Here is a 72,089-nt window from a genome sequence, read left to right as displayed (position 1 = left end):
TAACAAGAAGAGCTGTGGGGACAGAGAAGGAGAGTTACAAAAAACAAAAAGCAAAAACCAGAGTTCTTTGTATACTACTATTCTATGGTTGTACAAGTACCTGTACACGTGTCTGACCCACAGGAGGCTCTGAATAAATAATGAATAAATAGATGTGACATAATCTGGTGACCAGATTGCAGTTCTCAAGTATTCTTAGAATAACAAATTTCTCCTCACCCGGCTTTGTTTCTCTCTCCAGTCCCTTAGACTGTTTGCATGTGCACACCCTTTGGACACCCACTTCCCATCTAAATGTCATGGAAATACTCTGTGAAACTTGATTGCAGGGTCAAACTAATGTCAAAGGGAGGTTTCAGGAGAGACATGTGATAAAAATAGCCCCGTCAAGGTTCCCACCTGTTTTCCATGCTCAAACACTGCACTCGAGGCAGGTTCTCAAAGTGTGTTTCCCTAGCGCTCTACACCAGCACCATCTAGTTTGTTCGCAAAAAATTCCAATTCCCAGGCCACTCCCCAAAGATTCTGATTCAGTGTTTCTGCGTTAGGGCGCCCCAAGTGGTTGCTCTGCACATAGAGTTTGAGAATCTTGTTTGTAGAGGAAGGAGAGCTGGCAATCCTTTTTCCTTAATCCAGAACTCCAAAGAAGACTGAAGAGTTTGAAAACTGTAGGTTTTTCATAAGTCATTTTGGAGACAATAATCTGACTCATGAAGTGCGAGGAGGCTATATATAATCCTTATTTATTGCACCTAATTGTGAACATTCACATGCTTCACTGAAGAAACGGTAATGTGTTTGATGAGAAGGTGTCATCCCAACTCAGCTGAGGGTGTTATGGGATAGGTATATGGTATGTGCACTGCATTGCCTTTCTGAAATCCAAGAACTTTCTGAATTCAGAAACGTATGGTCTCAAAGGTTTCAGATAAAGGGCATCTGTCCTATGTTCTCATGCTCCATCCAGAGGTGGTGTTTGAAGCAGTAACGTATGGGCTGTACAAGGATAAGAAAGCATAATAGAAAGATGACGGGATAGGGAGCTGGGAGATTTCTCCATTCTTGGCCTCGATTCTCTCTCCTGGAAATGACGGAGGACATGACATTTAAGGCCTTCTGACTCTGAAATTTTGATTATCACACCTTCTTCCTTTCTTAAGAATGTTGAGGCATTACTGCCACAAAGATTGGATTGTGGTGTCTTGTTATTCTCATTAAGACAATTAAAAAAGGCAAAAACGCCTTTTCTGTTTCTTTTTGGGGTTTACGGACAAATTCTTGACTGACATTTCTGTCAATGGTGTGAAAGGGCATTTACACAAATTCTATAAATATTTTGATAGATTATGGTACCCAGCAAAAAACTACTAGGAAACAACTAGAATACAGATGTAGTCATGAACACCAGAGAGTACAATGGAATGTGGTGGAAGGAAATATTATTTATGTTAGTTACAGAGGGGAAGCAAAGTGACATAGAACAGAAGATCGGAGAAAGCATCTATTACCAGCAGCTGAACTTAATTGATCCAAAAGGCAGCAAACCCACATGACTGGAGTCTCTGTCTAGCCCTCTGTGCAGTAATTAATATTTAAATAATCACCCTAAGACACTGTGAAATCCCAAAACAAGATTTTGAAAAATTAAAAACTCATATAACACAAAGTGAAACAAAACAAGCTCCAACTTTGTTTCATTGGAAGTCATGTGTTATGGGTTGAATTGTGTGCCCTAAAATGTATGTGATCAAGTCCTAACCCCCTAGTACCTCAGAATATGACCTTATTTGAAGGTAAGGTCCTTGTAGGGGCAATCAAATTAAAGTGAAGTTGTTAGGGTGGGCCCTAATTGAGTATGCCTGTTGTACAACAGGGAGATCTATACCCACATTTACATGGAAAGCACCAAGTAGACTAGAAAATAGCTATCTACAATTTGAGGAGAGAGGCTTAGAATAGACCCTCCCTTATAGGCTTCAGAAGGAACCAACTGCCAACACCTGGATCTCAGACTTCTTGCCCCCAGAACTGTGAGACAATAAATTTCTGTTGTTTAAGCCACCTAATTTGTGGTCTTCTGGGAGGTGTCTATGAACTCTGGGATGTATATATGAGCAATCATTTCACTTATGGCTTTATTTACACTCCATTCTTTGTTTTTCATTTGTTTCATTTTTAAATTTCTTCTCTTCATTTTTTTATCTTATTGTACTAGATTGTATCTTTATAAGCTGCCTGAAATTCCTTTCATGTTTAGAAATGATGTAAATGGTTAAACAACTATTATCTTGCCTGAGTACACTAAGGTCATACACGTTTGTCATGAAAATTAAGTGGCAAAATCCAGCTCTCCTGTAACCATTGGGGAAAGAAATGTAAGTAATGGCAGGGTTTAGTTCCTGCACTCTGGGAGAGAATTCTTCAGACAACCTGATACTTTAAAATAGCGACTGAGTCACCAAAAACTCAGGGCTAAGTTTTCATGGCACAGAGCAGAGAGAGAGATAGCAATCATTTCTGAATGAAGGGCTATGGCAGGAATTTTATGGTATGTGCAAAGATGTGAAGCAAAAAGACCGACTGTTTACTGAGTACCTGGTGTGTAACAGGCACAGTGCTAGACATTTGTTTTGCAATAGATAATTTACTCCTATAATGAACTTAAAAGGAGATACCCCAACTCCTTACTTAAAACCCAAAATACATAGCTCAGAAAGGTAAAGTAACTTGTCTGAGAGAAAGGCAAAGCTGACTCTTAACTCCACAATATTTGCCTCCCCCCAAATTGCTTCCCTAAAGTTTGCATATTGTTCGGCGCTCTTAAGTCAGGATTATCAATACCTACAGAAATGTAATTAATGAAGAGTCTTACCTTAAACTGAACATGCAGAAATTTTTGACCAAGAGACTACAAATGTCTGTATTTGGTATAAAAGTATATAAAGAATATACATATAAAAAAATGATTATACCTTTTTAGAGCAATATGGCTTGTAAACACATATGGGCTACAGAAGAGAATTAGGAAAAATATTTGGAGTCATAATGATGAAAATAGAGTAACTCTAGACTGTTTTTCACCAATTCCTTAATGAGAAGGAATTGGAAGTTCACCTCAGAACCACCTTCTTTACGGATTAACCCTTGGAAAGTAGATTGTGGCAGAAATTAAGAGCTGCCCTCCAATGTTCATTCTCTCCTTTCAAAATGGTTCATGGACTCTCATCTGAAGTTTCTGTTTTGCAGCCTTCCTTGCAGATGGGTGAATCCAGAGATCGGTTCTGACGGGTGGACAGTGAGCGGAGTGTGTGTCCCACTGTCCAGTGTGTTCCCAGCGGATGCCTTCCGTTCCCAGGACACCTTTCTTGGGCTGGGAGCCCGGCATGATGATGGGAGCTGAATCAGCCCTTGTGGATCTTCACCTAGAAACCAGTTTTTGAGAATGAAAGAGCAACAAGAAGAAGAGCCTCAAGGTTGGGGAGCCAAGTCACTAAAAGGGATTGCCAACCTGCACTTTTATTTTGGAGAGACAAAAAGTCTACATCTTTAAAGCCGTGGTTATTTTGAATCCCAATGTTACTGCAGCCAAAGCAATATTCTAACTAATAAGCTATAGTCTAATAATTAAACAGAATACTTCATTCTCCAAATCTGCTGAATATTAATGTACATGAAAATTCTCCCGATAAAATTATCTACTATATTTCAGTATCCTTCTTGTGGCTCCGTTGCTTCCAACAAAGACAGATTTTTAAACACAGATGCTCCTTGACTTATGATGGGGTTGTGTCTTTTTAAACCCATCATTAGTTGAAAATATTGTTAAGTCAAAAAAGCATTTAATGCACCTACCAACATAGTTTAGCTTAGCCTGCCTTAAACATGCTCAGAACACTTACATCGGCCACAGTTGGGGAGAATCACCTAACAACGAATACACCGAATACACCGCAGAGTGCTGGTTGTTCACCCTCATGATCATGTGGCTGACTGGAAGCTGCAACGGCCCAGCATCGGAGAAAGAACTGTGCCTCATATCGCTAGCCCAGGAAAAGACCAAAATTCAAGGCTTGAAGTACACCTTGTACTGAGTACCATCACTGTCAGTCACACCATCCTAAAGCTGAAAAGTCCCAAGCCGAACCATCATTAATTCAGGGACCCTCTGTATTGGGGGCACTTCATTTCCTTGGTTCCTATAGTGTCTTTAGGAAAAGCGTCTTAAGAGGATCCTGGCCTCTCAGGTTCTCTTAGGAGCAGCTGAATTGGGTCTGGAAGCCCAGGCTCATTTCTTTTCAGCGCAGGACAGGAGCAGTTGTGAGGATAATCTGATATTTATTAGTGATTTTGTTTAAGCCCAAACAGTCCAAAAAGTGGCTGGAGATGTCTACAATGATCTGACCTGGAAGAACTATTTGAAACCTTGGCAGGGTGTTGGACCAGGGGTTTCTCAAACTTGCCTGAGGTTTTTAGAGATAGTACATTGGCAGCTTCCGGAAGAGATTGGGGAGGGGGTGTTATAACCAGAATTCCCCTATAATCCCCTTTTCTAAAATAGGGTTTAAGGAAGGTGTGGGAGGAGGCCCCCTAAACCACTAAGAAGTCTCAGTTGTAAAAGTGATGATTTATTGATGAGTACATGGGGTCAACCGTTTCAAGTTCTATGATCCATTTCAAAGAAAAGGAAAAGTGAAAGGGCATTTACACTATTTCTATAGATATTCTAACAGGCGATTGCACTTCACACAACCACTAGGAGATCTATTATTAGAGTTTAAAGCAGAAGTAGTTTCAGGTAGGATCAGGAATTGCATATACGCCTATAGAATTTTTTGTCTTCACTTTGTATAATCCATAGTGGAACACAAGGGTACAGATTCATGTAAGGGATGCTAGAGATGGCGTGGATGGGGTAGGAAAAGCTGGGAGACCACCTATGTGTATCAGCTAGTTGCAAAAAGATGGGCTTGATCTTGGTAAAAATCTCCCCCTGGAAATGAAGATACTAGATTTATGAATTTTTATTTTTATTTATTTTTTGCATAAGGGAAGGAAAAAGTGAGAAGCGGAAATGCATGAGGCTCATTAACTAAGAAAAGGTCAGTAAAAAATATTGGGAGGGAATTATATTGTAAGGAGAGATAGAAGCATAAATTCCATTATTCTTTTGCCTGAGACAAGAAGTCTATTAATCAATTTGATAAAGCACAAAACACTATGGTTGAACATTCAAATAATGTCATCACTTAGTATATCCAAGTCTTGGGCAGATCTCAGGTGAAGAAAATTAAACAGATATGGTCCCTGCCGTAGCCTGTAAAATCTTAGGCAGGTAACAGTGACCTAGATTGAGGAAAGTTATAAACAACAAAGTTAGTTTTTAGACTACAATATTATTTTCAATCTTCTTGTTATGCTATCACCCCAAAGAAGTTACTACTGACTAGAACCAGCATTGAATTCAGCTACAATTCAGAAATATATGGATTAAGAAATTTTCTCTAAAAGAAAAACAAGTTATGTAAGAAGGTGGCTATTTTAATGGAAACTGATGCTAAGCATCCTAAGAAAACCTCTCTAAATCTCTTATTTTTATTTTTTGGTAGGGTGTTATTGGTAGAAAAATGAATATGCTGGAACAAATCCACATGAGCAAGTCTCGGTCTTGGTTTTAAGACAAAGCCCTCTGCTTGCCTGTGGCACAAGAAAAAATATTATAATTCTCTCAACTTTTTCCTTGGACTGTCTGAAATCCTTTTCTTATTAGCACGAGTTGATATGAGTTGGTCTCCAGACAGAGGTGGATACACAGCCTGGCTGGCCAGCTCTCTTATTTGGCACACGAAGGTCTTCTCATGTCTCAGGCAAAATACTAAGGAAGTGCTCAAGGCCAGAAATATTTGAAATAAGGGGAAAGCTGATGCCTCTGCTGAGTTTGTACCTCCGGTTAATGAAACAAACACTGAAACGCAGCAATCAGACACTGAGAAGCAAAAATAAGAAAGTTTGAATGGTGTGGTAACCCAGCCAGGACTTGACAGAAATGGCGTTTGGAAACAGATGGCATAAAAGATTAAAAATATCTCACACGAACTGGATTAATTATGAATGGCAGGAGCCAGCTGAATGAGGAACATGTGGGAGGACATGGATTTAAGCTTGGTTTGTAAAGCTAACGGGTCCCCAAATGTTTCAGACTACATAAATGAGCCCTCTCTTAGAAATATGTACTGCAGCCTACACGTAGATATCGGGGGTGTTAGCACCTCACCGGAAATATTTGTAAAGGTAAATTTATGTGTAGCTTCATTACGGTCGTTACTATGACCTCTCTAAGAGAAAAATAGAAGTATACATACTAGGATTGCCATACATATTTGAATATGATTCAAGAGCTTTCAAATACATTTATAAGCTTCATTTTGTAAACTCATATACTTTTAAAATAAAAATGTGCTGTTCCCAAAAAGTTTTGATATTCTTTTATATCTTTTAAAAAATTTCTTCAACCTACCAATCCAAGAAGAATGTGTTGTAGAGAAATAAGACCCTCAAAATTTAAGAGATCATATAATAAGAGAGTAATATTTGCTGGAAGCCTTTTTCTCTAGACATTGTTGACTTGTACGTATTCTGTGAATGGTCAATACTGATCCAGGGCAACAACAGGCACCAAGTAAATGTCTGTGTTTTTTATAAGACAGGAGGAGATGCACAAGAATTTAAATGTGTTTATTAAAACAAAAAGAGAAATCTATTTTTAGGCCCAACCTATTCAACCTAAGATTCTAATATCATTTTCTTTTAACATTTTTATTTACTAAAACTCTGAATAATTCAGTTGAATAGGAAATCCTTCATAGTAGCCATGGGGTCTGACTCTGTCATACACTCAACGTGAGATCCTGGTTGCCAGAGTTACCTTTTATGAACTTCTGATTTACTCTTCTGTAAGACGGTTTTGTTTTTGAGGATCAAATCAGATAATATTTATGAAAGCACATTGAAAGAGTAAGTCATTATACGAATGAAATGTATTGTTTTATAAAATTGTTATTCTTTGTTTGCAGACTCATAGCTTGGTTTATCCTGGAACTAATTGGGTTTTCTGTTTAACTAAAAAAGAAAGGGAAAAAACCAACAACAAATTTGTCTCTTCTCACTGACAACTATAAAGTGGTATCCTGTCGGTTAAATGATTTAAAAACCTAGCCTAACAATTATCTTTCTTCTTCCCTTTTCCTGAAAGGCAAGACTTTGTGCAAAATCATCTGTTGACAATTTCTTGTCCTTGCTACTAACTACAACTGCAATTTAATTAAGAGCCTTGATCCCTGAAAATAATCCTTTCCTGCAAAAAGGTATCATCAAGTTTGGCTAGAATAAAAACATCTTTTGTTTTATCTGCATAATAAAATGGAACATTCATATTCTTACATTTTTTTGAACAGAAAGTATCTAAATGCTTCAAGTCAAATGTTTAAAAGACAAAGATAATGGAATAAAATATTTAGACTATATTTGATAGCTAAAAGATTAAGTTTATTTGTTAAAAAGGTGCTTAAGTTAAAAAAAACAATCCAAAGTGGCCAAATGACACAAACAGGCAACTTCTAGAAGTAAAAATGCAAATGATTAATAAATATGTAAAATTTTAAAAGACCAGTCAAGTATATTTGCTTCTGACAAATAGCTTATAATGAAAAAGACTGTAAACATGAAATATTAGTAAAAATATGGGGAAATAAGCATACTCATATATTACGAGTTGGGAGTACAATTTACTGAAAACTTTTTGGAGAAAATCTATGGACCACAGTAATAATTCTGAATACTAGTGTCAGAAAGGATGATTGCCTATCTTAATTCACTTATTCATGAAACAAATATTTATTGTGTGCCTACTTATTCCAGGGGTGCAGACATGAATAAGATAGAAATAAATTTCAGCTCTTATGGAATTCACAGTTTATTGGGAGAGAGACAGACAGTAGACATAATAAATAAGTCAATTGCATAGTATATAAGTGATATGTAAAATTGAAAAAAACTAGCAGAGTAAAGAAAATCAACAATATTGAGATGGCAGTGTAAGCTGCAGTTTTAAATAAGGGGTCTGTATAGGTTTAAACAAGAAAGTGAAATTTGAACAAAGACTTGAAGGAAGTAAATAAGTGACTATTCTCAAGCTTCTGGGGGAACAAAGTTCCAGGCATAGGAAAGAGCCAGTATAAATGTAAATACATATAAATAAACAAAAATAAAATAGTTGAAGGTAAATATAAAAAAAGCCGAACTCATAAAGACAGATGGTGTTACCTGGGATTGAGGGATAGGGAAATAAGAAAGATGTTTAAGGGTACAAACTTGCCCTTAGTAGATGAATAAGTCCTGAAGGTCTAATGCATAGCATAGTGGCTATAGGTAATATAAACATAAAATTTGCTAGGAGACTAGATTTAATTAATCCCACCACATAGCAATAACAACAACAAAATGATAATTATATGAACTGATAGAGGTGTGAGCTAAAACTGCAATGGCAATCACACTGCAGTTTTTAAATGTATCAGATAAGATGTTCATGTTACAGAAACAAGGGAGTCCAAAAACAAACCCGAGTTTGTGGCTGGGAGATAAGGGAGCAGGAAGCAGCTTTCAGGATGCCCTTGCATGCCTGGAGCTAGTGGCTGGAAACATTGTTGCAAAGATCCGCTTTACTTCCAAGACTCAGGAAGATGGGAGGGATCTTGGACTGTGGGCTGGTACGGAAGAAGCAGACAGAGCCTAGTAGGGTTCTGTGAATGGTCAGGACAGTTTGCAACACCCACTGTGTGAGAGGATGCAGTAGGGGAGAGAGAGGAGGCAGGGAGGAAGAGAGGAGCTGCGGATATTTTGGGCTGGCTCTGACTCTAGGAGGCTCTCTCTCTCAGGCTCTCTCTGACCCTCACACACTCACTCTCCGGCTCTTGTGGGCTCCCTCCATGTGGCTTGGAGAAGGGGTCTCCAGGCTGCTTAAAGAAGAAGCTCTCTCCAGGCGGTTTTGAGAAGGAGAGGAGATCCACGCGGTTTACAGGAAGAAGGCAGTTTGCAAGGAGGCTGAGAATCAAGACGGTTCTGCATTGAGAGCTGGAGGGCACCACAGCACAGAAAGGACCTCCCCAATCAGAACTGAGTGATTGGCAGCTACTGGTAAAGCTGAACTGTGCCTAGGAAGTAGGGAAACAGTGTTTCTGACTTTCCTAAGACTGGCCAGGTCTGGGAGGGGGAGGCAGAACTATGTGCAAATAAACAATTCTTTTTCTTTTCACCAAACTCTGGTATTAAGAGTTATAATTCTGGCGGCGGGCAATCGGGCCCCTAACTAAGCAGTCCGTGGGTTCTGTTTCAATCGGAACAGCCCAAGGGTTCTGTTACATTCACACCTTAAACTTACACATTATATGTCAAATACATTTCAATAATAAAAAAGAGGTTGACAAAAGAAGAATAGATGCAGATTGCACCTTTTTCTCCCAAGTTTCATAGATTCCTTTCTGCTGAATGTCTTCATTCATATATTCGATTCATGGGACCCTATTTCCATAACACCTGGGAGTTGTGTGAACTTGTCAATGATCAGAAAGATAGTTATGCTTCGGGGCTATCAGGCAGGCTCACAGAGTTCAGATATTTGGGCAAAGGATTTCTTTATTTTTTCCATAAACTCACCCATGAGTCTCATATAGCTCTGCCTGGAAGACAGCAGTTTGTGAGGCATGAAAAGAGGCCCTCGTCTGGTCTTCCCCTCTTGTTTTCTTGCTGCTTTTTCTCCTCCTCTGCCTGCCCTCAGTACCTTCCCTAGGCAGCTGCTGAGCCCAAATATTTTGCCCTCATTTTGTTCAGTGAGGAACATGTATAAGGCCAACAAACCCATCTCTTGCTAATGTGACCTTTCATTGCATTTATGTTGTTCCATGAATTTTGCTAACAAAACGTAGTCACCTTATTCTAATCAGAGAGCCCTCTCATGATATAGTGGGCACCTTCACATCGGACCATATCAGAGTGAATTTTTTTCTCTACTCCTTTTACCAACTCTTTGGACAATTTCTGATGCTTTACAAGTTTTCTTTAAATTTTTTTCTTAAAAAAATTTTTTTTGAGATTTAATATACTTTCAAGTGTAGAGTTTGATGGCTTTAAAAATATGGGTATACCCATTTAACTACCACCCTGAATAAGATATAGAAGATTCCCAGCACCCCAGAAGTCTCTCTATACCTCCTTCCAGTCTATTCTGACTTCTATCACCATAGATTTCTTTTGGACTGTTGTTGGACTTTATACAAATGGAATCATTTTGTAGATATACTCTTGTGTCTGCTTTCTTTCACTCAACATTAAGTATGTGAGATACATTCACATTGTATTATAAGTAGCAATAAATTTTTTAAAAATTATTTTATAGTATTCTACTGCATAAATATACCAACATTTATTTGTTCTACTATTGGTAGACATTTGAGTGGGTTTCAGTTTTTGGAAATTGTGTATAAAACTGCTATAAATGCTCAGGTACATGTCCTTTTGTGAATGTGTGTATTTTTCCTTTTCGGTAGGAGTGGCACATTTTTTCTGTAAAGGGCCAGAGAGCAAAAAGTTTAGGTCATGTGGTCTTTGGCACAATTGCTCAATTATGCTGTTGTAGTGCAAAAGCAGCTGTATACAATGCATAAACAAATGAATGTGGCTGTGTTGCAGTAAAACTTTATTTGCAAAGCCCAGATTTGGCCTGCACACCACGATCTGTTGAACCTTGCTCTGCTCTTAGGTACATTCCTAGGACAGGAAATGATGGGTGTTGAGATGGTGCTATGTTAATTTAGTGTTTTCCAGAGTGGCAGTACCAATTTACACCTTCACCAACATTTCCCAAATATTTTTAAGTTCTTGAAAACATTGTATTTTCTCTCACTAGTATCATTATAGCCGTAATCATTCCAACTATACACTTTTATCCAGCTTTTTCTTCTCCAAGAAGTCACTATAGTAACTACCTATCATTAACGCTTCTAATCTCTCTGCAAAGGAGTATCAGTGGTACCTCAGTCTGTGCTTTTCTGCCTTTTAATTTGTTTTGGAGAACAGCACTACACTGGCAGCTGGGAGACCTAAGCTGAGCTGCTCTGTGACTTTAATATAGTCACCTCTGTGTCTCATTGTCCTAGTCTGTAAAATGAGGCCAATAAATGCCTTGGCTATTTTTCTGTTTTTGTTTGTTTGTTTGTTTTTATAATGACAAAGAAAACAACACATAGATAAAATTAATGGTAGGAAAATGATTATAATATACTAAGTGAAAAAAAATATGTCGTAAAACAGTATGTCTAACATGATCCTAACTAGAGAAGTGGGCGGTGGCAACGTGTGTTTATAGGCACAGAAAAAAACGGCAGAAGAATGTTTCCCAAAATGCTTACAGAAGGGCAATTTTGGGGAAATGATCTATATTGGTAATTTTATTTTCTTCATTTCAATACTTTCCAAAATTTCCAAAATAAACATAAACCACCTACACAGTAAAAAACAAAAACAAAACCTTAATTTTTGAAAGTACGCTGTATGGACTGAGGGGCTGCATCTGTTCTCCCTTGTGGGGTCACCTGACTTCTATGTTTCTCCATCCTTGGCTGAACAAGTCAGAAACTCAATGTAACAACAATAGAAATACACAGCACATTACAAAGTAAGGGATTATAGGATGAACATAAATAAGCAGGGGAGGCCTCTGTCTTCAGTAATGTAAAATGTGATCTTAATTTTTTTTTTTCTCTTAACACTTCGGGGATTTTGGGATATTATAACGTGTCAGGGCTTAACGGTAAAAATAAATGAAGGAAAGCCGTTATAACACTGCCTGGAAGGTATTAGGGAAATAGCTATAATTCTTCCCAAATTTGTTGTAACCCTAAAACTGCTCTAAAAAGTAAAGTCTTAAAAAAAAAAAATACGTGGAAGGATGTACTGAAAGCATTTGCTTTGATGGGGCCCTGTGCTCAGGGGCCCGCATAAGGAGCTTTGCCGTGGGTGGCCGGGTCCTGTCTGCAGATACTGCCTTGGACAGCAAGCATGCAGAAAAGTCTCCGGCAGGCTAATCGACACCCTAAACAGAGCCCAAGTCAAATTGAACGTGAAAATGAACTTTGAGGGAGAGCGTAAGGATGTGGACAAGCTTGGTTTTCTTTCTAAAGTGACTGATACCTCTCACCTATAGTTAACATTTATAGAAAGAAACTGTTATATTTCTCCTTCGGGCCTTGCTAAAGGTTAGAGACACGTATGAAGTCTATTTTCCAAAATATAAGCCTTAAAAAAAAAAGCAAATACAAGCTGTCTTGTGGAGGAGTGTTGGCCAAAGTCCAGAAATGAGTACAGAACTGAAATGAAGATTGGAAAAAAATCTTTCAAAGGGAATGTCCTTTTTAAGTGGAAATGGGGGGGGGGGGAGGCACGATTGGGCACCCACGGGGAGGCAGCCTGTGGGCACCAGGTGTCACATTTCACTGACAGCACTTGTTACTGACCCAGTGGGTGACAGGAAGGAAGAGGAGTAACCGTGGCATTCACCGAAGGACGAGCTGGTGCTATCACTGGCACAAAAGTTGAATTCTTAGACGGCTCGACCACTGAGTGTGGTGAAAGAGGGGATTTCCACTTTCAAAAATAGTATGACTTCAGTTAGGTTTAAGATTGCCTTTTTGGGAAGTCTGTTATATTTAGAAGTTTCCCCTCCCCCCGCAGCTTTTAAAGTCCATCTGCGACATGGCCCACAGGTCCTCAAAATTTAGATGGCTGAATTTACCACTCCGATCCCGGGGTTCTATTTGAAATCAAGATTAAAAAAAAAAAAAATGGATGAAGCAATCATTGCACTGACAAAAATGTATTTTCATCAAAATGCTGAAAGTGGCGAAATGATAAGGGACTTTTTTTTTCTTTAGGCTTCTCTGTACTTTTCAAATTTTCTAGACTGTGGTTTTCACGCAGGAGATGTCCCAGATCTGAGCAGCAGTTTCTCGGGGGGTCTCTCACTTGTGAGGCTGCGCTCTGGTTACAGCGTTTGGGGAGATGGGAAGTCGCGTTCCGGAGTCAGCCAGCCGCAGGAATCTCTGTGTAACCTAGAATATCAGTTACACATAATGCAAAAATAGCGCCAGGAAAAAATAAATTCTATCACGAACATTTTTTCTAAAAAGTAAAAATAAACTTTAAAAAGCAAAAAAACAAAACAAAACAACCAAAAAACTCTTTAACATGCAAAGTCTCATGCGGAAAGATTGCTTTTTAAAGATGGGCTTTGCGTGGAGGCTGGATGATCGCTCACATAGTTCAGCAGGAGTTACTTGGTGTTCTAGTTACCCCGCACGGTGAGGGGCAAAGAGATCATTGTTTGTAGATTTAGTTTTGGATATGATCAGCCTAATTCAATTTCCATTTTATCTCTTATCTTCTCTGCAAACAACTTTTTATAGAGCTGTAATATTCTGTAATTTCTCAGCAGCCCAAGAATGGAGCTGACAGGACAAGATCTGAACTGAGGATTGATTCATAGAAGCTTATTCTTGGCCTCTATTTAAAAAGTGGGAGGAAGATAAGGAAGTCCCATTCACCTTCTGTCTCTTCCCTTGGAACAGTGACACCAAATTCGCAGTTTGGTGGTTAAGAGTTCTCCATTAAATATTTTAAAGTTTCACCTTGACTTTAGCACCATCCACTTGAAATGGCCAATTTCTTCTATTTTGGTGTAATGTCCTCCCCTCCAAACCCAGGTTTCTATAGAATTTTTATAACGAGTCTTCTGGTTCTTTTCTCCTAACTTACTAATTATTTGCAGAATAAGCAGGAACACTCTCAGCAGGCAGCCTTTTTGGGTAAACCTCAGGCTCCCTTCTCCTGTGGATGGGATTTGGGAACCATCACTAGCAATGCAGCGAGAGCCTGACACCCTCTAATGAGAGTCCGGCCATTTCGAGCTGCTCTTAGATTCTGGATTCCTCTCACCTCACGGAAGTTTCCTTTCATCTGTTCTATTATTTTTCAAGGCACTTTTTTGGAGGTTGGCCAGTTAGTGTTAATGAACTTTTGGGAGTGAGAGAGGGAATTTAGGAGTTTTTAAATGAAGCCTTGTAAGTTCTCTGCTTTTTGTTGACTCTAATGCTGTCCCAGCAGCTCACACTGTGGAAGGCAACTGGCAAGTCAGGATAAGGAGAGGCTTTGGATGTTGGGGGCTTCTCCATTCAGAGGTGGTCCTAGTCTAGAGACAGTGATCAGCACCCAGAACTGTACATGAAAGCACATGAGAACTATGAAGTACTGAGGTGATCTTCTCTTTGAAGCTGGAACCTCCCCCACCCCCCACCTTGTTTTCTCTCAGCCCAACAATTTTATTCTGAACCAGGACCTACTTTATTGGTACCCATGGAGATTGTGAGGATCACCTGACATAATGAATGTGAAGATCTTAGCTCAGTGCCTGGCACATGGCTGAGAAATGTGGGCTGCTATTACAAAGCACATGAGGATAGAATCACAGATGAAGGAAGGAGAAAAGCACATGGGAAACTTTCAAGGACGTTGTGGGTTAGGAAAATCCCCACGGGAAGTAGGTGGCCAGACAATGAAGCAGTCAGTATAGCAAATAAGTATCAGAAATAGATCCCTAATGCCAGTGATATGTTTTCAGTAATACTGATCTTAGCTTAATCTAAATTTTTTGCATTTTGCTCATCACGAATCTTTTGCATTTATTTTTTTTAAATATTGCATTAAAATAATAATTTTAACTGAGTTTTGCGTCACTCCCTTAAATTTTACAGCTGGATGAGTGCTTCACTTACTTCAGTCCAGTCCCAGCCCTGCCAAAAGCAAGGTCTAAAACTTGTTTAGCCCTAAAAGTCAATCCTGTAACACATAGTATAGTAATTTGGAATAGAAGGTTGAAGTGGAACAAGATATACCATACCCAAATAAGCCACTTTGCCACAAGAATTCTTTTGAGCTAAAGACATTTGAACTCTTGAAATCCCTCATCCGCCTGAAAGCAGAGCTTCCCCAAAGAACTCAATTGTCATGAATCTCCTTCCAGGGTACCTCTACTCTTCTCTTTTAGGAGACAGAATTGGCACCACACCTAGACAGACATCTGACAAAGGTTTGTATCTCTTGTCTATCTTCCTAAGAGCTCATTTACCCTCCCCCCCAAAAATCTGTTTTGCTCCCCTACTGACTTAGATACATAGATCCGGCGTTGTAACCATCCCTTTGAGTCACTCATTACTAAGTGCTCCCACATGTAAGTGTGATGCATATGTTAATAAATGTCTTTATTGTTCTCTTGTTCACCTGTCTTTTGTATAAGTCCACCCTCCACGGCCCTAGCTGGAGACTCTACAATGGATCAAAGGAAAATATTTTTCTTTTCCTAAACAAGGCTCAGACCCATCTAAATAATAACAATGACAAGAAGAGAAAGAAACATGCCTTTTTCCTACTGACTACGGAAAAAGTCAGAAAATAAGAAAACGCCATGTGCTCCCAATCCTGGAACTCACTTGCCATAAAGAGAAAAAAAAAATAACAAGAGCATGATGAATATAAGCCTTTATGTAGAGTGCCAGGCATGAAAGATACCAGAGAAGCCTTCTAAATTGGAGAAGGAGCCAGTCAAGGATAGTTCTCTGAAGAAGGAATTGTTCTTGTGGATTAGCAGCTATTGGGCAATTTAAATTTTATCAAGAGAGATGAAGAGAAACAGGGGCTATAATTATGTACAAAAGTAGATGTGGAGGAATAGCTGTGAAGGACAAGGACAGCCAAAGGCCATTATGGATGAGGGCTAGCCCTTCAGGGTCCCTCATAGTTGTGTCCTGCACATTCCACAGATAGCAGGTCTAGCAGGTCAGGGCAGGTAATTCAACACTTTCAAAGAGGCTCTGATTATTACTTTATAGCTGGGGGGCTCAGATAAGGGAGAGAATGGATAGCTTAAAGTATCTTGGGAGGTTCAGATTTCCTTGGGCTCTTATCTGTTGTCTCAAGAGACACCAGCACCATTCACAGCTAAAACAACATGCAGCATGGGCAATGACCCATTACCAATGCCACCCACAAGGGCCTTGCCCATCCATGGAACTTATGCTGCAAACTCCTGGGCACTTCAGTGGCTACTAAGTATGAGCAGAGTTTTGCTATCCATATCACTTTGTATAGCACCTGAATAGTTTCACTGTAAAGCAGTTTTACAGGTATTGTCTAGTTTTTGTTTTCACTACAACACTGTAGGAAAGGCAACAACTCTTAGCCATTCCTATTATGGAAGAAAAGATTAACCCATAGATGATTAAGTAGCTTACCCAATATCACTCAGCCGGTTAATCAGGAGACTGAGTTTCCAAAGTCTCATTCTCCAGTTATTTCTAGGAGACCACACAGTGGAAGAATTTACAGCTAGGGACACTTCTGGCCCTGTAAGAACTCTTTCTTTTAAACTTCATTACGGTGGTTTGGCTGCCAAAGTTGTTGGCCGACCTCCCCAAAGCAGGCTGGGAAAAGGTCAGTATTTTGAGTCCACTGGCTTGTCCCCAGGAGCCAATGCCCACAAGTTCCTTTCTTTCTTTCTTTTTTTTTACTCCTTCCTTTGTATCTTTATCTCAAGAAAGTATAAACATCTAAGTTATCCCACAACTGGCCACTAAGTACATTTCTGTGGTCTAATCCTGGTTCTTTCCCTATCTGAAAGAAAGTTCAGTGGAGGAAAATCCCCAATGTGTTCCAGATAGTATACCGATGTATTCATTAAATGATAAAATATTGCTTCCATGCCAGGGACATCATTATCAGTGGGTGTCAGAATTACAAGAAAAAATATAGACTCTGTTTTCAGGGAATTTCATGTAAAGGGAGGAGACAGAGGGAGACACAATTACAAACAATCTTTACACTCTGTGATTGCTAAGGTACAAACAGGTTCAATGTGGAAGATGTCTCAATCTCCCTGGGGGTATGATGAAAAGAAATTCCCTGAATATAGACCCCTCAGGAGATTGAAGCCACATAGGCATGTGTGTGTTGGGAGCATCCTGAAGGAGATTCTTTATTTGTAAACAAATTCAACTTAATATTTTAGAATTATGCTCAGGGTTACAGGGTCACCCACAGTTCGATGGCCAGGACTGACCAGAGAATTAAGTAACTGAATAAGAAATTTGGCAACAGTTTTGACTTCATTTACGTCCCTGGGGCAGTCTTCTGATCTGCTTTATAATCAGGATCCTTCCCAAACACACTTTATTGAGTACCTACTACGTGTCAGATATCCTGGGCACTAGGGTAATTTCAGTGAACAAAAGGGAAAAGTAGGGCTTATATTCTAGCATTGTATATTGAACAGGCTTCTCAAATGACATGTTTCCCAAACTCTGTGCGTTAGAATCACTGGGGGACCTTTTAAAAATTTCCAAAGCTTGGCTCAACCTAGACCAAATTCAGGTGATGCTCATGTGTGAGGAGAGTTGAAAACCACTGCCTTTGAAATTCTGATGTACTTCCCTAGGGAGGCAGGTCGTGCCTTCCCCCTCTCACCCACCTTCTGAAGGTCACTTATATAATTCACAGATGAGGAAACCCAGAGTTTCCTCAAAGGCTCAGAGTGATATGTCCAAGGGAAAAGGCATATTTAGAAAGTCACAGGACCAAGACATGAACCTGTGTCTTCTGATTTTAAGTCTAGTGTGGTTTCTGCAATGTTAAAAGAGTTGAGAAAACAGTGACTATTGTTACTGCTTATGGCAAAGATCCCAGGGCGTGAGAAGATTGTCTGCGGGTCTCCTGGTCAATCTCCCTCACTTACTGAAGACTTTAGACTCTGGACCAGTCTTTATCCTTAGAAACTTAAATATCCAGAGGCCCATTCAATATAGAGGCCATTTGACAGGCTCTTTTCTATGACCTCCTCATCGTTAATACATTTTTCCGACATTTCCCCTCAACTCCCATTGCCAGCTCCTGGATGCCCCCTCAATGACTAGTTTCAACAAAAACTTCTGCAAGGAGAAAAGCATATCCTTTGAGCATGCAGACTAGATTTCCCTCACTCCAGCAGCTGCCAGTCTCATCAGCTGTGGGCCATGGCACAGATCACCAATGCGCTCGCTCTTTTCTCTTTCAGCACTTCCCTCCCACATTTCCTTCATTCATGCTTAGAACCCTTGGGCCATCATTTTCATCACTGTGAGGCAAATATTTATAACTCCCATGCCCATGTCTCCAACTCCTCCTTGAACACCATCTTTCACACCTGCTGTTAACCATATCTGATACCCTCTTTCCATACCATTTTGTCTGAATCTAAATTATCCTTTAAATCTCAGCTTAATTATTTAGATAGGTCTTCCCCGACTCCTCATTCCAACAGAGGGACCCCCTTCACACACTATTCTTTCCCAATCCTTATTCTAAGTCGCATTTCTACACATATCTGTGTGATGCTTTGTTTCACGTGTATTTCCCCACCAGGAGCTATTGACACACCTTCTTGGTATATAATAGGTACTTTATAAGTACATGAATAAATGAATGAATTGATTAATATCTCTAATATCACATAGGGCTATTTAGTGACAGAATCACAGCTCATCCACCTGATTATGTTTTGACCTTTGAGATAACTTTCCATGGCAATGATATTTCAGTGGTTGAACTCTCAAGGTGCTCATTCATGTGGCTGTGTTGCACAGGACTCCTCCAAAGGTGGAGTTTGTTTAGTAGAGAATCCTAAAGCCCCATCATTGAAAATCATATCTTTTACAGGAGAGTATCAAAAAGTTGTCCATGCATCATGGGGTTCTGAACCCCAGAGGTCACAGTGCATCATGGGGCAGGCTAAGAGCAGGACATTTATAAGCAGATACACTGGCTGGTTCTACTGTCACTTCGAGAGATGGCACCTCCAGTTCCTTACTAGTTCAGGCCAAAAGGATCTTCATATATAATTTTTTGATTCAATTTTAAATGAATCTTCTGAAACAAAATTTTAAAACTTTCTTCACATAAAATACCTGTTTAAATAGAAGGACTTTTAAAATTCTGAGTGTGCTCAACTTCTCCTCAACTTCTCCCTTCAAAGGTCACCTTCCGGCAGGGTTTTTCTAGGTTTCATACATATAAGCTATTATGAGAATTATTTTTTTCCCCACCACAGATTACTTTAGATCCCTCAGGAATCTCAAACTTTTGTTGCCTCTTTTAATATTTATTAGGTTCTGATGGAGAAGACTAAACTAGGGACTTAGAGAATGGCACGATTGATTTTCTACTGCTTTAATTGGTTCATATAATAAGCACAAAGAGGAGGTCAACAACGATAATAGTTTTAGAGCGAGTAAGATATATGACCTGAACAGTTTGAGGCAATTGTCCATCCAAGGTGAACTAAGGAAGAAAGGCACCCTTTGTTCTCCGCTTGGTGTCCTCACCAGGGACAGGGCATGACATGAGCTTCTGTTACTCACTAGGAGTCCAGATGGAACACATGGTTGGGTGACCTTCTGAAACTACTGTTTTTTACATGGCCTATGTAACCTTGGCTTCCAACCCCAAACTACTGTTGGTGCATGAACTTTACCTTGAGAGATCTGGTTAAGAAGAGCTGGAACAGACTTTGGGTCTCCAGAGTATTAAAAAATTCCACAGGTGTTCTAATGCTCAGCCAGAATTGACAGCTTCTTGCTACCTTCATAAACAACTCTGAGGAGGAGATTTTTCTCTAGTGTGAGAATCGTCCAGCCCGAAAGCACACAAAAAATAAGTTTACTGACGAACACATGGGAGCCTCTATGGCTTAAGGTCTGTCACCTAGAATACAACCCAAACCTGCAACAGTCTTTACGACTGACGTCATTCAAGTCCCACAGAAGCTCGGCAGTATTGGAGGTGGGGGCCTGTTGGCACCCCAGGGACTGTCTTCCCTGGGGGTGGAGCCAACCGGACCCCCGTCTCACACATGTTCTTATTTATTTTCTGCCCACCCTCCCTTCCTTCCCCAAACTAGCGGGAATATCTTTTGACTATACTAGGAAGTTTTGGTGAAAAGGAATGATTCATTTGAAGTTCATTCTTAGAAGGCCTGTTTTCCTTTAATAACGAATCCAGAGAAACCAGGTGGGGGAAGTACTAGCTCTGTCTGGTCTGTTAGTCTTCACTCAACCGTGAATTCCCCTGGACTGGAGCCTGTTGCCGAAATCCCTCATTCTTTACGTAAATAAACAAATAAATAAAATCTTCTGGCTGGAATCTAATGAAAACTCATACAGGCAAACCAAGTTTAGCACATCTGGAAACTCCCAGCTTTCAAACTTCAATAAGATAGTCATAGGGTATCCAACCCAATTAAGATGCACACATAAAATCCCCTTTTAGCCGAACAAATAACAAACAACAGGGTCTTTTGCTTTTCTCCAGACCCTTTGATTGAGGTTTAGTAGCTAAGACTGAGATTAGTAAAGTATTACTAATCTGAATACTTTTTTCTTGGGAAGAAAATGCCATAATGTATCAAAATGTCCTTAGCAGTTATTTAAACAAAACAAAACAAAACAAAACAAAACAAAACAAAGACTAGGCCAAAAGTGATCTTTTGGCAAAGGGATTTACCACTCTTGGCTCCTGTGCTTATTTTAAAAGGAATGAGGGGAAGAAAGGTGAGCGTCATATCCCTGTTTGGGCCATATGGTTTTAGTTTTATTTGGATCAGTTTGCACAGAACTTCCAAAAGCACAGACTGATTAACTTCCCAGCTTTCAAATAATGCCAAACCAGGATCTTCCCCCAGCATATTTTGGTCCCAAGGCCAAAATCATAAAATGAAAAATCCCCGGCAGATATAATTTATTTCTAGTGGCATACATTTTACATTTGGAGTTGGAAAACTCATGTCTAATGTGACAGAGGTAGAGATTAAGATCTCTAGAGCCCTTTTGCTTTTCTTCAGAAGCACTTAAATGCCATGATTCTCAAATGGGAACATTTTGTTCCCATCAGAGGACATTTGACAACATCTGGAGACATCTTTGTCACAGAATGTGGATGGGTGTGGGGAGCAGGTTCTCTGTAGTTGGGGCGAGGGAACAGATGCTGCTAAATTCTACAATGTTCAGGACAGCTATCCACAATAAAAAATCACCCAGTCCAAAATGCCGAGAGTACTGAAGTCGAGAAACTCTAGCATAATGGGTACCCTTAGCTAGCTATGGAAATTATTGTGTCATGGACATACAAGGGAGACAGTGAATAATAGCTGTTGTTTATTGAGTGTTCCTTGTGTTCTAGACACTTCATGCACATTACCTTTTAAAAAAGTTAACAGATTATTTTTTAAGAGCAGTTTTAGGTATATAGAAAAATTGAGCAGAAACTACGGAGTTCTCCTATGCTCCCTCACTTACCCCTAGTTTCCACTTTTACTAACATTTTGCAGTAGTGTGGTATATTTGTTATAATTGGTGTGCCACTGTTGACCATCACTGTTAACTAAGTTCATAGCTTACATTTGGGTTCACTCTTTGCGTTGTAAATTCTGTGGGTTTTGACAAATGTGTAATATCGTGTACCCACCATCATGCTATCATATAGAAAGAATAGTTTCATGATCCTAAACATTCTCTGTTCTCCACCTATTCATCTTTTCTTCCTCCCCTCAAACCTCTGGTAACTACTGATCTTTTTTACTGTCTCAATAGTTTTCCAGAATGTCATTATTGGACCCTTATGCTTTATGTAGTCTTCTCAGATTGACTCCTTTCACTTAGCAATATGCATTTAAGTTTCTTCCATGTCTTTCCATGGCTTGATAAAATATATTTTTAGTATTGAATAATATTCCATTGCATGGCTGTACCACAGTTTATCCATTCACATACTGAAGGACGTCTTGGCTGTTCCCTAGTTCTGGCAATTATAAATAAAGCTGCTATAAACATCTATGTGCAGATTTTTCTAGACATAAGTTTTCAACTCATTTGGGTAAATACCAAGGAGCATGATTGCTGGGTAATATGGTGAGAGTATGTTTAGCATTTTTGTTTAAAAAAATAATAATTTATTTATTTGTTTGTTGTTTTGTTTATTTATTTATTTTTTAGAGAGGGGGGAAAGGAGAAAGAGAGGGAGAGAAACATCACTGTGTGGTTGCCTCTCACTTGCACCCCCAACTGGGGACCTGATGTGCAACTGAGTCATGTGCCCTGACTGGGAATCAAACCAGCAACACTTGGCTCGCAGGCCAACGCTCTATCCACTGAGCCACAGCAGCCAGGGCTGAGTATGTTTGGTTTTTTAAGAAACTTCCAAACCATCTTCCAGAATGACATTCTCACCAGCAATGAATTAGAGTGCTTTCACAGAGCCAAAGTCTTAAATTTTAAAGAAATCCACCTTAGCAATATTTTCTTCCATGAATCATGCTGTTGATATTATATCTAAAATGTCAAACCCATGGTCACCTACATTTTCTCCTGTGTTTATCTTTTAGAAGTTTTAGAGTTTTGTGTTTTACATTTACGTCTTATGATTCATTTTGAGTTGATTTTTGTAAAAAGTGTAAGATCTATGTTTAGATTCATTTTATGAGTACTGTTGTATACAAGACACTTCATAGACATTATAATTATTTGTTAAATGTATTGGGAGGACATTGGTTAATAAGATCATGAAGATTTCAAAGTGTACATTTTTATGATACTTGATCTTATGTTGCATTGTGTGCCCACCACTCACAGTCAGATCATCTTCTGTCACCATATAATTGGCTACCTTCACCTTTTACTGTCCCCTGATTCCCTCTGGTAACCACCATACTACCGTCCGTGTTTATAGATTTCAGTTTCATATCCCACGTTTGAGTGAAATCGTATGGTTTTACCTCTTTCTGGCTGACTTTTTTCACTTGGCACAATATTCTCAAATTCCATCCATGTAGTTGCAAATGGCAGTATTTCATCTTTTCTCATGGCTATCTAGTGTTACATAGCATATATGTGCCACATGTGTGGACATTAAAATATACATTATTTTTAATCCTCATAATTACTTACCTGCTCTGAACTTGAGGACATGAAGATTCACAAGGGTTAAATATTTTGCCCAATTTTACTATGTACCAAGTGACAGAGAAGAGATTTGAATTTAGGTGTGTCTTGGGTCTGACTGTCAGAACCATTATCTTTTCATAGCACCACGTTTCTTTTCAAATTGAAAAAAATATGCTTTGGGGAAAGGTTTTGCAAATTCTATCTTCCACTCCAAAATCCATTTTGGGGTAGAATTTATTTTTAAATTAAATAGCTATCTAAGGGAGAATAAAATACTGAGATCCACAGTGGTATAACAGAAATACAAGGCTTGACTCTTCTTGCACGTAGGCTACTAAATCTGCTGTTAACAAGTGAAGAGGATTCCATCAAAACCACTACTGACCCCATAAAAAGTTGTGAATGAGACACTGTTTTAATAATAAGCCTAAATTAATTTATGTCATATAACAAGAGCCTGAAGACATGGAATCATTATCAAAGACATCATCGGAGACACTGGTTCTCGCTAGCTTTTTAGTGGTCTGCCCTTTGGGCCTTGTGATAGTTGCCTCATGATGGAAATATGGATAGGCCACATCTACAGTCTAGGAGGAAAGAAGGGAGAGAGGATGGCACCTGCCACATTTATTCTTCTTATTAGGAAAGAGGCAGAGGCCCGATTACAGACTTCTCATTATAGCTCATTTGTTATGGCTATGTTACTTGGATACTCTTACTGTTCCCATATCTATACTGGAGGGCTGGCAAGGGAGAAAGGGGCTGGGGAATAATGTTGAATGTATCCATTCAACATTAAATTTGTCTGTCTAGGAGTGTTTTATAAAGATATCATCTCACCCCTTCCCCACCTCTTCCTGTGTGTAAAACTTCAAGTGTAGTGACTGCTTAACTTCCCATCTTCAATTCTGGATCCCTGTTCATTAAATAGATTTTTTTCAGGACTATATCTATTATTCTTAGGAGACCACTGAAACTGTCCACATGACCTAAGTAAAGAAGCTAGATTGGTAAAAGGAGCACAGATACTTTGAAGAAAGAGGCCCTGCCCATTGACTTTCGCAAATCCTAGTACATTCAGTTAATATTCACTTAGTCCAACAAATTCATAAGCACTGCATCGGTGACAGGGAATACACCAAGAACAAAGGGAAAGGTATACAGAGAAAAAAGGGACCCAATTTTTACATTAAATCTCAAATAGAGCTTTTAATTTCTCTGTGGTCATCCTCAATAACCAAATAGAGTACACACTAAAAAAATGCATTTTACAATAATCTGACCTGATATATATACATACCATTTTATATTCTAACAGACAGGAGCACTCTATTTTACAACATGTGGATTCAAGTGTCTTAAAAGGTCAGCATGATCTATGACAGGGTCAGGTTAAATTCATTGCAAGACCATTACTTGCATATATCAATAAAATCGTGAATGAGTTGGCAGGGAAACAACTGTCAAGTAGAAGGATTTTTTAAAATTACAGAACAAAACACAGTCCTTTTCTCAAAAAGCAAACTTTCTAATTGGGGAGATCACTTACTTACACTAAATAAAAAGTTGAAGGAGGATATTGGGAATATAAATGCTAAGAAGATACATTAAAGGGTGATCATAAAGTTGGGGTGGATTAATTAAATGCATCTTTCAGCAAGAGTCCTGTTTACAATTCTACTGATAAACACTAGACTGCTTTTGGATATAGTTCAATTTGGTTTTAAAAGGTTTGATTAAGAGAAAGTTAAAAATGATAGAGGATAGGGTAGGCTGACAAAAAATGAAGCAACTGTGCTTGCTGGGCAAGTTCATGGGCATGCCCTGAGGGCCTGCCTGTGAAGAGTCTCTAAATAGGAAATGGATTAAAATGAAAAAAGAATGGCCACCAAAGAAGAAGAGCTTAAGGGGCAGAAGAGAAGCAACTTGGCCCCAGGATTCTGTTATTTCCCTAACATATTCCCTGCCTGTCCTCCTGCCGATGGACCTGTTGCACACAGCGCAAAGGTGTTTCCCTGGAACAAATGAGCTGTGACGATGCCAAAAAAGAAGTACAGCTTTAGCCATCCATCTTCACTTTCATTCATTTTCTAAATCTGTTTATTTTTCTGTTTGAGTTAAAGGGAGGAGAGTTTTATTTTGATGGAGAACTGCTTGGTGAGAGTCTGTGGCTGACTGGAGCTACAGAGGGACTTTGGAGACTAGCACCTGCTCTGGGTATATCAGCTGCAACCAGCTGAGTCATATGGCCAATGGAACATTTCAGATCCTCTGACTTCATTTCAGTGCAATCAGCATTTGTCCAGTGTCTATGCAGTGGTCCTACTCTAATCCAGAGGTTATGCTGGGCTCAGGGGATAATGAGGTGAATACAGCATGCTTGCACTGTGGCATCTGTAACACACATGACTGAGCAATGGAAACATGGGAGAACTATGAGAACAAAGTGAGGGCCCATGGCCCAGTTTCCAACCCTTCCAAGCCTTCCAGCCCTTGTGGGATCATGGAAGACTTCTTAGTGGTCATTGAATGCCCATAATGTACACTCTTGAAGAATACAAACAACTGAGTTTTGGTTTATCAATAGGAAAATAAAATAGGAAAAGAAAATTCCCTGTTGCTAAAAAAATAAAATAATAAAATAAATCAAAATAAAAATTTGGGGTGGAGGGAGATTTTGAAGAAGTTAGAGAGTGTGTAGCTACATCACTAAACTGATAAAAGAATAAATAATCTTTCAATGACTTGTTCATACCTGCTGCAATAGTAACTACAGTCATATTATACTTGAAGCCAGGTATTTAAAGGTGGTAGATGCCAAGGAACAGGTAAGGGACCTGGAAAACCTATTAGGTAAGTAATACCCCAGGAAAACATAGCATGGGTATTATAAAACATATAAAAAATACGTGTAGATGTGCTGGGCTTTATTTTAATTGGTGGAAATTCCACAGGCTTGTGTTTCTATAAAGGGGACATATTTTGGAAATTGTTTTGGAAGATGTGGCATAAGAGATGAGGTTAGAAAGACATCAGCCAAGAGAGGGATGAGGGTGTGGAAGTCCCTTTGGTTTGGCTTCCCCAAACCATCCTCACCCCCTTGTCTTGTTTCTCTTCACATTATGGAAGCAAAACAGCCACAGGGTCTCTTTCCCACACTCCCTTGGAACTGAGAGTGGCTATTTGACCCATTTCTGGCTAAGAAGGTATTATGTAGATTTGCAGAGGGACTTTTGGGAAAGACACGTTGCTTTCTGATTAAAAGGACAGAAAGTTTCCCTTGCCCCCGATTCCTGTTTGAGATGTTGAACTGAGGACAAAATCTTATAACCATGAAACCAGAAGGACAAAGACAGCAACTTTGAAGGTGGCTCAGCAGAAAAACACATGACTTGGGAGCATAATAGGAACTGAACCACCTAATGAACTCTGGAAGTGTCCACTTCAGACTTCTTATAAACAATAAAACTGAAAAGATGGGTTTTTCTATATATGCCATGAATATTCTTAATTCATGTAGAAGGATTAAGGAAGATGTCAACTTATAGAAGCAAGATTTTCTCATATTGACTCTTCCCCTAAACACACACCTTCTCTTTCACCATTTAAGATAGAAGTTATATGAAAAAAAAAAAAAATGCTAATGTACAAAAGGAGATCAATAACTAATGTTTATTTTTAATTTGTGAATGCACAAACATTATTGAAGAATTAAGAAAAATTGAATGGTGAGATAAACAGATCACTGCAGAAACTTAAAGCATCTCTATCTATGTTTTAGTAATCTCGGTCTTGTTTGAGAGCTGGAGGTTGAATTACCTTACCTTTGAGACCCCTTGCACTATAAGAGGAGGGACATAGGAGCAGATGGGAAGGTTCACTACATGTTGGCTCATCTTCTGTCTGAGGTAAGCCCCAGGCATCGGTTTTCCATGTGCCTGCTCTTCCTTTTCCGTAGATCCTCCTCTGCTTTGACCTCCTTCTTCCCCACTGATTGTTCGTTCCATGAGCACTCGCCCAGCACCCGCATCTACCCCTCACAGGGTGTCTTCTTTCTGCTACTGATCTGCTGTTCCTCTGTTCTCCCCCTACCCTCGTTTGTGCCCTTCACATTTGTTGCAGCCCCTCTCCTTCCCTTTTCCTCCCCTCTCTTCTCTATTCTTCCTTCTTTATCCCCTTTCTTTGTAAGGAAATAAAAAGTAATAAACTATGAAATTATACCATGATTTGAAGCTACTCATGATCTATTAAGAAGATTACTGAGCTGAAATGGACGTACCGAACATGGGGATGAAATGATGAACTTCGTACGCTATCTAATTTTCATTAACCAACATGATCTAACCTTCCTTTTTTTTTAAAAAAAATTGTATTTTGCTACAAGAGAGAGACTCTCACTCCTGCTTTATGGGTATCCCTCTCCTGCTCAGTTCCTTTCCCTTTTCTAGCTTTGTTTTCCTTTAGATGGCTCATTCTGATTATCTAGAATGGTGGAGGATAGATTCTGAATTAGACATTCATGACTGGGCTGATATCTTAGAAATATTAAACCTGAAAACCAGGGTAGGGCTCAGATACGGGCATATTACAAAACTCTCTAAGTGATTTTAATGTGTAGCCAGAGGTGAGTACCAATATTCTAGAACATGCATTCTTAGTATATTGCTGGCTATTAAAATTGTGTAAGTTAAAGCTGGCCTAGGGATATGAGGAAACCCCCCGTTGATTTAAGAATAGTAAAATAAAGCAGAAAAAAAAAATCTCCTCATGAGGGTGTCAGGACTTCCCAAAAGGGTAAGAGGAGGCTGCAAAGACAATGTGTAGGTGCTGCCCACGTTCAGGGGTATGCCCAAAGTTAAAATTGTTTCCAAAAATCCCTGTGTAACCACAGACAGTGCTGAGTTTGTCATACTTATATTTAGAAACAAAGCAATAAATGCATGAAGGAATCCCATCAGACGTGATAAAATTATAATAAAAAGCTTCTTTCTACCTTAGGAAGAAAAATTAAATTTTATGTTCTAGTTATGTTGTTGAAAAGTGCCTGGGAAAAAAACACTTTTTTTTTTTTAAACGCAGGGGGAGCAAGCACAACAATTTCTAGGGTGGGTAATTTTGCAAAAAGTTTTCCCAGGTAGTTTTAGTGAAACTTTTAAGAAGTTTTTTTTGTTCCATTTAATGATTCAAGTTTAGAATCCTGGAGCCTGTGTATGTGTGTGTGTGTGTGTGTGAGAGAGAGAGAGAGAGAGAGAGAGGATTACAGAATGGATTAGTCACACAGTTGGTGGAAGTTCATATCAGAACAAAATCTCTGGAAGCCAACTTGGTAATATCATTTTTTAAAAGTTAGAATTTTACATTTCACTTCCACAAGTTTTTCCTGAGGAAACTGTCATGAACTGACAGAAAGTTGTAACTATTTATAGTTAGCAAAAAATTGAACACAGACTATATGCATCAAAAATTAATAATTAAATATGATATACATACATATATAATTCCACATACAATTAAATAAAAAATGTTGCAGAAAATTTTTCAGTAATGTGAAAAATGGTTGCATATATTGTTTATGAAAAATAGGTTACATAATTGCATGTATAATATGGCCTCATTTCTGTTAAAATATTTATTTACTATTAGAAAAAAGACAATGAGTATAATGTCAGAAAGTTTACAGTAGTTATTGACTAGCAAGCAAAATACTTAAAAATAGGGAATAAGTAACTGCATTTGGATATATAGTAAGTTATTAAAAATATATTGTTGACCTTTATTAAATTGTGTGATAGAATTAATAGGTATTTTGATTTATCTTTTTATGCCTATTTTTTAAGTTTTCTGAAACATAGATTTTTTTTTAAATGAGAAAATGAAGCAAGCTTTATACTATAGAAAATTTATGTATATGAACAAAGAATGAAAGTAATATATAAAATTGAAATTGGTTCTTAAGTGGTAAAATAACAAAATAATGGGTAACTTTTTAGTCTTTAATATCTTTATACACATGTATATGTATGTGTGTGCACACACACACCTTGAAAAATCACGCTTCTGATATAATTATGGATGATATAATTGTGTTAAGAGAACCCAGAAGAATCTATATATAATTTTTTAAAACACAAATCTAAACATAAAAGTCAATTATGTTTTATATAACAGCAAACAAGTTAGAAAAAGTAACCAAAATTAAAAAAAAATAGTAGTCACAAAAGTGATAAACAAAAAATGTAAGGTATATAGAAATACCTTTTTCAGAAAAGAAGCCAGAATGTTATAATATTTTAATTATTGAACCCAGGGAGCCTGAATTCATGTGGCTGCCCCGAACTTATGGAAAACCATAAAATCAAATTTCTCACTATTCTATACCATACCTCAAAATCGATTTCTGAGATATTAAATATAAAAAACAAAATTTGTAATGTTTAGATAAAATGTGGAATAATGATCTCTGGGAAAATATTTCTTAAATAATATTTTTGCTTATAAAAGGAAAAATTAAATTTGATAGCATTAAAATTAAAACTTTGTGAAAATCCAGTCCAAAAAATCGGAGAATATACTTGTAACATAAACTTCTAATAAAATAATAATAATAAGTGTATATAAAGGCAGCCTACAAATTAATAAAAATATAGCAAACAGAACAATCGTAAAACAATGGGAAAATGAGCAAAATATATAAGCAGACTTGTTACAAAATAGTAAATAAAAATGATCGATAAGTATATGAAAAAAGTTTCAAACTCATTAGAAATCAGAAATATATATCAAATTCAGAATGAGATGCAATTTTCAAACCTACAAGTCTGGCAAAAATCAAAAGCTCTTTTAACAACATCAGTGTTGGTGAGAATGTTGAACAATGAAACATCTAAAATATTGCTATAAATTAAAGTGTAAATTTTTTTCAAAGTATTTTATGCAAAATGATTGGCATCATTGTGTAAGATTGAATAGTCACATACCCTTCAACCTGTCAATCTGACTCACGGATATATACCCAAGGTAAATTTCAGCACATGTGTACTAAGAGACTTGGATGAGAATGTTCATTTTTTTTTAACAGCAAAAACCATAAACAATGTAGGTGCAGACAAACAAGAGAATGGATAAATAAATGTGGTATATTCATATAGCTTAGTACTATGTTGCAGTGAAAATGAAGAACCACACTGTGTACTCTGTATAGATCATGTTAATGAAAAGAGCAAGTCACAGAAGAATAATTACATCAAGTTCAAACCCAAGCAAAATAAAGCAATACATTGTTTAGGGGTAAACTCATACGTGGTAAAACTAGGAAGAAAAACATAAGAATCATAATCCCATAACCAGAAAAATCATCCTTTTCTCAGGAAGCCAACTTTCCAGTTGGTGAGTTTGCTCACTCCCCCCACACAGTAAAATTGCAAGTAACTGGAATTATGAAGAGTGGGATTGGAGTAGGGTCCATGGGACTTCAAAAGTGTTGCCAGTGTCTAATTTCTTAAACTCAGTGGTGGATACCAAGTATCCATTTAATTATTATTCTTTAGACCTTATAGATAAGCTATAAATATACTTTAAAATATTTATTTATGGTTTTTTTTGTTAAAAATAAAAACACTGAAAATGATAGAAAAGTTTATTAAAGCTAGTTTGAACAGTTGAAACATTTCTCATAGTGTGGCATGGGCTTTTGAGATAGTTAAACAACATTTAAAAAATTGTCTGTGTGATATTTCTGAGCCTCAGTTTTCTTATTTGTCAAATGGGAAAAATACTTAACTTACAATGAATTGTTAGGATTAAATGAGTTTTTGCAAGCCCACTTCATAAACTGCCATTTAATAAGTATGCAATATTTGTGGTATTATTGTTATTATTAAACTACCATATTATGATAATAAAGAGTTCTTTAAAAATAAAAGGAACTAAACATTGCAATTAGCCTTTTGAAGTGAAATATACTGAGGTTGTATTAAATTATTGCTCCATTATTTATAATATTGTTCCCAAATCCGAGGAATACGTATTACCCAAATAACTCAAAATAATTGCTGCACATCATCTGAATTTTCTCAAACCCCATTTTATAGGAGACGTTTACATGTCACTTGCATTTTGTCCATTACATCAGGCCCTGTTACTAAGAATTATGGATATTCAGATGGCAGGCATTGAAGATCATTCATATTAATGTACACTTTCATCAAACGATAAAGAAGAAAAGGGAGGTCAAGTTCAAACAGGCGACGGCTAGGCGACAGGTCTGAGCAAACTTGGCTGAGAAGTGCCACCTTCAATTGCAGGAGAATTTAGAGGCAGGCAGGAACCCAGCTCCTCTGGAGGTTACGGTTTTATGGGGTGCTCCATCTGGATGACATCATTTGATAAAGTTTATCAAAGAGAATTGGTTTTATAGCCCTAGAGAAGTAGAGCTGGGGCAGCTCCCACTGACAAAAGTCAAACTGCTAAAAAAAAAAAGAAAGGTTACATTTGCTAAAACTTCTGAACCAAAAGAAGAGAGAATTTCCTCCAATCACAAGGAACCAAGACAAATATCACATTTCCTGGCTGCCCACTCAACTTACCACACCCCTCCCCCAGCTCCCCTTCAGCAACAGAGAAAGAAATCACAGTAGTGAATTAATAATGCTGTGAGGCAGACTTTCCTGTGTGATTCAGCCCCGCAGCCGGAGGAGGGGGAGGCAGTGAGTCCTTTAACTCTGCACGCTCTGGACTGGCTTTCAATATTAGACATCGGAGTTTTTGAAAATTAACACTGGAACAAAAGTGACTCTCATACTCCATGTTCCCTTTACCCGCTCTCAGTCAAAACTTTATTTTAGATATCTTTGGAGCACTTAAAAAAAAAAAAAAGCCCAAATGAGAAAGACTATCTAGAAATGTAGAAATCAAACCAATACTAAAAGTGTGTTGTAGTAATTACCACCACCTGTGATTGACTTTACTACAAACTAAAGGAAAAATGTGTTTTACCATAAATGACACTCCTTCAGCTCTGTACCCTACCCCTTCCTCTGTCTTTCCAGCATATCTATTTAATCATGCATGACAGCGGCAAGGTGATGCAACAGTTTCAATATCACTGCCTTATCTGGGCCTGGAAGGAGAAACCTGTGTGACTGAGGAGCCGCAGACGGCCTGGCCCGTTGGGCATAAGAAGAGCAGTGAGAGTGTTCCCATTGTGGTTTTGCCCAGTTATCTGTGGCACCTGAGCCCCTTGGGAAGTGCCCCCCAATAATCCACTGACTAAATGGGAACTCCAGAGCGCTGTACTGACTTTCATGCCCTACACATTTCTAAGATAAGGGTCTGATAATAAATTCAATTTCCAGTCCCCTTGTCTGCTTTCTGGGTTTTCAAAATGCAAAGTATTTACCCAAAGCCACATACATGTTCAGAGGAAATCCTGGTCACCTGTAGTGGGATGGAGGACTCTAAGATGTCCCATTGACTCTCATTTTTTCAGTCCTCCACTGACATTCTCAGGATGACATCCACTGGAGATATGTTTCCAGTAAGTAAGCATCCCACTAACAGTATGAATTCTTCAGACCACTAGAGTAAAATCAATACTTTACACTAAAACCTCACAGGACTCCCTAACCTGGGGAGGGTGTGTTATTGTATAGACAATATACCTGTATCAACAACTACATGGGACAGTTGCCTACCAAAGCAGAGAATGAAAGAATCTCCAAAACATGACTCTCTGGGACTACTCGAAATTCACTCCTATTGTCCTCCAGCACATGATAGAACATTCTTGAAAGTGCCCAAAGGCTGCTCCTTCACAAAGGAGCAAGGAGCAATGAGAAGTCCTTTCACCTCCTTCCTACCTCCTTTGGGAAACCTTTGCCTTAGATTTTGACATCACAAATCAATATGACCCCTCACATTAAATGCATTTCACGGAAGCTACATGTAAAATACTTGAATATAGATTCTGTTTTCCAGTTACAAATATGTTCCCACTGTTAAAAAAGTTAAGCCTCAAACTTTTTGTAACAATGTTAATATTTACTTAAAGAAGAAACTGAGATTTAACCTTTGTTTGATTCTTTCCCACGGTCTTCCCTGAAACTGGGATAGATGGACAAATAATGATTTAATGTTGAGTTAAAAAATACTCAACTGGATTTCACTGTTATTTATAACTTTAATGCCTTTTATGAGGGATGCATGCTGGTAACAAGGTACTTTTATTTTGTTGAACAACCTGATAGAGTCTGGGTTTAGGACTTTGAAAGGAAGCTGGAGGTGATTGTAATTGTTTATCAAAGTTATCAGTCTTTACTTTTCCTTTTGGATAGCATATTTGGTCTTATTTAAGAAAATTCTTTTCTATCCTCAAAGTCAGGAAAATATTGACCCTTGTTTTCTTTTCAGAGATTGAAACTTTTGCTTCAGACATATGAATCCCTGCTCTATCTACAGTAGAACTAAATTTCGTGTGTGGTATGAGATTAGACTCCAACTTCAACTGGGTCCATAACTATATTCAGTTTTTAACGACTTTTATTGAAGATTCCTTCCTTTCCCTACTACTTGGCAATGTCACCCCCATTATGTAACAAATTTCCATGCATGCATTTGTCATATGAAGTGACACTCATCCTCACTGCTGATGAAGGGAATGCTATATACCCATTTAGTTAGTCTCTTTATTCTATTCCACTGAGAATTTGTTTCTGTGCCAATACCAATCTGTATTATCTCCTACCAATTGTTCTTCTTGGATAAATCCAGCTAGTTCATGATATGTTATCTTTCCTTACATGGTTAGATTCAGTTTTCTAATAGTCTGTTCCACAGTTGTTGTCTGACTTGGGCCTATTATTTTCTTTTCTAATTCCATTCTTGTCTAATTCTTGTAGCAAGGTCATATTGAATTCATAAATGGACTGTGGAGTATTTTTTCTTTATGAATTGTGGAGCTAATAGGAGGGATAAGTTTTAAACAAAACTTTTTAAAAAAGATTTTATTTATTATTTTTAGAGAGAGGGGAAGGGAGGGAGAAAGAGAGGGAGAGAAACATCAATCAGTTGCCTCTTATACCCATCATGAATGGGGACCGAACTCACGACCCAGGCAAGTGCTCTGACGGGAATTAACCAAGCAAACTTTCACTTTGTGGAATGATGCCCTACCACACTGGTCAGGGCAAGAAAACTTCCTTTAAAGATTGCAAAGAGAATATACTTCCATTACTAGAAATTGTTAAAATACCCCAAATTATAAATAAAAATAACTTATAGAATTACTATCTAGGAAGTATTTATCATTTACTGCTAAGTATATTTTGGTACTTTTCCTTTTAGAACTTTTTGTTAGTTTTTGCAGAATATGTTCATTTCTCTCTTCATCAATTTCTCTATGTATCTATGAATACACACATATACACATACACAGAATTATGATCATATCAGCATATAGTATTTTATCTACTTCTTTCACTACTTCGTTACCATTTCCCCATTCAGTTAAACATTCTTCAAAACTAGAAATTTTAGTAGCTAAATATTAAAGGTAACTAGTAAAATGAATCCATATTAAACTCCCTCTAGATACCAAAGGAAAATTTTTATTTATTTTTAGGTTAGTAGTAAATGTTTAAAAACTCAGTAAAATAATATAGTAATGCATATTTTCACTTCCTATTAAGCTTTAGGCACCTGCCACCTTCATTCTTGCTCCATCCTAGTCCTGACCCAGCTGTCCTGATCAAGCCTTGAAATACATCATGTGCCTCAACCTTACCCATAGGTGCCATTTTGAATTTGTGTTGATCCAAGCCACTGTGCCTGGGGTGCGATCCTATAGCTTCAGCCCACTGAGACCCATCCTTTCTCTTCCTTCTGCACTAAACTGAGCTTGCTCAGCCCATGTCACTGGCAGCTTGTCTTGATTAACACCAAAATTCTCCACATGGGCATGGAGTTGGGTCATGAACTGTACTTAGCTTTTCTGGGGACTTGAAAACATGCTGTCCTACTGCCGGATGTTTATTCATTTATTTTGTTAGTCAGTTGGTCAAGTCAACAAAAATATATTGATTGCTTATTTCATACCAAGCTACTATGTGGTGAATGCTACTGCCTGAACTTTTATCTGCTTCTGAGGTCCCATTGCAAAAGAGATGGACCTCAGTCAGTCCTGCCAAGTGCCTGATTCTGAAAACTTCATATTCCTGTACAGTCCTGTTTTGCCCAAAATTTGACCTCTTAGGTATTGATGTCATATAAAGTTTAATGTATCCATTTGGATGCTTAACTTGCAAATCTGGCCATTCATCTTAGGACCCAGTTCTATGGCCAGCTTATCTCTCATCAATTCCAGCTTCCTCCCTCATTCTCATCTCTGTCTCGCCAAGGTCCTAGCGGACTTTTCAGGTAAACTTTCTTGGGTTTTGCCTTTCACAACATTTAGAGTTCACCAAATGTCTTCATATATATTTTCCCACTCTAGTTTTCAATCTTAAAATTACTTTGCGAAGTAGGAGGGGAGGCTTCCTAAACTTCTATTTCACTGAAGTGGAAACTGGCTTTAAAAAGTCAAATGACTTATTTATGTTTATATAGTTAATAAATGGCCTCTTTAGGACTTGAACTCAGACCTTTTGTCTCTTATTTCAGCATTCTTTCCACTTGATGGGGGCTGGAGATGACTAATCTCCACTTTGAATTGACCTTCAATTCATCTCATGAGGCAGCTAACTTTCCAGTGTGAAAGATTAATGTATTAGGCCTCCCAAGACAACACATGAACCCCAAAATAATTACTCAAGAGGTATAAATGTCAGGTACTGTCACATTTAGTAGGGTAAAAACCAGTGGATGTGAAGGACTTTTGAGAAACATCCTTAAATTTCTCCTGATTTCTTGTATATAGGGCCAGCATCCATGTGAGAATATGGTTTTTACTAGGCACACATCTATCAAGCTCTGTATAGCTTTTTGGCAGTTCCAAGCTGATTTAGCTATTGAGTGTAGAAGTTATATATAGTCATGAGGCACAAAACAATGTTTCAGTCAGTGAAGCATGTGTGAAGGTAGTCCCTAAGATTGTAATGAAGCTACAAAATTCCTTCACCTAGTGATGCTGTAGTATTTTTCACATGTTTGTGGTGACGTTGGTGTAAACAAACCTACTGTGCTGCCAGTCATATAGCAATATAGCACTACAATTATGTATAGTATATAATACTTGATAGTGATAATAAATGACTGCGACTGGTTTGTGGATTTACTATGCTATACTTCTTATCATTATCTTAGTGTGTACTATTTCTACTTAAAAAATTGTTTTTGCTGGAGGACAGTATGCCACGTTATGCGGGCAGCAGCTTTATACATCTCATGTTTACTGTGTCTCTTGATTGCATCGTTTTCTCTTGTGCTCGATTTAATCTTGTGTTGTTTTGTACATGAACAGGCTGTACAGTTTTGCAGCCTAGGAGCAATAGGCTATACCATACTGCTGAGGTATACGGTAAGCCATACTATCTAGGTTTGTGTAAATGCATTTATGATGTTTGCAAAACAATGAAATCAACTAGCAAGCATTGCTCAGACTGTATCTCTGATGGTAAGCAGCACATGACTGGATGCAGAGGCAGTGTTAGTTGCTACCATCTTTGCTGGCCCTTCCAAGGTCTCCTTTCTATGCAGGAACTAAAGGCCTGGAAATGACATTTCTCTGGCTATCTTGCTAGCAAGACTTTTATTTAGAGCTCTCTTCCAAGAGGAACTCATCAGAGATTTAAAAGGGAAAGAAAAGAGCCTGGTGACAGCTGTAGGTAGCAGATACAGGCAGAATGAAAATGCGTTTTCATTCTGAAAAGAATTTCCAAGAATTCCATTTTCCTTTTGAAAGTCAACAGCAATTTTTTCTGAGCATTTCTCCTCCAACAATTCTATCAGTTCTGTTAGCATCACAGTTCCTATATTAAATACCTTCTTGCTTAGGGTTTCTAGTGTTTCTTTCTCTTGAACCAAGTTTGACTGATGACATCATTTTCACCATGATGGTGTAATTTTGCTATTCATGTTTGTCTCTTTCCCTGGATGAAAGTTCTTACAGACATGGAAGTCTTTTCATCTTTGTATCCCAATGCTTGCAGTACAGAAGGCACTCAATAAATGTTGTTAAATGAGTACACAAAGAGTAAATCTGAGTGAGGGAGACTGTAAGATATTTTGGAGCAAGCTAAGAAATAGTCGTATATCCTGAGTAGGGAAAAGAGGGGATCTTCAAAGTGTTAACTCTTAATACAGACGCATTTTGTGTGGGTCAGCTGGTTGATTCACATTTACAGCACTACCTTGATTAAGAAAATCTAGGCAAAGAAAGCCTCTTCATAATAAAACTGGATCTTTTAAGAAATCACAAATATAGTTGTGCATCATGCAAATGATTACTGAGATACTCCTTAAGTTTCAGTTCAATGGTAGTATGCCTTCTCATTGAGATTCATTAGTGGTGATCACTACAAGAGAAACTATATATATATATGGTTGAACTTTTCTCAGATAGACCTCAATATTTTATTTTTATTTAATTAATTTATTTATTTCTGGTCCTTGGTTGGAGATGTAGAGGGCTGATCCTGGGAAAAACGTGAAATTCTGATCCCTAACAGACATATTAGATCTCAAACATTGTCTCAATGTTTGCTTCCAGATAAAGTCCAAACTGTATCAGACATTAGGTTAAACATTTGGGACATAGAAAGAGTTTCTCTAAGAAATTCACATTGATGATAAACAAGTTAACCAAGAATTACAAAATAGTGACAAAGTGCCCAGAGTTTAATGGGAACACCAAGGAAAAGCAGCTCAGACTGGAGATTGTGAAACAGAGGCATTTCTTGGGTTAAGGGACTCTTGAGTTGAGTCCTGAGGGAGTTGGCTAGAAAATAAGGGTAGTGCTGGGCAGTGGAAATGGCAGGCGCAAGCTCTGGGCTGCGTGTTGATTGCATGCCTGGATTCTATGTGGGTGTGCATAGAAACCCACATCACAAAGGGCCTTGTGGGCTATGTTAAGGATCTTGGACTTAGCTGAAAGTCTTTGTGGGCCATTCGAAACCAACCTTATGCTCCAGTGAAATTCTGCTCAAAGTTCAGGGACCACAAGCTTCATTCGAGTCCTTGCTTCTGAAATCCTTCAAGTCTCAGGTTTTCCATGAGGCTCAAGTTGGTGTGTGTGTGTGTGTGTGTGTGTGTGTGTGTGTGTGTGACACAATTAGATGGACATTTAAAAAAGATCCCACTGACTTCAATGTAGAGGATGGTCTGGTGTGGTCATAGTTAAGAACCAGAAGATCAGTTAGCAAGCTGGTGTGGTGGTTCAGGGGAGAAGTAATCTGGTTGATGGGCATGACAGCCTAGAAGAGCTACTAGATTCTAAGTGAATAGACTTTTATCATTCTCCTCTTCTTTTTATTTTTTAAATAAAAAAATATTTTAATTAAAAAATTCTGGCTCATTTTATTTAACTTTAATTTGTATTAAATAACATTTTATAGTATAATTCTCTATTTACCTGGTGTTTTGGAACACATGCCTACTATATTATTATGTCATCTTCTAGTAAATTCTCTGACAATCAGATATCACCTTAAATATATTTGGAGGATGGAAGAGACATTAGTATATTTACTTAGACATTGAATACCAAGTTGTTTTTTCCCCCAAAATACAAAATTCTACATAGACAATAAAAAAGAAGTATAAAGTCAGTTTAAGTAATATGTTTCTAAATTCTGTGGTTGAATTAACTGTGGTACATTGTCTACAGACACACAAACTAATGGGATGGATCCTTTAGCTGACCCATAAGTCTCTGTGTCAATAATTTCCATTCCACTCATTGAAACTTTTTTTTTCACTGTGAAAAATACCATTCATTTTAAATGTCTACTTATTACTTTTTTTTTTTGCCAGCAGTAATTTTGTATGTTTTTCCTTCCAGTTTGTCCATGGTTAATGGAAGGCTGGAGGTCTCAGATTAAAAAAAAAAGTCAGCCTCCTATTTTGAAAATATTTTCCATTTTGAATATGGTGTTTTAAATCAAAAGTAACTTCAGACATGAGTTAGAAAACATAATACTTTGAAAGCTGAGGAAAGGTAGCTAGTAACATGACAATTAGTTTTACTTGTAAGTGCCCACTTTAAAACCACAAACCTAAGGATGTCTTTAAATTCTCAAGAAAGCATAAAATCACCATCAAGCTTCTACTGAGTCATTTTAAGTTTTCTAAACTTAAGTTTAAGTCGATTTTAGTTTAAGTTTTCTAAAGATTATCATGCAAAGTGTGAAGTGCTAACTACTTCCTATTTTCTGTTCAATGTTCTACTGGAAAATCTAACTATAAAACTGGAATTCACAGAGAAGCATTATTTACTCCTGAAACTAGTTCAATATTCAACCAACATGCTAATTGATTTCACCTTCATAAAATTGCTGGTGGGAGGGGATGGGGGACTCCATTGACCTGGAGGATGTCAGGAGCAAGGATTTGAATGAAATCAAGTCCCTAAAACCTGGGCAGAGTTTCACTGACTCATAGGACTGAAAGATGTTAGAATGCTCAGATAAATAGATGAGTAATGTTTTAAAGTGTGCGGGGATGCCTGACGAGTGTGGTTCAGTTGCGGGTTCGTTCCCTAGTTGGGGTGTGCACAAGAGGCAATCCATCACTGTTTCTCCCTCACAGTGACAGAAGATTTATTCCATTTCTTTCCTTATACTTTTCAGGGTTCCAGTTTTCTTAATATTAAGAAATTTACTAGACAAACATGCTGCATCTCCCTCCACAACAAAGAAGGACTACAACTACCTCAAAACTAGAGACAACCAGAAGTTCTAGAAAATCAAGCTGCATGGAAGTCCAACAAACAAAGATATAAAGAAAAAATACTCATCCAGACAGGTAGGAGAGATGGAGAGGACATGGAGTGGTGATGGCAGTAGCGGTGGTGGTAGCAGCAGGCCAGTGGAATGCACAGTCACATGTTTTAAAAAGTTGGGAGGGACACCTGGGGAGCACTCCCAGCCTCAGATCAGACCATGCAGCTCATGGTCCCAGCACCGGGAAAAATAGAGCCTCATTGCTTTTGATTGTGCAAACCAGTTGGGGTTGGGGCAGAGGAAGAAACTGCTGGTCTTTCAGCTGAGTCCACTTGTTTAAAGGGCCCCCACAGTGCTAGAGTATCCACAGACCCACCCACTCTGGGAACGACAGCCAGGGGAACAGCTAGAGAGGCGCCAGTCCCATACAAAGTGGGAGAAGTACTTGGAAAAGGGGTGAGTGCTGAGCAAGTGGCATTGTTCCCTCTCAGACCCCTCCCCCACAAACAGCACCACAACGCGATGAAACAAGTCGCCCTCTACTGACGATAGCTAAGGCTCCACTCCTTACAACACAACAGGAGTGATAGCTTTACTTAAGACACAGAGGCAAACACAAGAGCCTGTCACATTGAGGAGACAGAGCAGTATAGCCCAAGAGAGGGAATAGATCAAGGTCCCAGTGGGAGAACTAAGTGACAAGGTGATAGCCAATCTAACAAACAAAGAGCTAGTCAACCTAACACATGTAGAGTTCAAAACACTGGTGATAAAGATGCTCACAGGCTTTACAGATATACTTAAGTACGGCAAATGCATAAGGGAAGAAGTGAAAGCTATGCTAAATGAAACGAAGGAAAATCCACACAAAACGAATGATGAAGGGAAGAAAACCGTGGTTCATATAAATGATTTGGAACATAAAGAAGAAAAAAAAAAGTCAACCAGTGCAGAATGAGGAAACAAGAATTGAAAAAAATGAGGAGACACTTAGGAACCTCTGGGACAACGTTAAACATGCCAACATCCAAACCATAAGGATGCCAGAAGGAGAAGAGGAAGAGCAAGAAATTGAAAACTTATGTGAGAAAATAATGAAGAAGAACTTCCCAAATTTGGCGAAGGAAGTAGACATACAAGTCCAGGAAGCACAGAGAGTCCCACACAAGCTAGATGCAAAGAGGACCACACCAAGACACATCATAATTAAAATGCCAAATGTTAAAGATAAAGAGAGAATCTTAAAAGCAGCAAAAGAAAAGCAGACAGTTACCTACAAAGGGGAGCCTATAAGACTATCAGCTTATTTCACAAAAGGAACTTTGCAGGCAAGAAAGGACGGGCAAGAAGTATTCAAGGTGATGAAAAGCAAGGACTTATTATACAACCAAGATTATTCTATCCAGCAAAGCTATCATTTAGAATGGAAGGGGCAGATAAATTGCTCCTCAGAGAAGGTAAAGCTAAAGGAGTTCATTATCACCAAGCTATTATTATATGAAATGTCAAAGGGACTTACTTAAGAAAAAGATCAAAATTTTGAACATTGAAATGACAACAAACTCACAACTATCAAAGACTGAATCTAAAAATAAAAACAAAATCCAACTAAGCAAACCAGAATAGGAACAGAATCATAGGTATCGGGATCATTTCGAGGGTTATCAGATGAAAGGGGGAAGGAGGAGAAATGGGGAAATGATGCAGGGATTAAGAAGCAGAATTGGTTGGTATAAAATAGACAGGGGAAGTTAAGAATAATGTAGGAAAGGGTGAAGCCAAAGAACTTATATGCACAACCCATGGACATGAAATAAGAGGGGTCGTGATTGCTGGAGGGAAGTGGGGTACTGAGCAGAGGAGAACAAAGGGAAAAAATTGGGACTACTGTAACAACATAATCAATAAAATGTACTTAAAAAAAAGAAATTCATGCTTGTGTTTTCTACGATTCCTCATGCTATAAATAATGTCTTCTCTTATTTTGATTCTTTTGTAGACTGAAAATTGGATGGATTTCATTTTTAACATAATAAAATATAGTAATATTTGAAAATATTATATCTCTTAACAAACTATGGATTTTCCAAATTACTACCTTTGATCTCAAGATTCTGAGGTAGTAATTTAAGGGGGTTGTAGCTTAGAAACAAGATTTTCTTCTGGGAGTTAAATAATAAACCATCTTAGAAATGCACCAAGTCACCAGAAGAGACCATCTGTGGCCTAACTGGAGGTGTTGGCATGATTAGAGGAAAGTGGGCCAAGCAAAATGTAGGGATGATGACACAAAGACCAGGCAGCATCAAAGGCAGACATGGTCCATCCACGCACCCCACGTAGGAGACAGCAGCACGGAGGACTCCTGCTTCATAAATAATGAAGACTCTGCCTATTGGAACCTGGAGATGGGCCTATCCCAAAATGCAGAAAAACACAACCATCACACAAAGCCAGTCACTAGCTCCCTGCGGTCTACTTCTGGGCTCACCATGTATCCTGATAATAGAGTTTCCTGGGGAGGAAGCCTCTGAGGAGGGCAGTGCCCTGACCAAAGTGTGCACCTGTTAATACTTCTCTGATAGGTAGCTGTTCTCACATAAATCCAGTACAGTAGCATAGCTCTGATCTTGGTCATTACGATATTGCCTCTAGAAGATTGAGCTTTTATGCCACTTTCATGCCAAAGAACCCACAATGGTAATAAAAAGCCAAGTGCCCTAGGTGCATGCTGTAATTGTATTCCTCCTCTCTTCGTTGTTTCAGTGAAAATAGTACTTTTGGCTTCTAGTGATTCCAAACCCTGGATGCATATTTTAAATTCATTTGGAGTTAAAAAATAAATTCAGTATGCAAGAGTACCATCCCAGGCCAATTAAAACTGGGAATCTTTGGCCATTGGCTTGATTTAAAAGCTCTCTGGGTGATTCTAATGTGTCCCCAGGGTTGAGAACCATGAATTTTGTAATTGATAGGAGAGAAGAGAGGGAGAAGTTCCCCAATATATTTTTAAAAACGTTTAATGAGCATTTTACAGATGAGGAACCTGAGACTCAGAGACATGAGGCAACTTGCTCAAGTCTGAATAACTAACAGGCAATGAGGCCAGGGTTTGAGCCTATAATTACTTCTTTTACAAAGCATCAAGTTCTTTCCATGGTAGTTGGGAGAATGCAGAGCAGGAGGCAAGAAGTCTGCCAGATTCTGAGGAAGGGAGAGGAGAGAGGGGAGTGGAAGGCAGAAGTGGCAACCAGAAGACTTCCTGAGAAAAAAGCAAAAAGATAGAGACATTTGCAGACTGTTCTCCAGCCACTGTTTCTGAAGTGTGTGCAGTGGACTCACTGGGATACAGCAGAAAAATGATAGAATTTTTTAAATTTAGTTTTTATCTCTTAATGTTTTGCATGTTTTACAAAGCACAGGATATGCTGATATGGTAATATATGTATATAATTTATAAAGAAATAAATATACATATAATGTGAATACATGCTCTAAAAAGTTTTGCTGGTAGGGACACAGTCCAAAAAGCATAGAGTCCATTGCAAAGGTCTCAGCCAGTGTTTGGTGCAGTAGAGCCTAACCTGTGATACACACTGAAATCCTGACCAGAGTCAGGGCACAAAACACTCTGCAGTGTTGGTTACTGATGCGGGGATGGGAAACCTTGGTTAGAATCAGTGTTTTAAGAGTAGAGATTCTTTAAATGTGGTCTGGAGTTGTCTGGGGGTCCTTGAGACTCTGGCAGGGACTCAGTGAGGTCAAACAATATGTTCATAACAACACTACCATGTTGTTTGCCTTTCTTGCTCTCAGTCTCTCCTGCATGTCCAATGGAGTTTTCCAGAGGCTCCATGACATGGAAAGACGCCATTTTTATGGAAGCTAATGGAATGGAATGTTTATTTGTGTGTTCTGTGCTTTAAAATGGTTTTTTAGATTTTAATTTTTAAAATGCTACACACCGATACTGGGTTGGCCAAAAAGTCCTTGTGGGTTTTTTTCTTCTGTAAAATAAAAGACACATTTTAAATTTTCACCAATAACTGTATTGATTTGGATATTTTGAGTATGTTGACTATCTCTCATGTGGTATACCATTTGATTGCTCTCAATTAATGTCTCGATTTGATCGCTGTCAACTTCAACTGGTCTACCCAACTATGGAGCATCATCCAGGGAGAAATCACCAGCATGAAACCTCACAAACCATTTTTGACATGTTTGATTAATCACAGCACCTTGTCCATACATGGCACAAACCTTTTTTTGTGTTTCAGTTGTGGTTTTACCTTTCTTGAAATAATAAAGCATATGCCAAAAACATTGTAAACTTTCTTCCATTCTCAATGTTAAAATAGCTACACAAATATTCACCAATATTGATAAATTTTTAAAAATGCACGCTGATATGACAGCTGTCACAATACAATCTAACAAAACTTTCAAATGAAGTTAAAAGACAACTAAGCGCTGTTAGAATCATCTGAAAGAAAAAACCAAATGAACTTTTTGGCCAATCCAATAGATATAATACACATAAACAAAAGCTCTCTGGGGTGCCCAAAAGGTGCCTTATTCTAGATGGTGCAGAAGAGTATAGAAGAGAGTCTAGAAGACTGTGAGAGAGAGATAATATAGCAAGGCAAACATGAATAAAGACTTAAGTTAGTCTGCACTGTAAAGAGCATTTCATAACATGTTGGAAATTGGACTCTAAAGGCTTTTGATCTCATACTACCTTTAAAAACATTTTTGAGCTTGCATTCATTATATATATATATATATATATATATATATAGTCCTTTAAATCAATTACAATATATGGTTATATTATATACAATATTTAAAAAATTGCAAAATATAGTAATTTTAAAACACTTAAGTAAAGACAAACAGTATTTTTAAATTATTTTTATTAATGGTAAAAAAACATTGTGCTCTCAATAAAAAGTAAAATTAATGCTTCATTATTTAAAAAATATTGTATCATCTATTACTTTGTGATAAAGCCATTTCAAAGTCTGATTCTAAGTTCACTTTATTGTGATCCTTGATGTTAAAGGCTGCAGGGAAAGACACCTATAGAAGATAGAAAGACATAATGGATAGAAAGAAAAAATTATTGTGCCTCCTTATTCATGATTAATTACATTTCATTGCTAGCTATTAATTATGCAAAGATTTTTGTTGAAACTCAGCTAGTAATTTCCTATCTTTTTTAAAATTTTGATTAGTTGGGAAGGTGTAGATATATCGATATTTCCAATAAATGGGTTCAGACCACCCTGAAACTATTTGGATAATTTTTAAACACACCAGAACATATGGTTTCCAAGTGTGCATATAAGAGAGTTTATAGGTGGCACAGCTACATCAGTTTTGGCAATACAATCACATAACAAGGAATAAAGCAAATGTAATGTGTGTCTATATGTAGGAAGTGAATGAATGAAGGTGCCACCACCAGCTACTCCCCTGAGCTAAGCAACTCACAGTGACTTCAGGATTGCTCAGGTGACAGTGACCCACCCCCCCCAATGCCAAAAGGAGAACACCAGTAGGAATTCATAAATCAAATATTATCTAAATGAACTTCGAAGATTCCTGTTTTCTTCCTGTATCTCCTGGCCACATGCACCAAGCTTTGGGAGCAGAAGAAAGACATTAAGACGTTTTAGAGGAGCAGTTTTGGAGGAGAAACATCACTAGGTCTGTGATTAACAGGGATAAGTAACTAGTAAAGGTAGAGAGAAAGAGTAGGCTAGAAAGGGAAGGCTAGGCAAAAGAGGACAGGAGGACAAGCTAGAGCAGCAGCAGGAGAGAGCGGAAGGAGTGGGTTTGAGACATTTTGGAGCTACACGCCATGGATGTGGAAAGAGGGGGGAAACATCTAGGTGGGTAGGAAGAAGATAATAGCCTTCCTTGAGCATGGAAAGAAGAGGGCAAGCATAAAAATATCACGGTTCAATTTTGGGTGATATTGAGCTTTCTTTCACGTGTGTGGTATGAAGGTGACATTCCAGTTTTGGAAGTAAAGATCTAGACAAAACCAAAGCAAAGCCAGTTCTTCCCAAGTCTCATTTTTTCAGTCCTCTTATGTCTAGGTTCTTTCCTTTTTGGAAAGTCATCCATTTCTTTGAGACTCTCAAGAAAGCCATCAGTTGGCCCCACTTCATAAGAATGATGTACATACCCCAACATAAAATTGTGCATGTGCCTTATAGGGTCTGCAACTCCCAGGAGGCTCCAAACCTGCCTTAGTTTCCTGTCTAGAAGCTACTCTTCTGAGTCAGAGAAAATTTGCTAATTATAAGTCACTTCCTATTTTAGAAATCCTGATGACTTATGGTCAAATGCTTACGTCCATCATGCTGACTGAAGAACTGTAAATTTTTAATTCTGGGGGAGAGATGAAAGGAAGAATGGAGAAAGAGGTCGATTTGAGGCTGTGTGATTCCTCAGGGTATGCCTTCCTGTAGCTCATACAGGATGGGATGCAATGGCACACACAGTACCACCTGCAAATGCTTGCCTAATTGAACCAGAATCTAGGAAGAAGTGTAGAAAAACAAGTTAAATGATACTCCAAGTAAGCAATCAGCCAAATCCAGAATATGGGCTATTCTACAGAACAAATGACCTAGTTGCCCTAACAAATAGCTTGAAAAATTAAGAGCATATTACAGAATAAAAGAACCCTAAGAAATGGTAGCAACCAAAAGCAATAGAACATTTTGTATAGTGAACAGTCTGAGAGAACACACCCTTAGTATTGAATGATATCGAAAATAGTTTAGCTTGCTGTAATAATGGTGGTTATAGAAATAAGAACATATGCTTCCATCAGAGATGCACACAGATGTATTTGCAGGTGTGAGGATACAGTATCTGGGATTTACTTCAAAATAATCCAGAAAAAATAATAGAGGAGGTGAGAAATGAAACAAATTTGGCAAAATGTTGATAACTGTTGAAGCTGGATGATGACTATATGGGGGTTCATTATACTCGACTTTCTTGTATATTAAAATTTCCCATAAATTAAAAAGATTATAATTTTTTAAAAGTATGGTTCTAAAATCTGGCTGATGATTAGAATTTCCTGGAGAACTTACAAAAAAAAAAAAAAAAAAAAAAGTTCAGGAGCTTTCAAGTCCTCCCGAATCAATCCTCTGTGGGTACATTTGTCTTGGGTAGAAGAATGTGCCATTTTATAATTTCCCAGGACGTGGATGCTGCTAGTCCTCATGACCATCACAGCCCTAGGTCACCTCTACTGAGGTCTGACCTCGGACATCGACACCAGTCTTCCTTCCTCCCCTCCTTTTTCTCTTCCTTTCCTGTCTCTGCTCCTCCCTCTTTTTTTCTCTTTGTGCATGTTATTAACGCTTAGGATAGTAATTTTCAGAGAAGCACAGAACCCTAGCGGCTCTTGGGAACAGGCACTCCTGTGTGGGCCTTGGTGTCCTGTTGTTAAACCAGATGTCTTAGCCTCCCACGGTTATGGTTTTTACCAAGTCCTCTTACTACCCATGGTGACGGATGTATCCCCTGCCCAGGTACACCTTGGAATAAAGTTGCTTGGGAAGCATGGTCTTAATATTCAGGCCTTTTTTATTTCTCATCATTTGTAAGTAGGAGACATCAAAATTTGTTCTTAAATAATTTATTTTTTAATATTGGCTTTTGTGGAAAGTTACAATTATTTAGGAAAATTTTAATAAACCCAACAGAGTAAACAGAAGTCTACTGAGACAACTAAATGTGCAAATTTCAAATGTTTTCTATAAGAAGTATAAATAATTCCATGTTTTCACATTAAGGATGAGAATATTTATACACAAAATATTAAAATATCAACCTTAAAGAAAATAGATGAAAACACTGAGACCGTGTAGAGTTATAGATTGCTGTTATTTTCCTGTCATCAGTCCAGGCCAAAAAAATGGCAGCCTTTACCTTTGTGGACAAATGTGTTCCCCTCCTTTTTTTTTCTAGAACAAGTAAGAAAGTGACACAAAGCACACAGAGCAACTGCCGGCCAAGGATAGAAAGAGATTTCCTCGTACTCCTGGTTATAGGGCGTTGCTGTTCCCAAGCTAAGGTGTCACTGGATGGATGGAAGACCACTGCCCTGCACCCAGGGCACAGCATTAACACAGCAAATAAAACCACCATTTACCCTGTGACCCTTTCTAATCCCATCCTGGTTCCTTTCCAATCTTCTCTCTAAGGAGGTAGGATAGTCAGAGACAATTATATATTGTGGCTGGGAAGTGGCTTTGGCCATTTCATTTTGAAGAAGCATGAATTTTAATAAAGTTACTACTGATGCAATTCCTTTGTTTCCTAGGGAAGGCAACCAAAGTGCATCAGACAGGCTGACTCCCCCTCCCCCCACCCCCACCCCCGCAGTCAGGAAACGCCTGGCTCTATAGCATGACCCACAGCAAATATGTTATCTCAAGATGATGCCACAGTATTTTCCCCAGAGCAGAAGAAACAACTTCATTTAAATAACCTTAAAGTTTGCAATAAAATAAATAAAGTAAACTCCAGAGACACAAGGCCTTTTACCAAGGCAGTGGGTTAAGTTCATGAAAGCTGTATATACAGATGGTACCCAACAACAACCAGAAAACAGGTTATTATTGTTCAGTCTTCTTACTCTAGGGCAGCATTTCAACACAGTAAAAAAAAAAAAAAAAATCCCTCACACCTCAGTTCAAGTTAGCCTCTTTGGAAGTGAAGACAGTGACAACCGAGAGTCACACATCTTCGCGCTAAAATATTCTGATCTTTACAAGGTACATATTGTAAAGAGCAGCTGGTTGACTTTACAGTATGAACTTAGTCTCAGCAGCCTCAGAATCACAGTCCGTCAGAAAGGAATGAGGCAGGTAAGGAAAGACCATGGACTGCTGACACTGAAAACGCCCGTTTTCCCTGAGCTTCCTGACCTTCTCAGAGGGGCTATGGGCCGCGAGGATTCAGCTTCCCACCTCTGAGCAACACCCATGGAGGCAGGTGGAGTGGCCGACTGTGTCTTGTCCCTTTTCTTGAAAGATGATGAAGCAGTCCTGGCATGCATTCCAATTCCATAAAGCTTCTGGCCTTCAGCTTGCAGGAGAGAAGGTGGAGCCCCAGGCTGAACCAGAGACCATCTGCTGCCAGCCACGAGCTCCGCTGCAAGGCCACCTGGGAATGTTCTCCGGTTACCAAATGCAAGGCCACGAGCAAGAACTTATCTTCTCTCTCCTTCTCAAAGACAATCTCAAGTCCACTGTTGCAGGACTGACCGTCCAGTGGCGCCAGAGTGTTTAGGGCATAGCACCATGTTGGCTAACGGCTGGGGCTGGCTCTCCTGTTTCATGTTAGCCGTACATCTGCTTGAACTGAAAGCACTCGTTACAGTAGCCATTGCATTTGGCATTGCCGAAGTGATCACAAGCGGGGGCCCGGCAGCGCTGTTTGGGGGGCTCTTCGGGAACAGGCTCACCGTGATGGGCCCCCGCGCCCACTCGCTGACCAAGGTGCTGGCATTCCATGCAGAGTTCCTCGCTGCGACAGGCCAGGATGTTCTTGCAGGAGGCCCGGGCGCACTTGGGCCTGGAGGCGCTCTGTGTGGTCCGAGGCACATCTCTGAGCTGGCTCATTCTCTGGGGGGAAAGAGCAGAGAGAACGGTGCTTCACATTTCTCAGGGAAAGCACGTGCGATCTCACAGGACCACGTAGGTGCTACAAGGAGCTCTGAGGGGTGAAGAATATCTGTCTGACTGAGGAAACAGAGTCCTATGTGCTGTCTATGAACAGGAACTCTCCAAGCCCTTTCCTCCTGATGCCACAAAAGCAGACCTGCCCTCAGGGATGCCAATGGGACCCCCAGTCCTAACCCAGAGGCCTGCAAACACTGACCTAGCTTGAGTCTATTTAGCTGCACAAGCTGCCATTATTTAGTTAGACAGATTCCTACCATTCTGTAAACAATAGGAGGGGCATCTATCAGTCAAAGTGTGTTTTGCTTCTAAGCCATTAAGTGGGGGCATCTGGAGGCTCTGCCTCCTCATCCTGTTTCCTCTGGGTAAAGGATCATTTAAGAAAGTCTGCTAGCTACACGGCTGTCTGCGCTCCTACTACACCTCCCAGAGGTCTCTGGCTTTGGGAGGCTGTAAGAGGTTTTATCGTATGGCTAACTTGATTTGCCTTCTAAAATAAATACTGAGGTATACTTAGGCCACACGAATCAATAGTAGCTGCCCCAGCAGAGAGAACTGGACCCAGGAGAAGGGGGGAGTACTTCCAAAAATGTCTCACCAGTTGCTCTTCAGTCCTTTTTGCTTCATGAAATCTCTGATTTTGAGCTTCAATGAAACACTTCTGACAGTATCCTTCAAACACGGTGCTTCCGAGGGTGCCACATCCCCTCCCCAGGCAGGGGACTGCGTTCTGGAACCTGGAGGCGGGGGAACCGGCTTTCCCCGAGGCAGCAACAACTGGAAGAGAGTTGACACTAATCAGTGCTTCCTATGGGTCACCAAGCAGAAAGAAACGACTTGAGAGAAATAAACAGGTTCCAGAAACACACTAGGCCAGCCTTTAATAGATAACATGAGAACATGCTGCCTTTTATAAATGCAGCAAAAAAAGGAAAAAAAAGAAGAAAAAAAGATAACAATTCTACCATTGAAATATCTTTGACTTCACAAATCTCTTACTTCTGAATGTGCCCCATGGGTCAGTCACAGTAACAGAACAGAGACAAGTTAACTGTTCATCCTTTTTTCAAATTAGAGATATCTAAAACCATAGATTTTTTTACAATGTCAGTAGAGACCTTCCTCTCTCCAGTTGCTACTCTTCCGATTTTGCATTTTCTCTATTGTACCAAAGTTTCAAAAAAAGTCTAGTTTAAACTCCACCTTATTAACACAATACCAAATAACCCATGGAAACAAAGTCTATGAACTCTATCTACAGGCACACTTGGAACACAGTATTCTGTGCCTTTGGCTTCCATGTGCGGCTGGCAGGACCAGTGTGACTGTCCCTCTGTGTGACATTTTACCCCACTGCTGAGAGGGTCTCCTTTCTTGAAGTTCAAGAACAAACCCCTTCCAGACAGGGGCTTCAAAAGAGGTTAAGAAATCCGTAATTTCACTCACTTTTATTTTCTCTGTACTCGATGAAACACAGCGTGCAAAAGCCCTGGTTTTCGGGAGTCCCAAAATACATGCAGCCAGCTTTCCGGCACTTGCTCGTCCCCGTCCTGTCCCCTGGAGTCCGTGCACCCTGAGAGAGGCAGCCAGAGGGGGCCTCGCTCCCAGCTCTGTGGCAAGAATGGGGGGAGAGACTCTGGATGAGCTGTGCAGGGTCTGACTTGGACCTCTGATGGCAGGAAGGAGGGATGCTGGAGCTGAGGTTCGAGGAGGGCTCTGCTGTAGTCCTTTTGAAGCAAGTGCTGCAGATCCCATTAAATGTCCTGGTGACGTCCTGGAGGCAGGCTCGGCACTTACCAGGGTCTAAATGCCTCGTGCTGTCCGAGGGGTGGCCTGCAGTAAGCTGCCGAGCACTATGGCAACGCTCACAAAAGCCGTTGTGCTGAACATTCAGTGTGAAGGGGCAGCCGGGGCTCCTGCACTTCATCGCTGTGGTCTCGCTGAACAGGAAAAGGCTGGGCGCTGTTGGAGGGGCCGAACGAGGCCCCCCAGCTGGCTCCTGGGGGCTCCAGGCCGTGGGCTCATATGCCTCACCCCGCGAGGCTCCAAGCACTACATCAGGGCCTGGCTTGGCGTTCAGCTTTGGGGATTTGTTCTGGTTCTTTTGCCGCCTCTCCGCGCATTCGTGGCACAGAGGCTGGGTGTTCACGGACATGAAGAAAGGACAGTTGGGTGTTTCACATTTTACGTCCATGAGAGATAGCTGGGGGGTGGAGGGATCCAACGGGTGCTGAGCATGCAGCTCTCGCCGCCCCTGTTCATTGCTCTCCTGCCACTTCTTGTACTCATGCTGGACAAGTTCCAAGTAATCATCTACCAGGTTTATTTCCTTTGGTAAGTTAGCTTCATCCAACCTAAAGGCCAAAAGGAAAAGTATGAGACTTCATAAACACACACACACACACACACACACACACACACGCTCTTATATGTCCATAGCTCATGAGAGTAAACTTTTAGATGGGGATACTGGAATTAGTCATTGAAATGCTAGCCTATCACAAAGAGTCTGCACCTCCAGCACTACATAGTCCAGTACTTCATGATTTCAAGACTCACAGTCTTCTTTAATCAATCCTGGTCCACCCAGAATTATGGATAATGCTAAAGAAAAGGTTGTCACTAACTTAATGACTCTATTCCCCTTTTAACAAGTCACTTATACTTTCTAACTTCTCAGAGACCAAATTTCTAGTACAAAAATTATTCAAGGTGTTCCTTTGGCACTAGTCTACTTCATGGTATGAACTACTTCGGAACTTTGTGTTCTGTATTTTGCTGTTATTATTTTTAAACTGGTGCCTGTTCTCTGTCAGAGTTAATGGCTGTGAGCCATGATCATAACTAAGAGGCAGACACTCTCTTGGGCATTATTACTGGACTCTGTAATTTGTTACTCTCCACTTTTGGAAATGAATTATCTTACCTCTTTTGAGGTCATCTCTTGTGCATTTCAAGTTCTAAGAAAGAGGCATCTCCTTTAGAACTTGGCTACCTGTACAATGTACACTCCGGGATATCTCCTCCCCTTTCCTTGTGGTGAAATCACGTGGCTGCTACATACACACATTCAACCCAGTCTGTGTCTGCTATGTCTGTCCTTACCAAGAAGCTAAGAAGAAAAAGGCTCTTGTTTCTAAGAACTTTCACTTGCTGATCTAGTCCTAGAGCAATGAAGAAAAACAACTATCCTTGATATAAACAAACTTGTAAAAGCCCCAGTTCTGACTCTCAGCACCCAAATACACTGGAGCATCATGACGGGTAAATTACTCGTTCTCATTTGAAACCAAAGTTACTAACACCTCAAGTGATCCTCTCTGACGCTGACAAGCCCCTGAGCTTGCTTCACACTGGAGAAAACTGGATGCAATAACTTTATTGTTGAGCTTTGATGTGGCAGCAGCTTATGTGGCTAAAGTACAAACAGTTCAAGATGGCAAAGGAGAGACGTGAAAATAGAGTCCTTACTTTGCAGCATTAATCAAATGGGTGGTGCCGTGGTCCCAGCCCTGGACTGGGATTTCTATCACCATCAAGTACTCTTTCAAGAGCTTCTCCTTCATCTCGTTTTCAGGATCTGTCAAAAAGTGAACTTTTAAGTCTTCAAATCTTCCTCGTTCTCTGTTAACAAGTGGAACAGCTCGGATTTCTGAGAGAGAAATAATACAAAAGTAAAATACACGTCCACTGTGTGAGAGGACATGAGCGGCTATCCACCGAACGATTAACATTTGAAAAGGCAGAAAGGATACAATGAGAAAGCGGAGAACTATTGTCTAGCGGCAAATGCAAATGAGGACACGAACTCAGCTAAACTCTAATATAAAATGTATTGTCTCCAGGAAGCTCACAGAATATACAGCAGCCTGGAGGCAGCGGATCTTCTCAGTTAAATTCCCACTCTTCAGAATCAGACTGACCTGAGTTTGAATCCTGAATCTGTGGCTAACAAGCTCTGTGACAGTAGGAAAGTTATTTACCCTCTCTGAGCCTCAAGTGCCTCCACTATAAAATAAGACTACCAATGTTTAGAGCCCAAAGAGATGCTGTGAGGGTGAAATGAAATAAAGTAATATACCTAAAGCACTTACAAAGTGCCCATTACACATTAAGCTACTATACTAACAGCTAACCCAATAGACATTTACCTGGGATCTATGTGCCTTAATTGGTCATTTATTAACAGAAATGGTAGTGGTAAGATATAATGTATACATATATCTCCTACTTGCAACTAAGATACTAAAAGTATTTCTGAAGCCATTCACAAAAGGTAAGGGAGTATCATGGTTACTGCTATTGCATTAGTGTGTTGCTAACCAAGCAAATAACAGAATACTGTATTTAAATAAATAATGCATTTTAGTGGCACTATTTCAATAAGGACAAAAAGAGCAAATCCTGACGTTCTGTGGGAACAGGTGTACCACAATCCACCAGCAGTCATACATATGAAGGAATGCTCAGTGTTCTCACCAGGTCCACTGTCCTTTAGGGTCACCAGGGGTACAAAGTGTTGGCTGTCATAGCCGAGAACGATGGGGTATCTGTAGCATTCCTGGGCAGGCCAGTGGAGAGGCAAGTAAATTCCGCCCACCTTCAAAGGAGCAAAATTGGAACCTGATTCCAAACTTCTTAGCATTTTGTCTGTTGAAGGAAAGAAAAAGAAAAAAAAAAATATAAGGCCCTCCATTGACTTTCATCAAATTCTGTTCAGTTAACGGTTGTCTGTAACTTTGGTGGTGAGGGTTTTCCTAAGAGCTAAAGCATGAGAGCTGAAAAGCCCTTACAGACAAATAAGGGATCTGCAGGCATCTCACCTGAAATGACAATGATGGGTCTTCTGAGGATGTTGCAAAGGACAAATATGTGTATTTCTTCCAGGGAATTGTACTGAAGGCCACTTCGGGTCCCTGGTGTGTCTGTGGATGCCATCTTGATAAGGTTGTCCCATTCATCAGTCCAATTCTAAAGGAAGAGTGGGGAAATACTTGGTAATCTGCAATAAAAACTTTTTCTGACTTTCTGATTTCACTGTATGGTTATTCATTTATATAATTCAGCTTGCTTTTCCCCTTTCTGGAAATCATCATTCAAATGATCACCCTTTTTTCCCCATTTTGGTTTTCTTCCTTTATATTTTTCCACTATAAGGCAAACTCAAAAGTGCTTTTTTCAAAAGCAGGGACAGCACCTGCTTTTGAAAAAAATCCCTGATGAGGCCTAACACCAAAGCCCCTTGTCCAAATGTACACAAAAATTCCAAACTTGTGACTGAGAATGGTAAAGTCTTAATTTGACTGGCTGGCTCAGTAAAGCATACCAAGGACAATCAAACTGAAAACAACCAAAATGCCACAGGGAAGCCCATGATCGGAAGGATCAAGCTAAAATGAAGAGACACCCCGCTGGGAATCTGCTGTCTGGAAGCCTCCCAGCCGTGGCAAGAGCCTTGGTTCATCCCACAGGAGGTTTCTGGTGTTTTCCATTGATGATGCTTTGCTTAGCCAAGCTCACATGACCTAGTAAATCGTATTTTTTCTGAAAGCAGGGGCTAGCCTCAGGTACCCTCTTCCCCACCATGGAGCTCTGTCAATGAATGCTTAATGGGGGAAAAAAACATACCCGGGTGTCATAGCAAAGTCCCGTTTCCACAAATTCCTGAGATTTAAGAGACTCCAGCTGCCAGCGGAACTTGAAGTTGCGTGTGTCCGTCTCCTTGAGAGTGTTGAAGAGCGCCTTCCTCAGGACCAAGTCTGTGTCCTGAACACCCCACATGTACTGAGAAGCAGCGTGCATGAGGCAGTTTCCATCGCCTGAGGACACAAGGGAAGCCGATTGAAGCATCCACATCCAAACCCAGCAAAGGTTCTCTGAGTAAAGGAGCCTTAATGCTATCATGGGAGACCCAATAGGGCAGGCAGAAATGCAAATGGTTTAATTTCTTAGGCAAAGGGTCAACTGATAACATTTCACAAGGTGATGTCAGCTGTAAGGGAAAAAAAAAAAATCCTTATTTTTAATGGATACCAGAAGAGCAAAGGAGCCAGGGACACATAGTCACTGGACCTTGGTTCCAGCCCTGCCCTGCCCTAACTAGTCTAGGTGACCTTGAGAGAAATTCCTTAACTTGAGTCTTTTTGCTCTTTGTGAAATGAGGGCATTGGATTATGGTCTATAAAGTCTGTCCCTTTTCTAATATTTCTTGATGTTCTGGCCAAGACACTGGCACTGTTACCTTCTGACTGCAGGAGAGTACATACAAGGCAATGTGCACAAACCAGGAAGCCAACCTGGCTCCATTCACTAGACAGGGACAGTCTGGCTATGACTCAGTGGTAAATGACTTGACCATTCACTGTAGCCTTTGGGGCCTGGGAGTTTCCTCTTCTGGTTTGTAAAGTGGGATTAAGAACACATTACCCTCAGAAATGCCTTAGGTGGACGTGCTTGTTAGAAATTGCAGTCCTTTTTAAAAGTTATAAAGTGCCTGGATGTCTACGTTTGAAAATTCAGTGTTTAGGGGTGGCATTTAAAAGATGTTAAGCATTTGGAGCAAAGGGTAGATCTAATTTTATTCCATTAATTTGTTACTTTCATAGGTTAAAATCCACAGTTTAAGAGACTGCGCTTTTTCCAACCTCCAAACAATAAACATTTTGGGAGAATGTTTAATACAAAAAAAAGTCAATTCCCTAATCTTTTTTGGCAGGTGCACAATTGTTTTTAAAAAGAAAATATGAACTCTTTTCTTTGTCTGTAAGTAGGGCAATTAAGCTCTTTGAAATTTTATCAAATTTTAATTATAGTCAAACTATAAAAAAGAAATACCAAAATAACAAAAACTCTGAAATACATAGTCACAGCCAGTATCCCTTCAATTTACACACGTAGAAAAACTAGCTACATAAGTATTCAAACAAATGAACGAATAAGATCGCCCAAGCCTTGTGTCTTGACAGGAGTGTGGCAACAACTGCGTTCTGTTGAAATTTCCCCTTTGCAAAATCTAGAGCAAAGATAAGGCTTTTTTCTTCTTCTTGTGCTTTCAGTTCTTTATTGAGATGCACTAGTATAAAATTCCCTAAGTAACATCTGGAATTCCCCAGTGCTAAGTTATTTGACTAGCAATTGAGCAATAGCTATTGTACTTTTTGTTCTGGTGTGTAGACATTTAAACTGCGAAGTGCACCCTGGACTTTCCAAGTGGGTGTGGTCAGGGTGAGCTGGAATAGGCTACTCATTATACGAGTGAAATCGCTGCAGCCAATAGACGCTGGAATTTTTCACATGAAGTTTCAACTTTATGCCACCTACTCCCTTCCTCATTCACCACAGTCTCATATCCTCAAATGCAAACTTGTGAATCACCCCCTCCCCAGACCATTGACTTTGTAGAACCCACCTATAATAGTGGGGAAGGCTTAAAAAAAAAAGGGTGCTAATAAAAATCAGAGAGGAAAAGCCATTTGTTTTCCTCCTCGACTAAATATCTTTTCTTCCCTTTCCAGAATTTTAAGACATTTTCTTGACAGTGGGGAAATAAAAGGATTCCAAGCTTAAAAAATCCCTATTTCCAGAAAATGTTATCAAAATGCACTGGCTTTTGTCGTTTTCTTTGTGGGGTAAATCCTTGATGATGCAAATGACAAATCTTTATAAAACAAGAGTTTTCTCTTTATATTCCTGTGTTTTTTTTCTTAATAGAGCAAGTTAAATCTAAATTGTCAGTTAATGCTGTTCATGATAATAAGGTTTTTCCCTCTTTCAACTTCATTTCTAACTTGGCAGAATCTCTGTGTTTCCAACTCTCCCAAAGTTGACTCCATCTCTCTCTCTCTCTCTCTCTCTCTCTCTCTGTAACAAAAAGGGAGAGAATTAAAACCACAAACTCAGGAATATAAGCCCCTTGATAATGACAATATAATTACCCACTTCTATGCTTCACTTGATTCAATGCCAAGAACAATGGAAATGCTAGCTATCCCTAGTTTTTTTCCCTATGTTTCTATGCTTCAAAAATATAAGCAAGGTGTTGAGATGATGCACAAGACCCCCAAGACGCAAAGCAAAAAAAAAAAAAAAACAAACAACAAAAAACCACATCCTCAATCACACCAAGTTACCCAAGTCAAAAATGGCCAGAGTTAATGTACCAATGAAGTTACTGGAGTTAATGTTCTTAACATCTCATTGTCCACCAGGATTTTCTGCACGTGGATGTTTGTATTACTTTGATTGGGATGGTTTGGGACTGCCCCTGATCTAAGTACCTGTGATTCTGCCCCTACCTAAACTTTAAGCATTTAATTGATCTTGGATAGGCTAATTTGCTTCATGTAATAATAATTAGCTACATCTATCAAGTAGAATTGTGTATCTGCATGAAACAGTATGCCTGGATGTTTCTGGGATATGCATACTCTTATTCAAAGGAAATAATTTAAAAACAAAACACTAGAGCTCAGAACAGGAAACAGCGACTAGTTAGTGGTAAAGGGGCACTGGGTAAACAGGCACAGACGGCAAGAACTTCAATGCTATCCCTAAAAGTAATGAAGTAGAGGTCCGAAATCAGTGCTAACCATCTCAGATATCTTTCTAGTTCATATCATGGGACCATAAGCAACAGAACTTAGGTAAGAAAGAAGCAGACAACAGGAGCCCCTCTCCTCCGCAACAGCCATTCACTGGTAAGCCCATAAAACTTCATCAAGTCAAGAAGCGCAAGGCCAGGCTCACAAGCATTTTGTAATGACAGCGAGAAATGACAGTAATACCAGTTTTCACACCACGCTTTCCTTTTGAACTAAAGTCTGTTTATATTTCCATTACTGGCCAGGGAAAGGAATTTTACAGATGATTAAACAGTCAAAAGAATTAGATACATCAGTCACCTAACCAGGACACGGTGTTTAGAAATGCATTCCCCAAGCCTCATGCACTCCGCTCTTTAATATGCACAACTAGAAAACATCCTTAATAAAAATATTCACAACACAAGCTTCTTTCATCACGTGCCCCACAGAGTGTCTACACTAAGGTGTCACTGGCCTCCAGAGATTTGTGTCTCGGCTAGTGCTATGACCATTTAATGAATGAGGACCCTGCACTTTGGAAACCACCCCTTAGACAAAAGCATGTCTTACCATTCGTCTTGAGAGCCACAAGTTTCCTGACTTCTCGACACCAGTTGAGCTTCTTCTGGTTTTCCAAGGAGGCCTGGAGGTTTCTGTCTATGAGAGCCTTGTGGATGATCTCCCGAAATTGTGGACAAAACTGGCGAGTCCTGAACATTTCCAGCGTGTACCGGTGCATGGATTTAAAATGATGAATGATTCCATTGGTAGGTTTAAAAATATCTTCTGGAGTTCTTTCTCTGATCTTCACAGCTTTCCGCATATTGCTCAAATACAAAGCCTGAGGAAGGAGTTGTTCCGCCATCGCTGTTTTTCTACAACACCTGAAGGGGAGGAAAAAATACCCATTCCGTTAGCCCGACTTTGATACTACTCCTATATACCTGCCTGCAGGAAACCCCAGTGTTTGATCTTGTCATTACCCTAATCTGTAGGCAAAAGATCTTAGTCACCTCTACTCCCAGGAGACTAGCTGGCCCCAAAGATTAACTCACACTGGACTGTTTTAAATTACATCACTTTTAAAGATTAGTCTAAACAAGAGAAGGAAGGCGGAGAGTGGGTACTGAGGAGGAGGGGAATAACCCTGTACTGGAAAGACAGTAAATATTTTGTGAAAAATCCTGCAATTTTATGATGTCCCCTAGGCATCTGACTATAGAGTTTCCTCTTTAGCCCCAAGGAGAAATATTTACAAAATGTTTATTTATAAAATTTATTATAATATTTATGAAGATTAAATCTGAATGTTTTATAGTCAACAAAAAAGTCTACATGTCCAGCAAGATGCTCTGCAATTTTAAGAGCAAACAATAGCAGTCTTTCCACACCCCACCACTGAACTTTAAACATCAAAATAAGAAATAAAATAATAATAATAATAGAATAATGAATTCTACACTTCCAAGAGCAGACATCGGAATTGGAGCTCAGTTGCTTCAATGCAACTGCCAACCAAATTTTATTATTGTCCTCCAGGTACCAACACTCAGATGCATTTTCCACCCTCTTCACCCTGAAATCTTCAAACAACATCGATGGGTGAAAGGAAATGAAAGTCTGGCAGCAGATAAGGGAAGAAATGTCAGCCAGTGGGCCACACAGGTTACATTACTATACAGAGGAGGGCGCAAAACCCAGCATCCACAACCCATGCCAACAGTGTGCAATGATGTAGTGTGGGACCTCTGCAGTGTGGAGAGGCAGCTCTAATTCACTGGCCTTTAGTAGAGGGCCTCACAATATACCCTAATTTCCAAGATGAAGACAAAGATGGTTTCAGCGAATGAAGATATTCCCTAGAAAGTTTGATAGCAGTTGTTAATCCCACTCCTGCATCAGACTATTGCCAGGCAGGGCAAGCTTCTATTTGAGAAAGAAGTGAAATCGATGTGAAAGGGAGAAGAAACCTAGATATTAGTGGAAGACATTCCTGGATGGGTCTAGGCTCTCTTAAAGCCATTGATGAGGTGGTCTAAATTCTGTGACCCACTCAAGAAGAGAGTCGGACTAGATGACCCCAAGGTTGCTTATGAGGAATTTTCTGGTGGCAGTTTTAGATCAGAATTCCTAATCTGATTGCCAGATGAGGCCTAGGAAAGGTCATTCTCTGAGTCAGACAGTAATCTTTCCTCTGATGTCAACCATTCCCTGCAGGTAGAATTGCACAAAATTATAGCAGGACCACAGACATGATGAAGGGACAAAAATGTCACACACACTTCCCCTTTGCGGTGTGGCAAAAGTCTCTTTTATCATGTCATTCATTCGTCCGTCCATCTACTGAAAGCTGTGCTTGATGCTGGCGTTAAAAATCAAAGACGATCTTACTCCCCCTCTTGAAATCACATGAGCACCTAAGTCTGCAGCTAAGGCAACAGAAGTACAGGTCATGTTTAGCTCTTACACCATCCAGCGGCAGAGCTTTGCCTAGAAGCCAAGTCTTCCAAAATCTGCCCCTTGCTATTCTCACACCACCCACCATACCTGTGGCTGCAACGCCTGCTGCTCCGGATGGAAACAGAGAGGCAATAGAAAGAATTTTAAACGAATTAGGTGGAGCCTCTTTTTGCTTTTCTGACTCTTCTATTATTTTCTTCTGAACTAAAGATCTTTCACATAGTGAGAGCGGTAAACCCTATGCAAGACATGCAAATGTCAATACTCAATAATCCAGTGTCATCTCGTTCATAGGTTAGCCTTGCACAGCCTGCAGAATTGCCTCCTTAAATCAAAACCCACTGTCCAAGTTCCCAGTACCATAGATTTCTCCACACTCAAGATTAAAGAATAAATTTTCCTGATGTGTGACTCTGTTGTCATAGGTCATACCACATTATATATATATTTATTTATAATGACATGCAATATTATCCTTAATATTTCCTTATTGTTACTGTTATCCCACTGACTTTTTATCAACAAATACCTCATGAATTTTGGAAAGTAACCCTGCAAATATTCAAAAATTGTACAAAGAATTTTAAGAATGAAAGAAGCACCTTGGGCAATGAGAATGGGGCAGTAACTGGCTGCTCCATAACCTGCGCCACAAGGGCTGTGGTCCAGAGGGCTCTTTCATGAATAATGGTTTTCCCAGAATGCTGCCCTGAGACACCTGACCAGACCCGCTCTCCAAGGAAAGATCAGAGGCAAGGAGAACTGAAAACAAAGTGGTCTCAAAGAGAGCTAAGCTCCTTCCTTAGTTAATACCACTGCTTTCCTGAGAGGCCAGGTGGCAGGATGTGGGACGACCCAGGCTAACAAAGACTGTGTGACTGTGGGGTAGGGGCTGGGGCAGGGGCCTGCAGATCACTCCAAACTGCAACCCCCAAAATGCAGGCTGACGATGCACCTCTATGTGCGCACTTCTCCTGCAACTGAAAAGGATGGACCTCGTCCCATGACCCACCCACCCACCTGCACAAAACTCTTTGGAGTGTCTGAAAGCCCTCCCTGGAAAGGTTAGCTGACTGACCCTCCCACCCCCGCCGGGTTTTGTTGCCCCTGAAACATCACAACTTCACTGCGCTGGGTCTGCACAATCTGAGAAGAAGACAACATTCTGCAAGGTCTACGTGGCCATGAGCACGAACCCCAACCCCTCCGCAAAAAAAAAAAAAAAAAAAAAAAAAAAAAGACACGAAAAGGAGCAAAGCACAAACGACCACCCAACCAAGCGGCCCCAGGGCCAACTCTCCACCAGTCAGCTACAGTTTAAGTTCTCTGCATAATCTGGCTGCAGGAATCCTGGGCTGTCACCCTAGCATCTGGTGCTGCGACCTCAACTCCCAGCATCTCAAAAACCCACAATGCAAACTGCCCTCTGGGACCTCTGCACAACCAATGCCAGGTCGGCCGGTCCAGCCTCCGAGTCCCTGCCAAATGCACACCCGCAGCCCTTGCCCAGAGGAAGAAACCCGGGGCAGACGGCACGGGGACGCAGCGATTACCTCTCCGGGCCTCGCGATCCTCTGCCGAAGTTCCAAATCCAGTTCAGGGAAGGCGAACGCCACAGGTGTGGGTCGTAGTTACGGTCGTATGGAGTCGGCACCCCATGGACGCCCGGGTCCGGGCTCCGGGCTCGCTTGCTGTCTGGGCCGGCCCGGGTGTGGGTTGCGCCCGCCGCAGTCAGGGTTCTTGCTGCTCCGCCCCCACGGGTTCTGAGCACTCTGTTCTTGGCCCGCCACGAAGGTTGGAGACTGCCAGTTCTCTTTTCTCTCTTTCTGTTTTACCACGGCGGCGATTATGGGGATTTCCACCAGGGACTTTCCAGTCAGTCACGTGATGCCGGGCCTGGGCGCAGGGAGTCGGTGCTGGCGATGACAGGGAGTCGGCCTGGGCCAGCAGAGGGCGCAGGAGAATGGATGCGCCCTGCCCCGCCCCGCCCGCCCGGCGGAGAAACTCCTGCGCCCCGCCCCGGGGTGTCCCCGCGTGAGTCACCTGGACATTTCGGAAGTGGAGGCCAACGTCACATCCATGTGGAAATCGCAGTGATGGGAACTGGAAATGAAATAGGTTCTTTTTTCTCAGCCGTTTTTCTGCAGAAAACCATTAGCTGTGGAGAACGAGAAGGGAAATAAGAAAGAAAGAAAACCCTAAAAATCACCCTGGCGTCTGGGACCTCAGGCTTCCACGCTGGTTTGAAGAGCTTGGGCTGTGCACGTGATGAGATGCGCTCGTAGGGGAGCCCCTGACTCTGGGGATTTTGAGAAAAAGAAGCAGTCACAGCCTTCCTCCCCACTCCTAGCATTTCTGACAGCCCAGAACCACAGGCTGATGGGACGCGGGTCGAGGTGACAACAGACTCCGTGGCCCTGTGACCTTGGAATTCACAAGAACAAGGCCAGTCTTAGATATAATTAGGGAACTGAAAACTTACCAAACGCATCCTGCACTTCACTGATCTCCCCTTGTTTATTTCTGCACACCAGGTGCCCAGGTGGCGTCATATTCAGGTAGAATTTCAATTTAGAAATCACTTGGAGTTCATTACTGTTCTTGCTATGTCCCCTTAAGACCTTATTAGGAGGCTTTTTAGATAATCCCCCCCAAGGTGCCAATGGGTAATACTACTTTTTACTCCCCTCCCACCCTTATTAAATAACATGGTAACCCATTGTCTTCCACATTGTCCTGTGGAAACAGGTGTTAACCACCTGGGTAGGGGAGATGCCTGAGGTGCACAGAGGTAAAGGCATTAGGCTCATTTACCCACCACCTGTGGGTTCCTATTGGCCCATTTCCTAGAATGGCTGAACCAGAACCAGATCTAAATATTCTGTACTGTTATCTCCGTTTAGACTTAAGTATTCTTGTCAGGCCATTGTAGCTCACATTTCAAATTAGAAAAATATACTTCTTTTTTCAGTAAAGATCTGCAGAGACTGGGAGGGGGGTTGGGTGGAGGGTGGCACTTTTTCGGCAAAGGGAGACTTAGAGCAGAGAGTTAGTAGTGTTCAAGGTATCAAAGCTGGTGCTGGTCTTTTGAAATTGAAGGCTGGAATTTTTTCCAAATCCAAACCTCCTGGTATTCGTTCTCTTCCTATTCACAAATGTTTTTAGCTGTCAGTGCTCAAACAATGGATAGTCAAGCTAGTAATATAATAATAGTAGTAATAATAATAATACTAATGTTTATCAAATCCTTCCTATATGTCAGTCTCTAGGCTAGGTGTTTGAAATGAATTCTAAAATTGAAACCTCACAACAGCTCCAGTTTGCAACTGATGAAATTGAAGTTTAAGAAGCTTAAGCTATCTACTCAGTATCTACACAACCAGTACATGGCAGAGCCATGGTTGTCACTGGGGCCTGTCTTATTCCAGAGTCCACACTGTTAAGTTTTCATAACTCTCAGAAAAGATCTTACAAGATTGACTCCTAGGGCCCCCATTTGTATCCTCGCCCCCAGCCTCACAAACACAACACAATCATCTATCACTGAGCCAAACTTGGACCCCAGGCAGGGCCAGAATGTGGGCTTGGGAGCCAGACAGGCCTTGGTTCCAATCTCAGGAAACATTGCTTGGCTCGTTGAGATGATAAAAGATGAGGTCATCCTCAGTCCTTAGACCCGTCTCCCTTGGTGCTCCTTTGAAACAGAATTTGCCTGCTGTCTTTCATTTCTCGGGCTCTGGCCCCTCACCACCTCTTATAGCTTCCATTGCCCCTTTTCTGGTTGAAGTCTAGTCTCTGACTTGATGAGCCAGGAATGCAATAGCCTGAGTAACAGGCCTGAAAGACCATGTGCTTATCTGCCACCTCGATTGTCCTGGGATAGGTGTTATGCCACCTTACCTATCAGGATCTGTGACAAGGTAATAGCAGTCAGATGCACAAATGGTCTATAGTCTTTAGTTTTACTCCACCCTCATTTTCCCATAATTCTATTATTAGAGTGATGGTCTGAGGAGGCATACTTAGTCCTGCCCTTCCTTAGTTTTACTCTCCTTTCCACCTTCTAAATAAATCAGTGCTCCGGTGTACACTTTTCCCTTTCTGATACTTAACACATGGGCAAGACCAATAAGAATTTTCTTGGTGGTGAATCAGAAGGAAAGGGTAGAAGCGGGGGGCATGTAGAAGGAGAGACTCCTTATGTGAAAAGAAATTTGGGAAGATTGGTGGAATGAATTGAAGCCAGGGAGATATAGAGTGCTCAAAAGCCTTGAATGGACTTTAATTTCTGCAATAGTTCTTATCAAGAAGAACAGAATTCTGTAAAGAGAAAGGAATATTCATTAACATCTAGCAAACATGGGCAGAAAAAAGGTCTCATTGGAGGGAAGAGAAAATCTGGTGATGTGGAGTGTTTTGGAGAGTATCTGAGTTACGTACTGTTTTCACCATGGTGACAGCTTTTGCATATCATGAACCGCATTGCAAAGGGTACACATGACCTCTTGCAATGGGGCAGTCTGTAGGCCTGTGCCTGAGCCTATATGCTTATACTACGTAATGAAGAATATGGGCAACCTGAGATAGCGGGGAGGGGTGGCAGGAGCACCCAGTTTAAAGAGAGGCAGATGATGACAGTTGGGAAGGGGACCCAGATCTGGCTCAGCTCACACCACAGTTCATGAGCCTTGAAATCAAGAAACAGCCACAGTGTAATTCCGAGAGTACATGGAATTTCAGAGCAAGGCAATCCTGGGTCAAACTAAAATGGAATGTTTTGCGTCCATTGTACAATTGTTCTTTTCCCAGCACTGTGCTCTGTTGAAAAGGAAGATCCATGTAAAACGTATTTTGCAGCCTCATGTAAGTATGACAGTTCAGTTATTTCTGGGTAGCTTCGAACCCTGCTGCAAATTTTAATAATGCTTGGCTGAGATTTGAGATTACTAAAGAGTCATGTTTGTGCTTTCAAGGTTGCTCTAAGGGCTGGTTCTGAAAAGACAATAAAAACTCTTTGTGGGCTATACCTACAATGAGAATTGGGACAATGTTGTCATAGATTTCATCACCGTATGGATGCCAAATTCTCCTAAAATGTTACTTCTTATCTAGGGACTTCAGACCCTTTATATATATTATCTGGGATGAATGGAGAGACCAAGACCCACTTTGGTGAACCCAACTGAACTGAGGCAGCCCAATGAGTCACTTGTAACAGGAACAAAGACCCTCCACTGCAAGGGAGGGAGCTGTTTTAATGCCAAGTACAACTCCTATTATCCCACTTTGCCTGAAAGCATGGGATGCTGAAATCTAAAACTAGTCAGAAATTTCATTCCCCCGAGAATTCTGGTTTAATTTTCTGTCAACACTTGGCTGGAACTCTTAGCAAAGTACTTTTATTTTACGTCATGAATATAAGTATTCAAATAGTAGTTTCATTTCTCTTTCTGTGGCGACTGCTGTTAATGACCAAACATGAACAATGACAAAAAGGCCTAAATTGGATGTTTTTAGGAAGCAACAGGTATGCAGTGCTGGGTTGATCTGTAAGCAGGGTGTTAACTGGAATAAATTAGTTCCTGTTAGTTGGAATAATGCAGGCCATTGTCAAAATTTCCCTTTGAGGGACCGCTTTTTTCTTCATTTGTCCCTCAGTTTCCTCAGTCCAGTTTGAAGTGCCCATAATCCTGCCTCCTTGCCTCTTCTGCCTGACAACCCCATGTCCATAAAAAAGGATTAGGAATTTCATTCACTCAGGCACCTCTTTTCTGGGATTGGCTGATCTGATCCCATAATTCATGTTCATTTTTGAAAACAGATTGCAGTGTGTTACTGTGTTGTATTTCTTGAGAAACATTCCTATTGAAACCAGAACTTCCTAGGGCTTAAAGGTGGAAATTCCAAGCACCTTAGCAGGCCGGATAAGAAGCCGCTGGTTCCATGATTCTGAGAATCCATGTTTATAGGACATGCCATGGATTTAATAATGTGGCGAGTGGGGAAAACAATGTTATTATATCAAATGTACTCACATTCCTTCTTTTTCTCACTGACAGTAGCCTCCATCTATTGATATAATTGCATTCTTGTTCCTTCTTGTAGGGGGGGAAAGACTTCCCCTGTACCCTTTTAGGTTCAATAGCTGGGTCTATGAAATAAACTTGTATCAGGCAGATTAACAGGAAAAAAGGTATGCACATGTATTTTTTAAAATAGTCTTAAAAAATTTCTATTCCAATTGACATGCAATATTATATTAGTTTCAGGTATACAACATAGTGATTAGACATTTATATAACTTACAAAGTGGTCACCCCAGTTGTCTCAAGCATCCACCTGACTCCATACATAGTTATTACAATATTATTGACTGAATTCCTTATGCTGTATTTTACATTGCCTTGACTGTTTTTATAACTGTTGATTTGTACTTCTTTTTATTTTTTAAATTTTTAATCATTTCTTATTGTTATTCTATTGCAGTTGTCTCAATTTTACCCCCCTTGCCCTTCTCTGCCCATCCCACCCCCTGCTCCCACAGTCAATTCCCACACTGTTGGCTGTGTCCATGGGTCATTCATACATGTCCCTGTCTAGTCCCTTCCCCTTCTTCTTTGTACTTCTTAATCCCTTCACCTTTTTCACACAGCCCCCAACCTGCCAACAATCAGTTCGTTCTCTCTGTACCTATGAATTTATTTCTGCTTAAGGTATACAAATGTGTTGATTAAAAAAAAAAAAAAAATTCTTTGGCCCTGGCTGCTGTGGCTCAGTGGATTGAGCATTGGCCTGCGAGCCAAGTGTCGCTGGTTCAATTCCCCGTCACGGCACATAATTAGGTTGCACGTCAGGGTCCCCAGTTGGGGACGCAAGTGATATTTCTCTCCCTCTCTTTTTCCTTTCCCCTCTCTCTCAAAATAAATAAATAAACAAACAAACAAATAAATTATTTTTTAAAAATGCTTTATTGATTATACTGTTACAGTTGTCCCAATTTATTTTCCCTTTGTTCCCTCGACCCAGTGACCCCCCTCCCTCCAGTTGTCCTCTCCTTCTTAGTCCATACCCATTGGTTGTGCCTATAGTTCTTCTCAACAAATGTGTTGATTTTTAATATTACCTGCATGAGAGCGTTACAGGAAAAAAGAAGTGAATACTCAAAAAATTAGTGAGAGTTGACAGCTTATATACCGTCTTAATAGAGGAAGGAGAGAAAGGATCTAGGCAACTTAAGAGAGAGCAAATGACTTTTAAGACAGAGGAAAGGTCCTGTAGAAGAATAGATAGAAGTCATGATAGTCTCCTCTCCCATGATGAGATTGAGTCTTCCCTGGTGGATGAAACTCTCAGGGAAGGGATTAATGACAGTTAGGTTCCTTTTGTAGCAGATAAGGGAAGATCAGAAAAAGCCTCTTTTTTTTTTTCCCTTCCAACTGCTCCTAAGTCTTTTAACCAGTGGAGACTCCCTGGCTATCACCTTTCCCGCTTTTTCTGTCTTATTCTCTTAGAAGCACTGATCAGAGTTGGACATTTTTTATTTATTAGTCAAATTATTTATTATTTTTCCCCCCACTTGAATGAAACTCTATGAGAGCAGGATTCTCATTGATCATTGTTCATCTCTAAAACCCTACTGTGTGTCAGGCCAGAAGTGTGCACGACACATAGTAGGCATTCAATGAATTAGAATTTATCAGATGAGTGAAATGATTGAGTAAATGAATGGAGAACTTTTCTAATTATTATTCAAGCTTGCAAAAGCACAGGTAGTGACAACTGTAGCACAACTAATTGCTGTGTTAGAAATTCTACAATATTTTAAAAGTGTGTCATAAAATTAAGGAAATATGATATTTTGGTAGTTCAAACACCTCAGTTCAGTTTACGAAGCCTGCTCTTTCAATTTGGTTCAATTCTTTCAATTCAGTGTACTGAGTCTGTTTGGTTAATCCAATTAAGTAATTTACCTTTTTACACAGGTCAGGGGAATAAAGAGAAAACCAGGAAAGAAGAGATGCCCCTTTTAAATTTTAAGTCCCCAAACATACTATTAAGTGACTCTAATTCATTGAGAATATAGCCTCACTCTAAATAAGAGTGTGTGTCTCTGAGATGGATCAGCCATTCATTTTTCTCTTTCTTATGTGGACAAATGAACATCAGCAAGGCACAGAAGCACTGACCTTCTGCGTGGTGTGTTTATTGTGTGTGTTTATGCATACCTATTATTCTCTTGACTACAGTGATATTGACTGTTGTTTCATGTGAATGTTTAGAAGTTTTAAAATGTTTGTTTATGCGTTTTAGTTTTTGAAAAATTCATTTGTCAATAAGCTTATCATATGCAAAAACATTAATAGTTTTGCTTTATATTACTGAAAGAAAGTTCTTATTTTCTAAACTGGTTCTGTTCTCATAAATTCTTAAGAATTCAGCCGTGTTGATTCAAGTTTTCATTAGAGGACATTTAGAAACTTAGAAGCAAGTTTTGTGATTGCCATACTAAAAATGTATGCTTTGCAGGCTGCCTGGGTTTTTCATACTTGAAATATATTTGCTGAACCTGTCTCAAAAAGGGTTTACCTATAGAGAGAACAACTAAATAGACATCATGCTTCAGCTCTAAAATGAAATATAGTTTTCTCCTGAAATAAGTGACTTCTATGGCATCGTAGAAATACCTACCCTCCCCCGCATAAAAACAAACTCACCTTGTTTGTGTTTCAGCTCTGAAATAAACCCTTCAGAAGAAATGCCTTGATTCTTGATGTTTGCATGGTTGGTTCTTGGCTCCTCTCATTGAACCAAACTGTCATTCTTTGGTTGGTTTCAATGATGTCAAATATCCAAACTTGAGAAATGTGGGATGTGAGATTAAAAAAATTTTAATGGAAGACGTTAATTCATATGTACATTCCCAGCTTTGAACTTCAGGAATAATATTGTACTGCTTGGGTGGCTGAAAAATTCTGGCCCTGGACATTTTAACTGTAATTGCTCAGAAATGTACAACCTGTTACGTCTTATTCCTTAACTTCAGTAATTTTCTTTATAATAACTGAACTATCCATGAGGAACTCTGGATGCTGCCATGTTTTCAAAGTGCCTTTTTAGAGCTAAATCAGATGACTTAAATTGAAAACTCACCATAAGAAAATGTAAATAACCTCTTAAGCTAATGATCATTTACTCTAAGCCTTATAGTGTCTATTTGTCTGATGTTTTCTGAGTTAATACTTATATTAGTATTTTTTAAATATAAGTATTTAGGCTGTAAGTTTTGATAGAAGTCATTTTGAGAAACTTTGGTAGAACTTTCAACGGAGCCAAAAGATTACTTTTTTTCCCTTCTTAAATTGGTCTCATTTATAAATTGAAAGATTTGGATGCACTGGTCCCTAAGAGGCACCCCAACTCCAACATTTTACCCTCCCATGTTCCATCAAGAAAATTGTATATCAATTAATATTCCAGTAAGTTCTGTTTAATATAGAAATCTGGATACAGGATCTGAATCTCACGGCGTGGTTCAAATTTCAGCTCTGCCACTTACCGGTTAGAAGACCTTGGGTAAGTTGCTTCACTTTTCTGCCTTTAGCTCTGCAATGGGAAAATGGAGATAATATTATAATGGGATGTAGAGTTATTAGGAGGGTTAAATAAACTAGCACATGTAATGTGCTTAGAGCAGTGACTAGCACATTGTAATATTAGTTATCATTATTTGTTCACTTCAGTGATATGACATATCTTTTTATTCCAACATTTGCTTGGAATTAATCATATTAAAAGCTACAACAAGGCTTTTCATGGTTTACATTTATTGGGGAAGAGTATTATCTTTTTATTTTACAAGGGAGTGCAAAATTTTTTTTATACATTTACTTATTTTTTTCACAAATATGAAATTATAGAATTATTAAATGTTAGCATGTGATGGGACTCTAGAAACTGTCAAGGCTAATGATCTTCTTTTCTTTTTGACAATATTTTAATTCTTGTACTAAATATTTCCTCCAGCTTTATTGAGGTATAATTGACAAAAATTATATATACTTAAGGTATACATGATTATTTGATATATTTATACATTGTGAAATAATTACCACACCAAGCTCATTAACACATATATTATCTCATAGTGATCATTTTGTGTGTGCTTGGTGAGAACACTTAAGATCTACTCTCATAGCACAGTTTAAGTATTCAGAACAGTACTATTATTTTTCAATAAGGTTTTAATTTTTGATTCACTTGAAAAAATAGCACAATAAACCAATTTTATAAACCAAGGATAAATACACTCTTATTTTTAATTCACTAAATGTATTTTTTATCAGAATCAATATTATTCTGTAAATGACTTGATTTCTTGTCTGGGTCATAATTTACTTTAAAAATAATTAAAATGTATATATTTAAGGTGTACAATGTGGAGTTTTGGTATTTTTATAGTGAAATGATTAATATAGTCAAGCTAATTAACATATCCACCTCCTCACATAACTACCATTTTATGAATGTGTGTGTGGTGAGAATGCCTGAACCCTATTCTCTTATCAAATTCCCAGTATACAATACAGCAGTATTAAGTGTAGTCATTATGCTGTAGACTAGAACTCTGGACTTATTTATCTTATATAACTGCAATTTTGTATCATTGACCATCTCCCTGTTTTCCCTACCTCCTCACCCCAACACCATGCTGTACATTAGCTCCCCAGAACTTATTCATGTTCTAACTGAAACTTTGTACCCTTTGATGAATACCTCCTCCTGCACAGGAATTCTAGGTGCCCTTGAAGAAGATTTGGAGGCCATCTCAAAACTGTATGGTGGATCAGGAAGGAGGAGCATCTATTGTCTCTAGTCTAATTCCACCCGAATGGCTTTGCTTCTCTCTACTTTATACATTGTATTTTATGCCAAGAATTTAAAACAAATTTTCTCATTCTGCAGATGAAGAAACCAAGCCTCAATGAGGTGAATTGACGTGCTCAGGAACACATAGCAGGTGAATCGCAGAGCAGAAATAAAACCCAGGTTTCCTGGCTGCCCAATAGACCATATTCTGCACCATGATATCATGGAAACTTTCAAACAGAGGAAAACAGAGGAAAGCAGAAACAAACAAACTCACAAACAACAACAACCAAAAAACCCCTCTATCTCTAGGAAATACCAATGCATTTTTGTTGAGCCGGGTTTCTCCCACTTGATAAAAGTGATAAAGACTACACCAAGAGAAATGGAATTTAGAAGTTAAATAAGACACTAGAAATTGGGCCTTTCTATTGTTTTGCAAAATCTTCAGAACCTTAATCAAAT

General features: G+C 39.5%; 1 protein-coding gene across 1 annotated transcript; it reads right to left on the bottom strand.

Annotated features, from left to right (window-relative positions):
- Positions 1-48,696: 48,696 nt before the first annotated feature.
- On the bottom strand, positions 48,697-59,196 carry TNFAIP3 (TNF alpha induced protein 3). The gene is made up of 8 exons (XM_090279904.1): positions 58,869-59,196; positions 55,345-55,535; positions 54,540-54,687; positions 54,196-54,366; positions 53,188-53,368; positions 51,163-52,070; positions 50,315-50,493; positions 48,697-49,659 (listed from the first exon to the last, which is right to left on the bottom strand). Exons 1-8 carry the CDS (start codon positions 59,161-59,163, stop codon positions 49,375-49,377), a joined length of 2,358 nt encoding a protein of 785 aa, XP_090136030.1. The 5' UTR covers positions 59,164-59,196; the 3' UTR covers positions 48,697-49,374.
- Between the last annotated feature and the right edge of the window lie 12,893 nt (positions 59,197-72,089).

The sequence above is a fragment of the Furipterus horrens genome, unplaced genomic scaffold (assembly GCF_987537825.1).
Source record: "Furipterus horrens unplaced genomic scaffold, mFurHor1.1.pri manual_scaffold_6, whole genome shotgun sequence".
Lineage (NCBI taxonomy): Eukaryota > Metazoa > Chordata > Mammalia > Chiroptera > Furipteridae > Furipterus > Furipterus horrens.
The sequence above is the reverse complement of the archived record's forward strand: the minus strand, read 5'-3'. Positions and strand labels throughout refer to the sequence as shown.

Coding starts and splice junctions, on each gene's coding strand:
- TNFAIP3 (XM_090279904.1), bottom strand. CDS start 59,163: ATGGCGGAACAACTCCTTCCTCAGGCTTTGTATTTGAGCAATATGCGG. Junction 55,536..58,868: donor TGTGGCTCTCAAGACGAATG/GTAAGACATGCT, acceptor TTGTGTCCTCAG/GCGATGGAAACTGCCTCATG. Junction 54,367..54,539: donor ACCCATCATTGTCATTTCAG/GTGAGATGCCTG, acceptor TTCCTTCAACAG/ACAAAATGCTAAGAAGTTTG.